The 71,327-nt window shown below is 41.1% G+C and overlaps 4 protein-coding genes across 12 annotated transcripts in view; 2 read left to right on the forward strand and 2 right to left on the reverse strand.

Annotated features, from left to right (window-relative positions):
* The first annotated feature begins 1,098 nt into the window (after nt 1–1,098).
* KLF3 (KLF transcription factor 3) lies at nt 1,099–29,431 on the forward strand. Of its 2 annotated transcripts, none has more exons than XM_072861393.1 (7): nt 1,099–1,685; nt 5,800–5,838; nt 12,584–12,680; nt 18,373–18,868; nt 19,325–19,475; nt 24,027–24,187; nt 25,359–29,431. In XM_072861393.1, the coding sequence occupies exons 3-7, from the start codon at nt 12,624–12,626 to the stop codon at nt 25,538–25,540; spliced, it is 1,047 nt and encodes a 348-aa protein (XP_072717494.1). In that variant the 5' UTR covers nt 1,099–1,685; nt 5,800–5,838; nt 12,584–12,623; the 3' UTR covers nt 25,541–29,431. The 2 variants fall into 2 exon arrangements, with proteins under 2 accessions (XP_072717494.1, XP_072717495.1); XM_072861394.1 differs by lacking the exon at nt 1,099–1,685 and adding an exon at nt 2,155–2,272.
* Nucleotides 29,432–34,352: 4,921 nt separating this feature from the next.
* Nucleotides 34,353–38,986, reverse strand: LOC140652152 (toll-like receptor 1). Its single transcript, XM_072862512.1, is given in 4 exon segments — nt 34,353–35,158; nt 35,161–36,913; nt 38,412–38,585; nt 38,828–38,986. Coding segments are annotated over 2 exon segments (2,454 nt in total). The 5' UTR covers nt 36,824–36,913; nt 38,412–38,585; nt 38,828–38,986; the 3' UTR covers nt 34,353–34,367.
* A 6,465-nt stretch (nt 38,987–45,451) lies between these two features.
* LOC140651604 (toll-like receptor 1) lies at nt 45,452–53,280 on the reverse strand. Of its 6 annotated transcripts, none has more exons than XM_072861248.1 (4): nt 53,088–53,280; nt 49,940–50,048; nt 49,524–49,697; nt 45,452–48,024 (listed from the first exon to the last, which is right to left on the reverse strand). In XM_072861248.1, exon 4 carries the CDS (start codon nt 47,932–47,934, stop codon nt 45,517–45,519), a length of 2,418 nt encoding a protein of 805 aa, XP_072717349.1. In that variant the 5' UTR covers nt 47,935–48,024; nt 49,524–49,697; nt 49,940–50,048; nt 53,088–53,280; the 3' UTR covers nt 45,452–45,516. The 6 variants fall into 6 exon arrangements, with proteins under 6 accessions (XP_072717349.1, XP_072717350.1, XP_072717352.1 ...); XM_072861249.1 differs by lacking the exon at nt 53,088–53,280 and adding an exon at nt 50,759–53,057; XM_072861251.1 differs by lacking the exon at nt 49,524–49,697.
* An 896-nt stretch (nt 53,281–54,176) lies between these two features.
* FAM114A1 (family with sequence similarity 114 member A1) overlaps nt 54,177–71,327 on the forward strand; it is a 39,084-nt gene continuing 21,933 nt past the window's right edge. For 2 of the 3 annotated variants that reach the window (XM_072861257.1, XM_072861255.1), the window contains exons 1-6: nt 54,177–54,336; nt 56,915–57,264; nt 59,426–59,513; nt 69,206–69,319; nt 69,479–69,585; nt 71,324–71,327. The exon at nt 71,324–71,327 is cut by the window's right edge and continues 131 nt beyond it. In XM_072861257.1, coding sequence (XP_072717358.1) covers nt 56,923–57,264; nt 59,426–59,513; nt 69,206–69,319; nt 69,479–69,585; nt 71,324–71,327 — 655 coding nt within the window. In that variant the 5' untranslated portion in view covers nt 54,177–54,336; nt 56,915–56,922. Of the gene's footprint in view, nt 54,337–55,827; nt 56,163–56,914; nt 57,265–59,425; nt 59,514–69,205; nt 69,320–69,478; nt 69,586–71,323 lie in introns of those variants that run through there. The other variant, XM_072861256.1, reaches the window with a different exon arrangement.

A 71,327-nucleotide genomic window follows, 5' to 3' on the forward strand; every position in this document is an offset into this window, starting at 1 on the left:
TGGCACACTATAACAACTGTAAGCACAATGCAGTGAATTACTGGGAGCACCTTTCCCTAACCAATGGAGTTGAGACAGTAGGCCAGGATATATTTTTTTAAAAAAGCATTGCTCTGAGCGAAGTCCCTCGGTCTGTCCGCGGTTATGGAGATAAGCAGCTGCCGTTTCACAGGCGGTACGTGCAGTGCACCCCGCTGAAACCTCTGTGTCAAGCAGCAAGCGCAGCCTTGGCAAAAATTCAGCCTCCCCACCGCCACGGCGTGCCCCGGTGCCCCTGCGCCTCGGCAGCGCGGGGAGCCGCCCGGCGCCGCGGGGCCAGGCCGGGCCTCCTCAGCCCAGCCACCCCCCGGGCAGGGCGGCAGCCGCCGCCGCTCCCCCGCTCCTGCCCCTCCAGCTGCGAGAGGAGCCCGGAGAGGGGAGGACCGGGACACACACACCTGCCCCGGGCCGGTGCCAGCCGCGGGGCTGGGCAGGCAGGGCCGGCGCGGGGGGGCCGGCGCGCCCCGGGGCCGCCGCCTCCGCCTGGGGGAGGCCGAGCCGAGGGGAGCTGCCGGCGCCGCTCCCCGCCTGCCCCTTTTCCTCCCGCGCGGAGCCTCTCCCCGGCGGGAGCGCACCCGGGCACGACGGGCTGATCGCAGCCATAAAAAAACACCCCGGCACGGGCCTCAGGCAGCCGGCAGTGCCGGCGGCCGGGGCGGGCGAGCCGCCAAGCCGAGGCGGAGGCGGGCCGACCCTTCTGCCCCACGCCCGCCGCGCTCCGGCCGCCGGCCCGCGCCTCAGCCCGCCTCGCCTCGCCTCGCCTCGCCCGGCCCCGCCACCTCCCCGGCGCGACGGGGCGCGGCGCGGGCAGCCCCGCGGCGGCAGGGGCGGGGGAACCGCCGCCCGGCTCCGCGCCGCCCCGCTCCCTTTCCCAGCCCCCGCCGGCGAAGCCAGCTCGGCGGCAGCGCCCCAGAGCGAGCACCTCCCTTCCTCCCCCCCGGGCGCTGGGTGTTGCTGTTGTTTTGCTGCCGCCGCCGCAGGTCGGCCGGGGTGGGCGCGGAGGGAGGGAGGGAGGGAGGGGAAGGGGTGCGCTGCGGTGCCGGGTGCCAGGCGCACGCCTCTGCCTGACACACGGGCGGGGAGGAGGAGCTGGACGGGCAGGTTTGGCAGCGGGGCGGCGGCGGCCCCGCTCCCCTCCCCGGGCTGCTGGGGATAATTAGTGTCTGTGCGAGTCTGTCTGCCCCCGGGAGGCAGGGCGGGCAGCGGGGAGTCAGTGCGTGCCCGGCTGTTTGTGCGCGGTGACTCGCCCCGGCCCCTCGGCGGAGCCTCCACCCCGCGGGCGGGGAACCGCCCGGCCCGCCCGGCCGCGCTCCCCGCCGTGACCCTCCCACCGCCACTCACCCCGCCGGCCCGGGGAGCCTGGCAGGGCGAGCGGCGCCGGCGTCATGTGACAGCGCGGCCCGGTGCCAGGAGCCCGGGGGGAAGGCGAGCGGGCGGGCGGAGGGCGGGAGGCAGGGCGGCGGGCGGGCAGCTCCTCCTCGCACACAGACCCGGAGACCGCGGAGGCGCCTAAGCCGCGGGGACGCGGGACACGCCGGCCTCGCGCCTCGGTGCCGCGGAGCGCCCCCAGCCCCCGCCACCTAGCGCGACCCCCGACCCTGCGGGAGCCGACGGAGGCCCGGCGCCCTCCGCACCGCCCGCCGAGCGTAAGTGTGAGGGCGGGGGGGGGGGAGCCGGGCCGGGCTGTGCGGGCTGCGGGATGGAGGTGCCGGGGGAGGAAAGTTTCCAGGCGCTGCGAGCGGCGCGGAGCCCGGGGCGGCAGCGGGTGGGACGCCGCCGGCAACCCCGGGAACGGGAGCCGCGGCCGGGCCGGGAGGTGGCGGGGACAGGGTCTCCGTCCGGCCGCCGCTGCGGGGAGGGGAAGCGGGGGCTCGCAGCAGGGCTCCCTCCGCGGGCCTGTGAAACTTCCTGCGTGGCCGCCGGCGCGGTGAGGCGGCGGGGGGGGGGGGCGGGGGCGGGCTGCCGCTGTCCGTCGCGCCCGCCCGGGCGGGCAGCGCACCTGTGTGGCCGGCGGCGCCGCTCGGGGCCGGGGCCGCCTCCCCCGCGGCGCCCTCCCCCGCCGGCCGCGCTCCCTGGCGGGGGGGCCTGCGGGCCGCCCGCCCCTCAGGGCCGCCCTCCCGCCGAGCGGGGCCGGTGCCCCCGGCGTCCCGCCGGGGTGTGACAGGCTCGTCTCCGGTTAGAGAGCGACGTGTCGTCGGATCCCGCACGGGATATCGTGCCGGACGCAACTGAGGTGAAAAGTACAGCGGGTTCCCTCGGTTCTGAGGGCGGTGGGGGAAATGCCAGGGCCGGAGTTCGCCTCTTGGCACTGTCCCACCAGTAGCGCGAAGCTGATCGGTAGCGCCGTGTCCCCGGTTTAACTCCCGGTGAAGTCAAGGATGAGACCGGCTCTCAAAAATGTATCCCTCATATTATTATCTACCCTTGGCACCACTTGGCTGTGATGTAGGCGAAGTTAAAACGCGGAGCGCCTAGGACAGCACAGCAGTTAAGTTTGGAGTTAGAAATAACGAGCGTAATTGGCTTCCCTTTTCTGGATGCCGGTTGTTTTGGTTTTTTTAAAGCCGAAATGGGAATAGGAGTTACTTGGTTTGGACCTTTGTCAGGTGAGCACCTGGCACAGCTAGGGGAGCCCTGGAAAAGGAAGGTTCAGCGACAGGAGCCCCTGCTGGGAGATCACAGCACCTAGCCGGAGGTCGGGAGAAAGACCTACTTCAGAATAGCTCGAGTGGTCATTCAAGAGTTATATGAAAAAAATACATTAAAGTTGCTTTGTGTACTCCCCTGGTGATTCGCGTACTGTACTTGCACTGTCTGCTGTGTTTTATTTGCTTCCTCGCCTTTGAAAATTCAGGAAGTGTCACTATTTGTGGAGCTGAACTCTGAAGGTTTTATTGTTGGGAAAAGCTGAATTTGCGTGGCTGATGGGAGAGCTTTGAAGACTTGACTTTATTTAAACTAATATCCGTAAATGTTCATTACCTGTATTGAAAAAAAAGGATTACACTGGCTGACCACTAATGATTTTTCCATAGAATACTTTTAAGATACACTGTCGTGATAATTGCATGAGGAGCTGTTTCTTGTGTGTGAGGAATTACATCTGGATTTGATAATCCTGCCTGACCCAGAAGAGATTTATTTCAAACTAACTTTCCTCTTGTATTTTTAAGAATATTTTGTCTAGTATCAAAATATAAAAAACCTGAAGCTGGCTTGAGTGGCCTTTTTTATTTTTTCCCAAGCAGGCAAATACTTTTTTTTTTCCCCCCCCCTGCACACCCTGTTACAGATATGTTATAGACCACAAGGGAGACCGGGGATAAGGGTGGGGGAAGATACTAAATGGTCTCTCCCTTCCCTGAGAAACTGAGCAAAATTTCTTCTAAGGAGGAGAGCTGCAAGGGAGCCCTTAGGTACTGTGAGGATGTGACCTGGGCAACACCTGTTTAGTGAAAAGCAAAATTCTTCAGATAAATAATGATGTAAATGTGAGTGAGATTAGTCGAAGGCTCTGAGATAATAGAGATGAGGAGTTATACAAGCCCCAAATTACTTATATTTCCAGATTCAGTATGAAGAAAGTAAGGAACTGATACTATCGGCATAAAACCTACACCTGCGTGTTGCTGTGTAGATGCTGTACTAGCTGGTTGTCACCTCATGTGCGTTGTTAAACTTGAGCCATGAAACGCCACAGCAATTATTGGTGTTACTGTGGTACTCGTCCACATAATTTGCCGTAACACATTCTCACATTGGATAATACTAGATGTCCCACCCACCGTATATAAATAACCGATGCGATGTAAGAGAAGAGAGCATATTTGAAACCATGGCTTTGAAGGAAAACGAATGTTGAAGTTGTTCTATTGCATGACATCTAGACAAGATGTGCCTTTCCTCATGTCATCACCTTATTTCATTTATTCAGCTGTGTATTTGGGTGCTTCAAAAATAAAAGCATTATATCCATGGAAAATCAGGTCCTGAGATGAAGTCCGAGTGCATATGAAACGGGGATGTAGAAGGCTGAGCATGTGCTGGCTTAGGAAAATATTCTTGGGTACACTGAGTGATGTTGGTTCTCAGCTATTGAGCAGTACTGGACAAAAGTGAGACACTGTCCAGGAGCAACCCCTAGCTTTCCAAATCACTCCTGCAATGGTCCGATCCCCCTAGCTCTGTCTACGAAGACGGTGCTTACTGTCAGGCTGGGCGCTGCCTGTTCGATGTCATGAAGCTGTAGCTCTGTTTAGCTACCGGCATTCTGTAAATACAGTAATAAACCAACTGGTCCTCAGGAAGGTTTCAGCTAATCGTCATGACCTGTGGTGTCTAAAAATCTCCCGCTCCCTTATGTTAAGGGAGCCTGTTTGTAAATAGGGCAGGTCCCCTGCATAAGGACAGTGTTTTTATTCACACCCAATGAACAAACACCTCCACCCACTGTTGTTGTTTTAAAAGACTCCAGCTGCTCATGAATATAGGGTCAGGGAGGGCCGCCTAAATGTTTCTCTGTGCTTTCTCCCCAGCGCAGCCAGCAGAGCTGTTTCCTGTTCTTTGTTTCAAGGCTGGGGTTTGCGTCACACATTCCAAGTGGCATATGTGGTGCTCTTTCCTGTTTCGGGCTGTTTTCTGGCAGATCGGTAGCCTCGTCCAGGCCCCTTGTCACTGCCCCTCAACTCCCAATCCCCACCCAATGAGTTATCATGTCTCTACACACTCACGATTGCTTAAGATGCCTGTGTTATGTCATAATGAGGTTTCCAAGTTAACCTTTAATGCACGCCCTCGACTCCAATATATTTATGGTGGTGAACTGGAGAGCTTTGCTCCCTTTGCTGAAAACTTGTACTCGAGTCTCCAGAAAGTTGTGAGCCAGTTTTCTGTGCTCACTTGCTCATCAGCCGATCTGGAATAGCTCCATTAAAGTCACGGAGTTACACTGGTGTAAAAAGAGTGTAAGTCAGAAGACAGTCCACATCTGTAGGCTCATACTTGTAAGAGGGTTTTGGCTTCTGCCCTTACCCGACCTGAATGGTCCACCGTAAGGACTTTGTATTTCCAGATCTCAAAAGGAATAGATATTTTCCCCGTATACAAACTAGAAGATTCACTGTCTTCCAGATGTAAGACAGAAATTGAGGCACTGCTCGCTAACTTTTCTTTGGAATAAATAGGTGTGGCTGTCCCACATTTTGCATGTTTGAAGGCATAAAAATAAATTTTTTACTCCTGTTTTTGTATTTGTCTTCTCCCCCCACCCTGTTGCAGGCAGACATAGATAAACATCGAGAGGAAATTCAGAAAGAGAACATAAATCTTTCTGTTGCTTTGGATCTGACAGAAGAAGAGCTAAAGGACCCAAGCCAAACCTCATTGAAATAAAGAGAAAGACTTGCATTAACTTCAGTGGGCTTTGAATCGGGCCCTGGAGGAAAATGCGAGACGGAGTGTTTATTCTTCTCTGTCACTTATGGACCAGAATATGCATGTTTTCTGTACAGACAGAAATACTTCCACCCTTTCATTTTACCCCTTTTTTATTTCACTCATTTTTTAATTATTCTTTTAGTTCCTGCTGTTGCTCTTTTGGATGCTGAAAGTTAGTTGTTTGTGATCATTGCAGGTATCTTTTAAGAAGTATCCAAAATACATGCTTTAAACTTCCTCTTTCAGGGCTTAATTGTATGTGAAAAATAATTTTTACTGAATTATGTGCACATCCTTACATCAACTTGTTTTTTGTCTGTTCAGAAATCCAGATAACAAGAAGTATTTGGCCACACGGTTTTGGTAAGTTGTTTGTTGATTATTTTCATTTGTTACTCTCAGTTGTTTACTTAGTTGTTTTTCTGTTAATTTTAGAATACCGTGGATGAGTTTGTCCATTAGAACCCGATTAAATATCTTAAATCTGGTACTGTTAATTTGCACAGGGTTTCAAACATATTTAGTCTTTTTTTCCCATGACAGAGGAAAAGTGTTGCATTTAACTGCATTTAATATTGGAAACTGGTGTATAATACATGCAGTATATTTTGTGGTTCGCACCTTTTTGTAGCCAGAAGTTCTACAAAATCAGGGACTGAAATTAAAATTATAATAGTTTTGTAAACCAACTTTTTAATATTAATTAACACTGCTAACAGGAGGTCTTTTAGAGTTCTTTTATGCTGTCAGCATTGAAGCTTTGTGTTTTCATTCCGAGGCTAGTTGCTTCCAATCCAGAATATGAAGTTTGGCAGAGCTGGTTTTAGGAGGGATTTAACCCTTCCCTGTTAAGCATTCACTTGATGCCGAGGCTTCCTTTGAGGCATCTGTAGCCGTAGTAGTATCTCCCAGGGGAAGGAAGTGTAAGTGTAGATCAGCCAAATGGAAAGATAAAGCTCTAACAGGTTTTTAATAGTAAACTAAGTCAGAATGGAAAAAAAAACAAACGCATGGTCTGCCTATCATGCAGTCAGTGTGCGTTACCAACAAACTAACTTGATCCATGAAGGCATGACAGACTTTCCACTTTTAAAGAGTCTAAGCTGCTTTGATCACTGCCTCATTTGTGCCCACTACACTACCCAGCTCTTCTCCCTGTTGTTTTTTATTTCCACTTCCATAGGTACAGAGGGGTTCATCGACATTTGCCCTGTATTCAAATCCGCATTCAAATTAATAATTTAGGCTATTATTCATAAATGTACACTTCCTTTCTTTAGGATTAGATTTTTTTTCTTCTCCCCCATACTATAAAAAATATTGAATCTCTGTTTCATATATTTCATGAAATAGCAGAACCCTTTATGTAAGAGAACAGTATTTTCTGTCATTCTTCCCTCGTAATAAAAAGATAGGATTTCCATTTAAATTATCTTCAAAATTAACCTCTTAAGAAAAACACAACAAAAAACAAAGTTCAGTTTGGAAGGGAAAGATTATCATACCATTCCACATACTTCACTTGTTTTCAGAAGTCTGATCTTTTATCCTTACTAGACTGTTTCTCCTTCTAAGAAGTAGCTTGAGACAGGAAACCAGACAGCAGTCTGCCCTGATAAGGGAGAATATTGTCTAATGGAGGTGCCTCAAGAGCTTTTCTTTCTCTCTCCCTTAGGTTCAGTAAACGTAGAAGTGAAGGTCGAACAGGGTTTACATGGGCTCTGTTTTTCCTTGGTAGAGAAGGCATTTTCTTAATGAGAACTGCAAGAACTGTTTCTGCCTAAAATTTTTACATACAAGAAAGCCATTTCCAGACATGTGGCTTCAGAGCCTGCAATACTGTTATCGTAAATTTAATGGACATACTGATTAGTCTGCTACACAGCTGATAAATTACTATGTCAAAGCAGTTCTAAGTCAAACAAAGTGACGTCAGCAAAGTTAGGATGCACAAGTTGTGCAAAAAACCAGATTTTTCAGCCTGCTTGCAGTTCTGAAAGGAGGAAGGTAAAAGACTTTCAAGTCAATAAAAAGCAAAGGTAGTCTGAAATACTAAATAACAGAATGGTATAGAAATATTCTTTTCCTTCGTCCAATCAAGTAAAACTTTTAGTAGAAAATTTTTGCCCAGGTACCTTTTTACACAATATCCTAGTTTTTTCAACAGTTATTACCGTTTCCCAGTGGACATCCAGTGAATAAACAGACACAGAAGGCTGTCAGTCAGTAAAACTTTTTCTTGGTGTAGTAGTTCTTCACGATTCTCCCCCTGCTCTGTTCTTCAGGGACTGGCTGCTCTGGTCCCTTCCCCCAGCACCACGTCTGGGCCTTTGCTCTTTCCCCTGCTCTTGCTTGCTTTGACTGAGTCTGACTGCTGTGCTGAGCTGGAGAGTTTCTTTGCCTGCTGCTATTTTGGGGCCCAGTGCAGTTAAGAGCTTGCTTACTTCCCATTAAAGTTAATGGAACTTCAGAAACACTTTTTTGCTGACTCAGGTCTTGATGAGCAACTGGTACAGTGAGTGCAAACACATCTTTTTACTAGCCCTGTAAAACTCTTTTCCTACCCTTTCCAGGGAATCCTGCTCTCGGAAACTGGTTTTTCTCTGTCAAGATCTCTTTCAAGGTTCCACTGAAGGAGATTTCTCACCCAGGTTCAGAAAACCTCCCCACCCTTTGGATTTCATCAGTTGGAGAGCCTTCGGACATTATCACTTCTCCTTAGTATCAGGGGAAGTTTGACTCGAGGCTCACAGAACTAATAGTTTCAGAGCAACAGTGTAAGTCCCAAAGGGCTTGGACTGAGAGCTTTGGCCACATGACTTACATTGGCTGCTAGATACCAACAGTGCTGCAAGAGCTGCAGTGTCTTTGCAGAGGGCGCTCATGCAGTGCTAATTTAGCAGATATCATTACATTATTCTGTAATTATACAACAATAACAATCATACCTTGAAGCTTCTAGACGAAGCCTCACTGTACCACAGGGCAGCATTCCTTGCTTCCCCCAGGCACAAAGACTGAGAAAGCAAACCCCATGCATGCTTTCATGCAGGGTGAAGAGAGGCAGAATTTATGGTCACCACCCCCCTGTCCACAACAAGAGTATCTGTCAGGTCACTGACTGCTCTTCCAGGTATTTAATGAGAGCAAAGGCTCTGTGTTAGAGGGAGGCTTTGTAGTTGTTGGATGTGCACAGTCAAAACTGGCCCTCCACCCCACCCTTTCCTTTCATAACAGGTCTGCAGAGTTGGTGGACCTTGAAGGTTGATGTACAGAGCTGCCGGGAGTAGCTGCAATGCAGTTGCTCTTCTCCAGCAGCTCTGCTGTGCACATGTGTACTCTGGGTGCATTCTTTAACCACTTTGCTCATTTCATCCAGGGTAAATAATCTGTACAAGTCCTTGTTGTCAGAATACACATTAAGTTAAGTACTTCTAAGCTTTCATTTACTCTTAATTATGTCTCTGAAACAGTAAACCGTACCTGTCAGGAAGTTAGTGCTGAAAAGTCTTCAATCCTAACAAGGTGGTGAGCTCCACCAATGATGAACTTCCCTTCTGGAAGGGATACTTCTCTGCGTATTGGATCATAAGGGCAGAGTTTGTGTTTTTTTCTGGCTTGCTGTCTTCACTGGACTTCAGATAGGAAAATACTGAGGGACTTTGCCTGGACTTTACCTTGCACCTGTCCTTATTTGCATACAAAAACCAGTTGCTTCATTTGTCTTTCTGAAGTACAGGGTGTGAGCAAAATCTTATCAAAAGCCATGTCCTGTTTGGACAAGTTGGACTGACTTGGCAGAGATCCACAGGGTGGAGTGAATGGGAGGAGGCAAGAAAGTAACTGGGTGGCTTGTTAGCAGAAAAAGAGAGGGAGAGCAAAAAAAAGAGAGGGTGGAATGTTTGCCTACCAGATTGTAGTTAATTATTTAGTTTCAGACTACATGCATTTTAAACTCTTTTAACCCACATGAAAAAAAACCTTTAATGCAAAATAATTTATCTAATAATGTGAAAGACAAAGGCCCTTATTTTTTAATACACTTAATGTGAATATGTTGTTGTCTCCTCACTGTTTTTTTCCAGGGTACCTCAGGAATGAGAGACAGTATTTTGATTTTCCAGAAATTAGTTGTATTTACTAAACAATTTGTGGGCTTTCAAACAAGTACATTATGAAATCAGTGTGTAAAGTAGAACCCAACTGTTTTTTCATTCCTCTGTAATAGAAACAGATAAGGCTGTTTACCTTCCCTATTGCCCCCTTCTCAAATGTTTAGGAGAGAGAGATTGGGAGGTTTTGAGTTAGTAGGCATGATTTTACAAATAGACTAGGAAAAACTTCTGACTTCTTACTAGATGTAGCATGCTTTATTTGTGTGTGAGTGTGCATGTGTTTTGTTTGTGAATGTGGTCCAAGCAATCAATTTGGAGCATTATTTTTCAATACAAAGAGAATTGTTTTATGAGTTTATTTGCAGCCTTAGGAACATGTCCTTCTGAGCTAAATTTTAAATGCCAGACCCAAAGCTGGTTTATATTGACTCTATAGGAGCTCTGTCATGTTCCACCAAACAAGAATCTGACCCTCTGATCTGGACCGACAGGACCCAGGGTTATATATTAATTAATTTTCCTTTCTTGAAAATTGGTTTCCAGTCACTATCAAATGGGGAAAAGAAACCTACTGCTTAAGAGTGATGTGATAAAGAAGTGCTCAATTTCTGTACTATCATGTAGCAATAAAAGTAACATTTTCCTCTGCTGTTCTTAGATGACTGTACCTGAGAAAGATTGAAAATTACTTTTCACTTTTATTCAGGGCTTTACACTTTCTGTTGTCTATATGAGTCTAATTCCTGCACAGTAATTTATAGCTCTCTCAGGAAACACTCAAATGTATAGCATGACATGTGAAATGTGTATCAAGTGCCTTTCACACACTTTCTTGAAGTAAAAAGTGAGAAAGAGTAACTCTTACACTGAAGAAAATCCAATTTTAAAACAACAAAAATGACAGAGCGGCCTGGGAGCGTAACTGCTTGCTTAGAACAAACTCTCTCTCCCCTTCTCTCTCTTTCCTCCTTTCTTCTCTTCCCTTCCTTCACTAAAGTACAGATTGGTGTGTCACTTTATCTCTGCACATATAAACTAAAAATTTGAAGTTTCTGGAAACCTGAAAGCAAGTAGTTCCAAATTCTTATATGTGAGGTCTGAGATGCTACATTTTACTGTAAACATTTTTTATGTCTAAAAGTATAACTTTTTTTCTGTTTTCACAATGCATATATGTGTCTGGGAACATGTGTGAGTGATGCACAGATACACATATATATTTAATGCATAGATATGTGGATATATTTCTGGGAAGACAGTCATCTGGAACGTTAGTTCTAGCTATGTGAAATGTTAAAAACCTGAAAAATATAACCATTCAAAGAAAAATAGTATAGTTAATAACCTTCTCACAAACATACTTAAAGTATTTACAAAATTATCACAACTTTTAGCAAATAGTTCCATCTTACACAACTGCTTCTAAAATAAGACTACGTTAAGTTTAAATTGGAAATTGCATTGAGCTGCTCTATTTGTTTCCCTTTTTTTTTACAATTTGGTTTTGTTAGGCCTTTGACTTTTGTAAGAAGAATTATGAAGATACATTAATTTACTTTTGTTACCTGTTTGTTTCCATTATTCAAAATGTACATTGCTGTAATATATTTCCAAAAGTCTTTAAACTTTATTCATATGCCTGAATAATCAGTGAAGGACTTGTAACAACTCATGCCATCTTTCTCTGGAAGCTCTTAACAAATTTTTATCTATAAACACCTGTGGTAGTTAATTGCAAGATTGTTCATTAGTGTAGGCTTGTTAGAATTGTTTTAATTTGAGCAGGTACATCTTAAAATTTTCATTTACATTTCTGGGAGAATTTTCCAGCCCCAACTACAAATCTGTTGTTGAGCCTTTAGCCTACTTCTGCAGGGTAAAATGGTCTGGATGGTGTGGTCTGGCTGTATTCGTTCCTTTCCAGTGCCATCTACTGGTCAAAATTGAATTTGTGTAATTTTTTTTTTTTGTCCTCACATCTTAATAGAGGTCATACCACTTCCAGGCAGGACTGTGCACTGTACAGTGTATGGTCAGAACTTGCTCCTTTAACATCAGTCATGTAATGTATAACCTCAAGTGATTGGTAAAAGCTTGCCAACATCTAAATGTTATTGAGAACAACTTTCCTTTGCTTCTCTTGGTTTTTACTCTGTACCTTTACGGCTTACCCCAGAAGAAGTATCTCCTCCTTTCCTTCAAAGCATCTTTCCAAGTTGACTGTGGCAAATGTGTAGCATGATAGTTAAGTTATGACATCCTTTATGCTAAATACTTTATTTCAGGCAGTTTGAGATAAGCTAGAATTGGATAAGTGAGGTTGAACGCTCTGTAGAAAAAACAACTGAAGCTGCACAGAATACAACCAGATTTTTTGAAGTGCTTTTCTTTTGCACAGTTAGCACAAATTATTGTTATATTGTCACTAAATCTATTATGTCAGGGAAATAACTGATGTATTTTTATGTTAAGTCATTGCAGCATGTGGAATATACCTCTCCAAATTAGCCCTGAATTTTAATCTTTCTTTTGCATGGATTTCAGTGTCACTGTATGTGAAAATTTCAACTTTTCTATCAGGACAAGAGACATCCTCTCCAGAATCAGTTCACTGTATTATCAGCTAAAGAAGATTATTCTGAAGTTATAATGCTGATGAGAAATGCATAGTCTAAACTGTGATGTGTTTACACACTAATGACGGCTAATGAAAGTGACAATTCTGTGATCTTGGTATGCTGACCTGCACAATAAAAATTCAAATTAGCTTTCATTAAAGCGAGCAGATGTCCCTTTATTCCAATAGTAATTGGGAAAGAATAAACTTACAGTAACTGAAATATTTAAATGAAGTCCAGTCAAATATTTTAGAAGCTATGTTAGAGATGGCTAAATATTCACATTAATCTAGCAAAATAGTAAGTTCTTTACAGTTCAGAAAGTTGATTAGGGGGTTTCCTGTGGCTTTCTAACACCTTGTCTTTCCCCTGCAGGCCAGGACATCAGAGGCATCAGAACAGGTGAATAAAAAAGATGCTAATGTTTGACCCAGTCCCTATCAAGCAAGAAGCCATGGAGCCTGTTTCAGTGGTAAGACTTTTAAAATATTTTAGCCTTTGTGATGACTCTATAGTTTTTCCATCTTTAAATTCATACCAAGTTTTCTCCTAAGCTTTGGACTAGCCTAGGAAAGGCTGTGAAGTTATATTCTGGTTTTAGGGCAATCAAATTTACATTCTAGGAAAACTTTTTCTGTAGGTCATGAATTTGTTGCCCCTAAATGACCTGCCCCATTACCTCTGCTGGTGCACCCATCCCCAGAGCAGAGGAGGGAACATCCGAGTACTCCTCAGTCACTGCAGTGCACATATGATCTCTGTAGCTCATGCTGCTGATGGAGGTGGGTTGAAATTAAGTTGCCAGACTTCACAGTGAAGTGGCAAGAGCCTGTGGTTTTGATGTTACACCTTTGAACTAAATGAACAGCTGCTCACTGTCCCCTTTTTGTTTCTCTCTTGGTCTTGAAAACACGTGCCTGGGGCTAACTCTGCACTCTAAACAGCAGACAATTAATCCTGACAAAAAAAGTAATGGCTTTTTGCTGGGTAAGCCAGGTGCATTACCTTACCATGTGAACAGATGAGAACCAGGGCAGTGGAGGAGGAATTCGGAAAAAAGGGGAAGGGGAGACTTCTTCTTGATTGGGGTAATTTTCCATCAACTTGGTGTATGGGGTCATCTCAGAGAAGAGTCTGATAAGCAAGAGCAGCAGGAATGTGTAGCTGGGAGGGGGACAGTGGGAATTGTGATGATTTAGGCTGCCAGGGAAATACGGCCTTAGGAAGCAGTTGCATGTATACTTCACCTATTCAACTTCAGGCTGCTGCTGAAAGGAAAGGTTCAGGCTTTTCTCCCTCCTTTCCAGCTTTGTGTTTCCTTTGTATGATATGAAGCAATTGTGCGGCCACAGAATGATTTGGATCCTTTGGATCAGCTCATTGAATGGTCAGAATTGCTAACCAACCAAAAATACCCTTATTTTTTGGTCAGATCAGGAGGCAGATCTGACTCATTCTGCAGCTGCTCAGTGCTGGAGCAAGGGGAGGGGGGAGGACAAGGGAACTGCCACCACAGCTCCCCGGCAGAAACTGCTCTGGGGACACCTCTAAAGGCAGGAATCGTGGTGTGGAGAGAACATAGGAAAGGATAGCATCACTGAGTGTGTTAGTTTTCTTGACCTTCTTTTGAGAAGGTGGAAGGAAAGAGAAACTGTGTGATGTTTTGGAGGTGCTGAGCGTAGCATTCAGTTCACTGTGGGCTGACATAACTCAGAATTCTTGAATCAGGATTTATTTGTATTGTGTCTGTCATTCTGATAGTATCATTAGAGGCCAAACTAAATGAAGCCCCTTAGGAATTATTTGTTATTGTACCTGAACATACACTGTCCTTAGGTATAAAGTCTGTCTTTACAAAATCCCGTTAGTTGGGGTGGGAGAATGAAAAAATTATGGTTTTGACACCACTGTATTTCAGAAAGGATTAACTATGCTTCTCAGATGACTGAAGCTTGCACCCACAGTATTTCATCACTCTACCAACAGCTCGTGCTATTTATGGACTTGAATTATTGAAGACATTTTATGATAGTTCTTAACAAGCTAGTGACAAAGTAATCTGAATCCTACCTAAATATTTGCTGTGAGAACTTTTAAAATATATAGACAAATACCAGTGACCGTTTAGTGAAAGAAGTTGCTTTTTTATGTGTTACCATTTTTCTTTGAATTGAAATAAACAGTTTTTCTCTTCCCTTCCATCAGTCCCAAAACTACTTGTTTCACCCGTTTTTAAAGATAGCTATGTGCTACATGAGGGATTGAGGTCTTAAGTAGTGTACTGGAATACAAATTTCATGTGGTGAGAATGCTTTTTCTTGTATTAGCTACTATTTGGATTAAATCCTATTTATCCTCTTACATGATGCTGATGTGACAAATAGTGTAAGTAGGTAAGCAGGTTCTTCACCTGTTTCTGTTTTTCCAAGAGGCTGGCTAAATTTTTTAAGTCAAATTCATAGGGTTATTTAGTTTATAAAAGACTTCGTTAATTGCTTCAAAATCTGTTCGCCTGTTCACAAACAAGATGTTTCACTGTGGCAGTATAACAGAATTCATCAAATTATATCAGATTAGTGCTTGATAATGTTCCCTTGTGGAAGCAGTCTTCGGGGTGGTGATAGGTGTGTTTGTGACACATTTGGCCACTCTTTATTCTTGATAGATTGTCAAGAGGAAAAGCATGGTGATTCTCCTTTTGGATTTATTTATTTAATTGTATGAGCCACATGGATATGACTCAAAAATATTAGAAGTTCCTTTGATTTATTTTCTAGTTTCTTTGTGGCTTCAGTGCTCTGGGTTTTATTATGGACAAACAGCAAGGAAAGGTAAATGAATTGCTTTGTAAGGCCCAAAGAGGGAAAGTGATGATATCAAACATAAAAAAGAGCTAGATGGAGACTGTAAAGGAATATATGTTGAAATACAATCCTGCATCTTTATAGTGATCTACAGTAGTGACATACCATTCTGCACAGGAATGTTTAGGAAAGCAGAAATATACAGGAAGGTGGGAATTTGTTGGGTTTTTTCAATCCAGGTCAGACCAAACTCCTACATACACTGTTAATTCCCACAGTAGAAATCCAAGGAAAATGTATTGGCCTAAGTATTTTAGGCAAACAAAGCAATGATACCTAATTTTCTATTGTTCCACCAGAATACTTCGCATAAGTTCTAGGACCGGTGAGAAAAGACTGCTCTTGGAGGCTATGAAGTACACTCCTGTTTCCTGTAGTTGGTGGCATTCAGAAAGCCAAACAGTGCTAGTTAGGCTTTTCGTTTGTTTGTTTGCTATTGTTAATGCTCCCTATTTCCACAGAGAGACTGTGAAGTCTTCCTTACTCTCCCATCCCATATCCCCCAATGGGTACTGTCGGCTTCCCTGGCAAAGAAAGGGAAAGTGACTTACCAAATTTGAAAGCAGTGGTTCATATCAACCTAATGGCAATTGCTGTGTCCCGGGGAGCTAGAAACTGAAACTTTGCTATGCTAAAAGACACAGGGAGCTTAACTTCAGAACCAGGAGATAGATCTGAGTATGACTTACTCCAAACGAAGAGGGTTTCAACCACACTTTATTGATAGTGAAGCAAAACTGTTTTCCACCAGAGTGTCTGATTGACAGCAGATATTCTCCTTTTTATTGTTCTAGCATCCTTCTCAACTTTTTCACCCTTTTTCTTCCCAACACAGGTAATTTGTCACACCACATTTTTCTATCGCAGCTTTATCTGCAGTTCAGATAGAAACATAGCAATTAAAATCTCAGAAGGAAGAAAAGTTTAAGAAAAATGATTCGGCTTCCCCAAACTGCCAGAAATAATAGCTGATGTTAAATCTGTGCCAGCTTAATTACAACAATGAAAACCTTCTATGCAAAATAATGCAAGGCATATGGGGTAAAATACCAGGTCCCTAAAATAATCACTTCTTAAAAACTTCATAATTTTCTTCCTAATTCTTGGAAAGTATTTCTTGCTTGTCTAAATACATTTTACCTCACTCTTTCAGTTTACAGTTTTCTGCACAACATTTTAATAGTTTGGTATTTTTTCAACACACACACCTGGTGTTACTTGAGTTGAAAGAGAATAACTGTTTATATAGAAAGGTTACAGCTTGGAGTTGCTTTGTTCTTTAATAGACTTGTTGACCAAAAACATTCCCTAAGATGTAAATTGCATAGTCTTTTTCCTTTCTAGTTTCTTGCAATGGAAGAAATGTTCATAGGTAGTGACCTTGTGATCATCCCTGACAAACCTGCAGCACTGTAAATGCACTGATGCTTAGTGGTGGAACGTTTACAGTTTGTTGAAGCGGAGTAGACTTTGTACTGTAAACCAGTAACAGCAATTTTAATATCTTTAATATTTTTTATGTGTTTAAATTTTGAATTTTTGCCTATGCCCATAACTTGATCAGCTTTAGTAGATATTAAATACTGTTAAATATTAAACTCTGAATATTCAGTGGCCTTCATCACTTAGAATGCTAATAATTTCATCGCTTGGCTCAACAGTGGTGGCAAATCTACAGAACTTGTTTTAGCCAGCACTGCTTGCAATAATGGCATTTTAATAGAATTCTGAGGAACCAATTACCATCGAAGATTAATGTTTTTATAGATTGAATTTGTAAGAATAGTCATAAAGAGAATAAATAAAGTTTCAGAGGTTTTAATGTAATATTTACTGTTTGAAGATTAATCATCATTGTGTATGCTGCTTTATTCGAGTATTTTATGGAATAGGTGATTCAGCTTTGTTGTTTTATAACAGTGCTATGAATGCAGCAGGAAAATATAATATTTTCTAAACTCGCTGTTTCAAACAGCAACTGAAAAGAGGAAAAATACATTTGTGTCATTTTGCAAAAATACTTTTAGTTAATGTTGACATTTAAAATCAGCTAACTGTCCCTCACAGGGAAGACAGAGGTAAGAAACCAGGAAGATGTATTGCTAGAAGTTTTCACCCCAAGAAAAAAATAATTGAAATGTCATGGAAACGATTGTATAAAAATACAATAGTTTTATACTTCTACCATTTTGAACATTTTTTTAATCCCACTCATCAAAGTCTCTTTGGTGCCAAAGAATTCAGCAGTTTTTTAATATTAGTGTGAAACTGCTTAGCCTTAATGTGAAGTTTTACTTACCTAGAATCCAAAAATAGCATTTTATTTCAAAAAATTTACAACATCTAAGGGCTGAACAACTGTGTGGATGGCATTTTCTGTGTCGTATCTGCTATGTTAGAACATCACATAGGTTTCCATTTTAAGTTATCTGTTAGTAAATAACCTCAGTTTTCAACACTTTTTACATGCAAAATTGATCTGTTTGTATAGTTGTTTAATAATACTATACTCTGCAATGAATGTTAATACTTCTTGGTTTACAAAAATTATTTCCACTAAAATGTGGAGATCGTCACATAGGTCAAGATTAGTTTTGGGGTTGTAATGAGAACTGCTAGCTACCACTAACAGGAATGTTCTTCCAACACACCAAACGTTTATCCTTGTACTAGTTTTCCAAAATCAGACTGGCTAGTTAGCTGCTTTATTTCTCAAAAAAAAAAAAAAGGTTTAGAATTTACCTTTTGCACTCATTTCTCAGCCATTGCTTATATAGTTCAGCTGTGTATTTTTTATCGCTTGTAGGGTTCAGATACATAATTTCTTGCTTTAGTGATGATTGTTTTCCAGTTACTTAAGCAGTTGATTGGGACCCATTACTTGCAATTCTAAGTCCAATTCAACTCCCCTCTTGCTTGACTTCATGTTCTTCAGTATGTAGTTATATGCTGGGCATAGCACCATGTATCTCCTAGGTCAGTTAAGTAATGTGCAGCTTAGTATATGAAAAGCAGTTTTTAAGGGAGAAAAAGAGTTGAATAAGCCTTAAGGATTTGTTTTCATCACCAGTTTTACATTGCTTCTGAAGCAGTTAGTGAATCAGTACTTGAATAACTTCCTTTGTGTGAAATCTTAGGCTTTCTTTAATTCACTTTTATTTAGAAAGTACCTGAAAGTGCTTTCTTGAAACTTCTTCATTTTGCCTCAGTTTTATTAGCCACCTTTCTTTTTCAGCAGTAATTGTGTGCATGTTGATTTATTATTTGATTTTCTTTATTTTTTTCCACTCCTCCTGACAGTCATACCCGTCCAATTACATGGACCAAATGAAGCCAAACAAATACAGCGTCATTTATTCTACACCGAGTATGTTGCACAATAAATTCTACTCAAACCCCGAAGGACTATCAAATGGAATCCAGATGGAGCCAGTAGACCTTACAGTAAACAAACGGAGCTCACCACCTTCAACTGGAAGTTCTCCTTCCCCCCTAAAATTCCAGACTGTGCATAGGAGAACTTCACCTGGATTGACTCTGTCCTCACCCAGCTCACCTCTCAGTAAATTCACACCGTCACCCCCAGGAGTACAGCCTATCTCCATGCCAATAACGATCCCACCTGTAATGGCCGCTGCTCTTTCACGCCACGGACTGAGAAGTCCTGGAATACTCCCAGTTATACAGCCTGTTGTGGTCCAGCCGGTTCCTTTTATGTATGCTCCCCATCTTCAGCAGCCCATCATGGTGTCCACAGTTCTTGCAGATGAGATGGAAACTCCAAGTAGCATGCAAGGTTGGTGTTGTCAGAGTTTCGTTTTTACGCCATCTCATCCTGGGAAAATGACTGTATATACAAGCATTTTTTTGTGTGTTTTTCACATTTTAGGAAATGGAACATAATTCCTGTCCTTCTAAAATACGCAGGCATAGAATTTACTGTGTAAATATTTTACCAAACTTACCAAGGTCGTATTCTGTTCTGATTTATACCTGCATAAAGCTGTTTATCAACTGAGATTTGGACTGATAAAAATGTTGGACTGACGAAAATGAGTAGAATTGGTTTGAATCATAGTTCATCAGGAGATAGACTAAAACTGGGAGATTTTGTTTTTTAGCATAAATTCTTGCACTAAATATAGAGCTGGGGGATTTCTTTTAACTATAGATTTTTACATATATTTTTTATTTCCATAACTCTCCATATTTTTGATGTGTTGCCTTCCCTCTCCTACCCTCTCCCATACAGTGCCTGTCATTGAGTCTTATGAGAAGTCTACACTGAAGAAAACAATCAAAGTAGAGCCAGGAAATGAACCATCGAAGACTGACTTCTATCCTGAACAAATGTCACCTCCAGTGATGACTTCATTGTCTCCCCAGCAAGTAATGTTGCAAGAGTAAGTAGCTAGCAGTAGTCTCAACATCAGCAGAAGAATGAAAAGAAGTTCATTGCAGCAGTTACCAATTTTGAGGATTGGGAGGGAGTGTTGCTGTGCTTTAGAACTTGTGATAAAATACAGAAAAACATCCTTCCCCCCACTGCCAACTGTGAAATGTGATTTCAACTTTTGTTTTCCCTCTTTAGCAATATAGCAGTTGAAACGTATTTATACATCGCAACCACATAGATCTGCTGTTTATATAATGCATTTCTAAAGTAATGCTACTCCCAATCTTACAATTTACTGAAAGTAGGACTCCCAATAAGCCAGTGATACCTGTTTATGTAAAAACAGCAGCAAACTGGAAAGACACTGTAAAGACATTTCATACTGATCTCTGTATTTATGTTACCTAAAATACCTTTCTTTAAAAAGATTCTTGTGACTTCCTTTTCTTGGAGGACCTCTTTGTCTTTTAAAAAATTTTGGCTACTTGGTGGAAAGAACCCCCTCAGGCCTACAAGTTCTGTATATATCCAGTGAAATTCCATGTTTACCCGAGGCCATTGTTCCATGGGTGGTTTTTTTGGCAGCTCAAGTAGTTCCTGAAGCTCGCTCTCCTCCCAGCCACTTGTTTCCATGTCAGTACCAACTCATTGTGCTGGTGCAACTGTTACTGGGGCCACTGCATGAACTGGGTCACAGATCTAATTGGGTTTAAAACAGTCCTGTTTGCAGAAGGCAGAGCAAGAAGGAAGTGAGGTCTGGGGCAGAAACTTTTTGATTGGAAATATTAAAAATTTCTTAGGCAGTACCTGAGGACCCATGAGCACCCTTCCATTTCCCGTTTCCCTAGGGAAAATTCATTCAACTTACTAAAATCATGGAATGGCCCAGAGCCTGGCTCATCCTTCAGCAGGCATTGCTCTGGACAGGCATGCAGGCTGCCAGCGTGGCTCTGGCAGGAGCTGAAGTTGGAATGGGCTCATGGTACATGACCTCAGAATCCATTTCTGCCCTTTCTTCCTGCTCACTGTCACCTCCGAGTGGATGTACAAGACCTCACCTCCTAGGGCGGCAAAGAAGGGCTCCAAGCCAGACTCCAAAACCAGTGTGTGCGTGTGGGGTGATTCAGAAAGAGAAAGCATGGGAGAGGTGGTCTTCTGCATTTCCTTCAGAAGGCAGCCTCTTCCTCCTGCTCACGACCATTCCCAGGTTAGAAGGCACACCATGGCTCCAGGGCTAACTACCTTCTGCACAGCCTTCTTGTGGGCACCGCTCCTCGTTTTCAAGTCTCTAACCATCTAATGCAGCTTCTAGACTGCAGGTTCTTTGCAATTAACTAGTTGCCAGCTAGCTGTTATAACCTGTATACTGTTTATTTTAAAATAAACTTATATGTTTTATTATAATAAACATACAATAAACATATAATAGTAAACATCCGTGTTTACTATTTTGGATAGTGGATTACATAATGGATCTGCCACACAAAGGAGTCAGGTCTGTATGTACTTGGAACTAACTTCTGCTAGGTCAGGACTATCAAATGGTTCACTTTGCTTTTTTGTTTTGTTAGGCCTCTTTAACAAGAGCAAACCAGTAAGTGCTGTTCCTGGCTGGTACCACACCCTTCCTCCAGGGCTGAGACTTCTGCAGACTTGTCACCTGCATTAGTGATTTGCATTAATTATTTCCCAATGAGTCCAGTTTCCACAGGAAACCCATCCACTGAGCAAAGAATATAAAATTTGGTATAGGGTGTAGGTAGGTAGCGTTGTTACAAAAAACATTTGAATAGTCGATGTTTCCAAAGCATCTCCTCTGCTTGCACATGCAGAGCATTATGTTTATGGAGACCCTGTCCTGACATTGTAATGGCTTAAATTGCTTCCTAGCTGTCCTGTAGAGCTGCAGTTCTTGCTCGTTCCTAAAGCCAGCCCTTTCACATTCACATTCTGCTGTATCTACAAGAAGTTTGTAAATGGTAGTTTTTATCTTTTTATCATTTTAAAAAATATATAGACGAATCACACAAGTTACAAGATGAGAGACCTAGACCTTTATAAAATTTCCTGTTGTCTCACAGCTTCGTCAGCCCTTCTCTCTGCATTAAGAGCTGTAGTTAGGCAATGATTTTTTATCATTTTTCATAGGTTCCAAGTGCCCAAAGTGGACTATTTAGACACATAAGCTACATTAAAGGGGCATAGGAAATCTTCAGTCTCACTTTAAGTGACTGATTTTGCTTTAGCGTTAGTTTTTGGCATGCACATTATATATACATAATGTTGGTGGCATTTCTGTAGGTATTGCTGGACTTTCTAGTATGTCTGATAACTGATGTAACTATGCAGTTATTTCTAAAATCAAACTTGAGGTAATAATCTCTGACCAAATATAAGAAGCCTCACTAATGTATTTTCTTGTGAGTGCAAGTGTCATAGTCTAACTCATGCTGTCAACATAGTGTGGTCTGTTGGTAAAGAAGGTGAAAAAGCTGTTAAAATTATAACATGATTTTTCGAATATGCTTTTATTTATTAAAGAATTACGCTTAAATGGTTAGACTTAACGTGAATTTGTATCTGGCTGTGTAAGAGGGAATGAAAGAATTAGGGCTGTGCTTTTATTATTGGCACTTACTTAATATTTACCTCTGATTTTTGACACCGCCTCAACCATTTTTTTAAACTGCCACACCCTTTCTGATTATTGATAACATTCTGTAGTTTTGCCAGCCTGCTTTCCTCTAAAGGGAAAATGAGACAGAGATGAATTCTCACCGCTTTTTTTACATGCTCTTAGATTGAAAACTATCACAAATGGTGCACAGCCAATACCCTTTTTCTCCCTTTTTCCAGATGATACCATGTCCAGGACTAGCCTCCACACATAGGGATTTAAACCAAGTTTGCTTGCTGTCCTAAGCCAGAGCTTCTCCAAAAAGACTAGCATGCAACAGCATTAAAACTAAGCATTGCTTTAGAGAAGCATTTCTTTGGAAGCTGAAAGCCTGCCTTTCTTATTTGAGAGTATGTACATCTGCGTCTAACATCACTGTCTGGGGTGTCCTGCCATTACAATACTTTTAGCTAGATTTAATCTGTACTTGAAGAGTACATCACTCAACAGTCACAGAAACACCCAAGAAAGAGAATTTGGCTCCCAATTTCAAGCTTGTAACTCTAATAAGAGAATTAATCACAGAACTAAACTTTTCCCACATCAGTAATTCCCATCCTGCTGCTGTGGAGAGTAATAGAAATTTTTTTTCTTGTTAAACCACATACAAGATTTTCTTTGCTGTGCCTGATAAGTCTTTTTTTATTTGGTTTTAACCAAAGGACCTTTAGCACATGCCCTTTATTTTTCTGAGAGCAGTAGGTATTCAGTGGTTTTGAAAATTAGGCCCTAAAGGAACTTGGTTTAAGTAACTAATATAACCTAGTGTTGTAAAATGTAATTCAATCAGTAAAGAAATGTGAAATACAGTAACTGAGAAAAGACTGGAGTTCTAGAAAGTTTATTTCTGTCACATGGAGGAGCTGGTTTTGCAACAAGGAATGCTAATATCTGCACATTATATACTAAGTTTCAGTTAAAAGCTAAAAAATACATTAAAAGCACTGATGTAGATCTGCTAATGGGTTGAAAAATGCAACTTTGTGAAGTTGCAAGATTGGTAATGCCACTTACCTTTTTGACGAACATACTTATTTCCTTTTCTGACATAGACACGGAAGAAAGAATCAAGGTTGTCCCCAGTTCTACAGTAGGGGTGTTGTTCAAACCTAAATATCCACAGTCAATGACACCTTTCAAGAAGCTCGATGTGTTTTCACATGCGTGAATGTTTATGTTTTTGTTGGTTACAGAAGTCCATATGTAGTCAGTACATGTCTTACCTGCACTGTACCTGTGGGCTTCAAAAGCAAAAAATGATATTTATGAAGGTGGAGGGACAACTTCAGACATCCTGTGGGTGTGCCACACAGGCTAAACTCTACTTTTAGGAATTGACGTCAGTGGTATAGGGAGGCCGCACCCTCCTGCCAGCACCAAACAGGAAATTCTTAATTACTCTCTAAAGGAGTGGCTGGAACAATAAAGATTGAGTTCTGCTTTGAAACCCTAAAGGTACAATTTCTTTAATAATATGGAGTACCTGTTTCCAATTACAAGTGAATTAGTTACATTTGAAGGAAGAAGAAAAATTGTGAACAAATACAAGAAAAGTTCACTATGAACTCAGAGTTTGAGAAATCTAGGTTTGACCAAAAAACAGGAATTTGAACGGGGTTTTTCCTTTGTAAGTTTAAAAAAAGATAGGGAGTAGTAAAAATGGCTACATCATGGCACAAAGTGAGTAAACATTTTAAAATATTACCACTAGAATACATGAAATTTGCTAAACCCTCTTGAATTTTTCGACATGCATGTAATGTTGTTCTTTCTGCCAAGAGACAGAGTGGTAGTGAATAAAGGGCTCTGTCATGAATCATATTAGCTGAGGTTTGCTGTGCTAAATGTTTTTCATTTTTAACATTCAATTTGACTTTGCAGGAATCACCCTTCAGTTATAGTTCAGCCAGGAAAGAGACCTTTACCTGTGGAATCTCCAGACACACAAAGAAAACGCAGAATACATCGATGTGATTATGAAGGCTGCAACAAAGTCTACACTAAAAGCTCCCATCTGAAAGCTCACAGAAGAACCCATACAGGTTTGAGCATTGCTATGCCTTTTTTTCATCGAGTCTATGGTAAAATAGTAGACTAAGGTTTTTAGTTTGTGCTAATGGCCAGGTGACCACAGGTGTAAATAACAAAATGACACAAGATAGATCTGGTATTGTTCTGAATGTAATTATAGGCTGAGCAAAAGACAGAGGATGTAGCAGGAAAAACTCACAACAAGAGACTGTAAGCCAAAGCAGGATCATGGTGTATGCTGGTATGCTTTACATTCACTGGCTCTTTGCTCATTTTCTGTCCAGTTGTTTGCAGATTACTCATTCTGCACACCCTGTAAACACCAAATCGGTTCAAATTGCACTACCTCACCTCTTACATCACTGTTAAATTTGACTGAGTCTTCCATGGGAGTAGCCCATTTGCAAAAGTCTGAACTGTGTGCCAAATACAAACACATCTGCTTCATGTGGATGTGCTAACCGCTGGTCCGATAGGGTTCTTTTCTGAGTCTTCCAATAAACATATCCCCATCTCTGTTCTCCGCAGAAATGTTCATCTTGGCATGCTGAATGAATTTATGTACATCCAAGGTTTTTACAAAGATACGGGACACTTTAGGTAAAATGGAGCCCAGTTCATGTCTGTCTTGCATCTCTACACAAGCCAGCCCTTTACCTGTTGGGCAGCACAATGGCATTAAGGAGAAGGAGGATGACGTATTCGAAAGTAATGATTGAGAGAGATTTTAAGTTGAGCTACTTGTGACAGTGGTGCCAGTTATTTATACTACAGTAACTTTAAGAGGTCACAAGATTTCTACCTGCTGTGCTGAATGGTAACACCAGTCGTTTCCCCCAACTAATCTGGAGTATGAGGTCCTGGTTTTGAAAATACTTGAACAAATGCTTAAACCTTCACGCTTCTGGGCTTCATGAGACAAAACAAGTGCTAATATGGCAGAGGGAGGAACAGAGAGGCAATAAAAAAATAAGTTGTGTCAGGAAACAATTTTTTGATCTGTTAACTTCGACTGCACAGTTTCTAGCGCAGAGTACTCTGCAGCCCAGTGCTGTTTGGAGGCTTTTTGAGTAAGCATTAAAGTCCTTGCTGAAATTTGACAACGCAAGAGGAATAAATCTGTCCAGTATTTAACTGATGTGTTTGTGTCTTAAATCCCCACTTCTGTGTTTCTTTTTCCAGGTGAAAAACCATACAAATGCACTTGGGAGGGATGCACGTGGAAGTTTGCTCGTTCTGATGAACTAACGCGGCATTTCCGCAAGCATACAGGAATCAAACCTTTTCAGTGCCCAGACTGTGACCGTAGCTTTTCACGTTCGGACCATCTTGCTCTTCACAGAAAACGCCACATGCTAGTCTGAATGTCTTCTGTCCCTAACTCCTGTCACAGTTGTGGTTTTTTTTTTTTTCACACATGCATTTTAATTTGGATTCAGCTGGTCTGAATCTCTGAGTTTATACCATTAAAAGCTTACGTATGGTCAGTAACAGATGTTATCTAACCCTTCTATGTCCTTGCCACGGGTCAGACCTAAAGAATGTGAACACTTCTTTTTTTTCTCCTGGGGATGCTAAGCAAACCCTTTCTCCAGACAGTATGTTTAATGTATTCCATTGTGAATAAGGGAATTTGTAAACTAACAGCTTTTGTTGGTTTCTTCATATAATCAACCCAGCATATACTGATAAAGTAGTAAATGTTATTGCATATCTAAAATGCAAGTCCTTGCCAGAGACTTTTATTTATGTGCCCTCTAAGGGATACTCTCTCATTTTGTGCCTAACAATGCAATGAACAGACTCTCCCAACCATGTTGATTTCTGCAGTATGGTTAATAGAACAGTTTTAGAAAGGCACCTGATTCAGAAATCCCCTCTGCCCAAACAGTGAATAACACTGTAGAAATAAATCTAAGCAATATAATTACGTTACAGAAAGATTGAGTCATAGTATCATTTACCCCAGTCAAGAAGAAAAATTGGCAGGAATTGATCTATACATAATATTGTGCTTCTAAACCAATGTCACCTGTCCTCTGTATTATAGTGTAGTATATATCCTTGTTTTTATTGCATAATGCCCTGGTGGATTTGTTAAATGAAGACCTTGTGTGACACTGTATGTCTGGTTTCTGTGCAAGTGTATGGATGGAACACACACGGTACTCTCCTGTGACATGGCATTAAATGATACTAATTGAAACCTACCGCACCTCATTTCAGGGATATAGAGCATCCCTCTACAATCACTCCCCTACATTTCCTCTACTCTAAATATTTTTTCTTTGCTGTACCTCAGAAAATAGCAATCGTTATGTTAAAAATGCTCCGAACTGTATTGTTGCGAGTGAGTGCCACTTTAATACACTACAGTATTTAAAATTATTAATCCACAACATTTTTATGAGAAGATGGCATCAGATATGAAGCACTGCTGATGATAAATTGAGTCATGTATCTGTTTTGGATAAAAATGTATACCAAATCATCCATTTGATAACTCTGATTTGTGACTCTGGTAGTCTCTCAATGCTAGGTAGACTAAGTTTTCCTGTGAATGTGTCTATTGCATTAAAATACCACATCAGCAAGTCTTTTAACTCCCATGTCAGTTAGCAAACACAACTCAATAGATAAAATAAACTGAATTCAAGCAGCTTGCAGTTGACCCTAGAAATGTTCCTGTCTCTGGAAGCCCGCTGAAAGGAAGGGTTCTGTCTTTATTAGCTGGCAGACTTTGTGGCACTGCAAGGAGACAGGATGTATTTCTTTAGGCTCTCGCACGCCAGTGCATTTTTGTTCTTTCCCCTACATAAGGTAAACGCCATTCCCTACAAATTAAACATACTGAAGTAATATTTTCGTTTCTCTTGGAAAAACCCACTGGAAAATGGAGGGGTGAGGGGAGGAAGAGTTTCATAAAACTCTCCAGGAGGAGGCAGGTGGAGCATCCATCTGCAGGTGGGTATACTCGAGCTTATGGAGCAGGTAGGCTGTGCTACATCCCATGGAGTCCAACGGCAAACTGAAACAGTTTTGCAGATGCAAGAGTTTGAGTGCAAAGAGCCTTCCCTTGGTGACAGAATTTACCAGTTGTTCTGCTGACATCCACATACCCATAGAATTAGAGAAGGAGAGGATCTGTACTTCTTGGGGAAAAAAAATACTCCTACAGCAATTGCTGTGAAATGCAAACTATTGTTCCGGTTGTGTAACAAATCTTAGATGTGGGAATATGGAACCGGCAATTTTATTTAAGGAATAGAGCCATGAACATGTGCTCTCCAAAGGGGAGAACAGGGATTTGCAAAGCAGGGCTGGGAATGTTGCTGCAAAGCTTTTATGAGGAAGATCCGTATGCTCTGTTACAGCACCCTACATCCTCACCACTTCAACACCAGGTGTGTCTTGTAACTGACCCTCATCTGCTTATCTATGGAGCTGAAGAACCTGGGAGATGAATCCGTCTTTTTTTGATTGTCCGGGTTGTTACTAACACTGAGGAACTTGCAGGGAAGAGAATGCTATTAATGAGCAGCTGTTCTAGAATGGGGATTTTTGTTGGATTTTTTTATTTTCAGGAGAAGCAGTATCGTGGAGTCCGACCTGGCCTCCTTCATTAGGCTCTAGGTTTTAATGGCAGTTCCATAAATGCAGACACGTCACTGACTGAGGGGCTGTGTGGAGCCCCTGTAGCATCAGTCACAAGTCTACAGATATTTAGTATCCTGGGATGAAATCAATTCTCCATTATATTCTAGGGGAAAAAAGCAGATGAGGTCCTATAAAAATAAGCAGCTTAATCGCAACTGATCCCATTTTAGCTTAACAAATACAAATGCATAAAATTTGGGATGTTTAAGGAACATTTCTTTCCAGTGCTCTGTTTCTCTTTCAAGGCTTTCACAAAATGTTTTCCTTAATATTTTCTTTTTTTAAAACTAGAAATCTAAAATCGAATACCCTAAAAGCAGAACTTATTTGTAACTAAGAGTTACTTTGGAGAATTTAATCTAGATTATTTACCATGTTCATTTATTAGCCTATATATCTTTTTTCCTGAAAATATTTATGCTAATGGTGGGGACAAATACGGTGAAGATGCAATAGAACTTTTAAATATCTTTATCCATGTGCCTTTTGATTTAGGACAACAGACATTTAAACATCAAATATAAATATTTGAGATTATTTCATGCAAATGCCTTGTTTGTAGGATTTCTCACTTGTGTCTGTGGTGTCTTTTTTGTGGAATGTCAAAGTCACAAACAAATATGCTTACATCTTTCAGCTGAAAATGTGAATTTACATCTTAACTGGCTCATTGACTCATTTTAGCAAACTTTTATTTGAAGGGTACCTTGTAATTTTTAAATATACACAACTAAATACTTTTTAAAAGCCAGTCCTTCCATCTTTGCCCTAAAGAGAAGCCAGTTTAGGTATAAAGATACCAAACCCTAATCCTGCAGAACGTGTATATTTAAAAAAATACCTTTTTCACTAGCAGTATTGCACTGTGCAGTGAGTAACAGGTAATACTGTTTTACTAAAATGTGACGGTTTAAGCCGTTAGATTATAATGAATTACTAGTTTCTAAGACAATCACAAAAAGCTAAGCAGGTATTGCTGTCTGTGGTTTTATTTAAATACACACCACCATTCTGCAGTGATATTTCCAATGCCTCATCTTGTCCAAATATGTTGTTGTCTCTGCCAAGGTTAGCAACACGTAGATGAATACAAATCCTTTCTATAAAAAATTACAAAGCGTTTTACATATCTTAAGAGGGCTACACCAGTTTTCATTATATTTTACAGATATTAGCACTTTTTTTAATGTACTTCAAATATTAGAGGGTCAAAATAATCTTTCTGCTTAGCATCTCTCACCTGCAAATATAGCAGGGATATTATATTTACTTTAATAATTGTATAAACTATGCAGAAATTTTTTAATAAAATGTAATATATTTTATAAGCTAATAAGACCGAATGGGTAATTAAAGGTTTCTAGCGTGCATTACTATAACTTGCAAATAAGGAGACATTTTGGTAATCTTTTCTTACTAAAGATGTGAATGTTTAATGTACTTCACTGTTTCTACTTTGGTAGTCCAATGGGAATTCAGTAATGACATTTTGTCATGTCAAACTGTGAACATAGATTTGTACTGTACAGTCCTCATACTACATTTAGTATACAATGCATATGTATTATACTTGTTAATAAAACCCTCCGAATATTGTTTGTGGTGATGTCATCGTATGCCGTACGACAAAGCAGTGACGCAGGTACGAGGGTCAGGGCTATGCCCAGGGATGCTGCTGGCTCCAGGCAGCGTGCGAGAGCCCCTGCGTTTTTGGACGGCCCTTCTGCAAGCGCCCATGCACACCTCCCCTGCCTGCCTGCCCCGCACACGACCGCAGGCAGGGGCAGGCAGGGCAGGGGCAGGAGGCATTGCAGGCACTGCCTGCAAGCACCCGCGCTTATTCTAACTCTTGTGCTGTGGAGGAGCCATGCCCAGCAGTGCACTTAGTGGCAAACTCACAGAAATAGTTTACTCACGTCTAATTAGGGCATTCTAATTGGTCCGTGGGCAGGTCTGGAGCACCACACATGCGAGTGCGCATCTTTTTATCACTCGCAAAATGGCTGGCTGGGCCCGCTCCTTTAGCCAGGCTCTTCCCCACAGCCCTTTCCCAGGCCAGGGTGCCAGAGCAGGCAGCGCAGACGCAGGCTGCCAACACATCGATGCACATGAACCCTGCTCGCCTCTGGGCACACCCGCAGGCTTTGCTGAGAGACGATGATGTGTAGAGCTGACAAAGAATATTTTTTATTTCTTCACACCTTTTCAGATGCCTAAAAAGAGTGAGCCAGTCGAATTCGCTATGCATCTCTTAACACTTCCCATTCCTGCTGAGGTAATTGCATCGGGATGTTGGTCTGTTGCTGCCTGAGACCCAGCAGATCAGCCTGGTGAGCACCTACACTATGCCGTGGTGACGTGCAGAAGGGAAAGCAGGTACAGCAGAAATGAGGCATCAAAATAAAACCCTGCAAACAGCAAACAAAACGTGAGAAAACAACCAGCTTGTATATCTTGCCGTCCTGCTTGAAAATAAGGATTGCTCATTGTAAAGCAAGAGTCAGTGCTCACATCGTGCTGTTGATCCATAAGGTTCATTTGTTAGCGAACCAGCCAGTATCTGGGCTCCACAGCCTGCTCGGCAGGAGGGACTGATGGCGCAGGGGACCGAGTCACGGCCGCTGAGCCAGCGCGGGAGCTGCCACAAGGAAGGGCTTATCCTGACCTGTCCTCGCTAGACCGCACACCCCTGCGAGAGGCTCCTGCATTTGCTGGGCCGATGGGATTATTTATTTCAGTTTTCCTGAGAGGCAAAATGCATTGTATGTATTCTAGCGTGAGCAATCATTTGCAGGAAATAGTCAATGATAATTCAATCGGCCACTGGGTGTCACCCTTAATCTGGGAAAACAGAAAAATTTAAGTTTACGAGATTGTAATTTAAGAAAACATTTCTTTTCTCACAGTTAAGAAATGAAGCTGTTCCTTCTGTCTTGCCTTCTATCTCTGAGTCAGATCCTGTCATGCACAGAGATCTGCTCAAGGATTCGAGTCTGATCTTCATTTCTCTACTGCAATTTTTAGCCATAAAAACACATTTATCGTATCCTCGATCCTCTATGATTAAAACTCTGGTCTGGCCGAACACTAACAAAGTCGATACACAGCGTTGCTTTCATGTGTGCTTCCAGGCCTGTGAGCTCAGTGAGAGCAGCACTTGACATCATTTTTATAAACATGGCCATCAGCAGGACAGTATTTCAAGAGTTCAACCAGATACTCGTGTCCTGTAAGTCTTGAAAACTTTTCTCAAGAAACAACTCTGTGAACACATTTCTTTAAAAAAAATCTTCAATAGCACATTGCCTCATAAAAACCTGTGAAGAAAAGAACTTGCTTCATTGGGCCAAAACAAAAAATAATTAATACTTTACGTACCCTCTGAACAGAAAGAGTTTCAGGGAAGAAGAAAATGGAAGTTCCAACAGAGAAGTGATGAGAAACACTGTCAAATGCTAACTTTAAAAAAAAAAAACTAAAATGAATCTGCTTTATCAAAGGAACTCAGAAGTGTATTTGAAGCGCCTATAGGGTGTGGTACAGTATGTAAATAACTGAAATACTTGGGATGTGCATGAAAGATTTGTGAGGTATAAGGACAGAGTATAAAGGGGTACAGGGTTAATATCCAAAACCAATATACTTGGCATCCAAAAACAATATACTTGGCAGACTCGACTTCGGAAACCAAATTATTCCTTTCTCACCTACCTACAACTTAGGTTTCAGAACAGTCTTAAGGGCAAGAGACTCTTCCACGGCCCAGATCCTGTACTTTATTTAGGACATAAAACCCAGTTTGCGGATGCATGACATTTACAGAGACCGGAAAGCCTGATTTGAGAAATTTTACTTCCTCTTTTCTCGTCAAGTAAACAGGATAGAATATGTGCCCATTAAAACGTTACCACTAAGTGTGAATGCTAATCGTGTCCTTAGACTGTAACACTTGGGAGGGGGAGAAGTCTTTCAGGCAGGAGGGGCACAGGTTTTCTGGTAGCATTCTCCGCTGCAAAGCGCAGAGGAGCCCTGGAGAGGTAAAGGCTACAAAACTCCTAACCAGCTTAATGTGCGCTGGCCTCTGCAACTGAACGGGTCCTTGAGTACCCGAGAGCTGTACAGCACACAAGCCTTAAATAATGGACAGATGTAACTCTGGCTGTAGGTGAAATAAAGAAGCCACTAAAGCTTAGCCAGGCAACTGCCTCAGAGCAGACAGCAATGCTCGGAGGAAGTGAAGAACCTGCACCCAGAGGGATGCTGTACAGCTGGGGAAAAACCTGTTGAGAAGGAAACGTCACAGCTCCAGCAGTGCATTCAGGCTGCAGCCCCAGGTTTAACATCACTGCTTCTGTGGGAAGCGCCTCGCAGCCTGCCATAACTGGCTGGCACAGGAGGTTTGTGATGCACTTTGGGCAGCAGCCCGCTGTGCCCGATGCCCCTGGCCACCGGGCCAGGGTGCCATGAAGCACAAGTGACTCTCAGGGTAGGGTAAAGCCTTCCTGGCTCAAACTCCTGCAGAGCACTAAGCTCCTCTGTGTCTTCGGACATCTCCCCTCATCATAAATAACCTGCTTTTCAAGCATGCCGCATCCACCAGCTCCCACTGAAGTACTGGGAGTTTAGCAGCCCTTTTTAAGGTACACAAAGAAAGCTTGGTCCTGGCTTTGGGAAGGAGGAGATCTCAGTCACGTGTTATCAAACAAGTCAGCAGCCAACTTCCCTTCGCCTGAAATTAAGAGATTTTTAGCTCTTCTTTCCAAAGGTCTACATTTAGAGCCAGGCACCAAGCATCCTACTGCGATACCCCGTTGACCTGAGCCGGCAGGTGGGTGCACAGCAGCGGCTCAGCACCTCTGGGCACCGCGAAGCTGTCCCATAGCTGCCCATCCACTGCTTCACCTGGCTGCTACCGCCACATGCGCCTGGCGGGCGCTCGGTCAGCCGCCTTGGCGAGTGTCAAGGATCGCATCCTCTTACCAGCTTGCTCACCTCGCGTGCCGCTCACGGTTGTGATCAGAGGGCTTTGCATTTCCATTAAGTGGTAAGTATAATTACACAGCTCCTCATCACCAGTGAAATGACACCAGGAAATTTAATAACAGACAAAAAATGAGTGGTTTATTAGGTTGTCAAATTAAATCCAAGCACAGCAAATGATTAGATATCTCCTATCAACAAATACCATTAGTTCTATCAGTTTGATTTTAGCAGAGAAGTTATTTCCCAATGAAAATGACTCCTTTTTCACCTGCATGATGACCCTCAGCACCTGCTAATAAAAGGGCAGGGTAAGAGAGTTCAGTGAAAGTCTGGAGATAAAAGGGGATTTACCTCCAAACATCAAGCTTCTGAGTTTAAATACTTAATAAATGACCTAATTCAGTGACAGTTCTGGTCATACCACTCTTTCTCAATAGATGTGCAAGTTCTGTTTCCTACTGTTCACTTGCAGCATTGCCAGTTTTCTATAAATATGAGGGGTTTTCCCATTATTACCACGTAAAACATATTCTAAATACCTATAAGACTACATTATAATGCACGTTACTTATTAGCTGCTGCAGAGAGATAGCAATAAAATATATTTTATAATTTAACAGAATTACATTGGCACAACTGAGGGAAATTTTTGTAATGGAACGGTAATAGATTGAGGCATGTAGTTTTTCTTTGCCCTCTTACAGCTGAAAGAGTTCATATAAGAAAAATATTTTATTGAAATATATAAGTACGTTTTAGAAAACAGGAAAAACAAGCAACCCAATATAGCTTGATATGATCATAGCAGAAAGCAGCAATATTATAATACTATAAAAATGTCATAAGATCAGATATTAACTATTATTTTGAAGATAACGAATAGCAAATTCTATGAAATCAGGACTTGGTAGGTAAATCTAGGCAAGTGGGAATGTTCAGTACAGCGAAGGAAGAAGAATATTAAACAGGCATTAATGGCTGCAACTTTCAGCTCTTACCCAGAAAAGTCTCCGTCTGTGATGAAGGGAAAGACTTCCAGGAAGGGAAAACAGACTCATAAGAAGGCCCAGTGAGGTCTGAAGATGTACAAATACTGTACCCTTGACATCTACTATAGCAATGTACAGGAAAGGATTTAAACAAGAGTTTTATTTTCTTTGTATTATTTAGTTAAGCCCAAGGAAGCAGATCCCTTCCACCTTAATCACACAACATTCACGTCAAAACAAGGATTAAATGCATGCCTTGACAGTCCTGATGACATTGAACCAACCACTACTTTTGTTAATTTCGAATATGGCTAGAATGAGTGGGAAAAGTCCAAAATAAAGGCAACACAAGTCTACAAAAATCAGTGTAATCACTATGAAAATTTCTCTCTCCTTCCCTTTGTTGATGATGGGCAAATACAGAAGACTTCTGACTACTTTCATGACTAGAAGAAGCAATAGCAATTTCTGTATGTATCACAATTACATTTTGCTATAAACAAGGAATACTGTAAAAAATGATAAAAATTTGATTAACACAATTTAATGCAAGACACTCAAGTCAGATATTCACATACTGACTTACACTACTAGTAGAAGTAACATCACTCTGCTCCTCATTTGCTTCAAAGGATATTGGCAGGTTAATGCTAATAGCTGCCCTCAGGTTGGCCCAGAAAAGGGCACGCTTGCTCCTCTCCTTCGGCCACTCCAGGTACGTTCGCTTTGCCATGAGAGCCTTCAGCTTGTGATACCTCGCAGGGATAATATACGGAGGGATCGGCTCCAGTAAAATGAGGATTAAGCTGTTGGAATTCTCACTGAATAATTTGTGATGGGCAAAGTACAGCTCATAGTGACACCACTCGCTCTGCACAAAGTTGGGAGACAACACAAAGATCGACTTGTAGCTCTTCTCAATGCAGTTAATGATGTTCTCCACAATGCTCTTGCCGGGAATAAAGTTTCTTTCGTGCTGGCACAGTTGTATGCAGCCCTCCCCCTTCTCCAGGTTCGGGATCAGCTCATTCTTCACCCACAACGAATCATGCTCGCTGTAGGAAATGAACGCATGAAACTGCAGAATGGTCTCCTGCTCTTCGGGGTGGTTGTGCCAAGCTCTCCGCTTCGTCTGCGTCCACTGCCACGTCATCCGCACGTACCACGGCACATCCAGGTAGATGCACAGGAAGGCCACGACAGCCACCAGCACCAGTGTCAGCAGCAGAGCCGTCACAAGCAAGAGCGTCGTGTTGCAAGCCAGTTCAGTCAGGTGGAAGTCCTTCAGCTGCGTTCCTCGCAAGTCTTCCGGGTACTTGCACACGTACGCCGCCGGCCAGCCAAACAGCTTCCCCCAGACTGCCTCTCCAGACGGATGAAGTCTTGAAGTTCACAGGAACACTTGAACGGGTTGTCCCCGGCCTGTAGCTCCCTGACCCTTGGGCAGCTCTGGAAGAAGTCGGCAGATGGGGTGAGGATCAAATTCATCTCTACGTTCAGGAACTCCAGGGACGTAAAGCCACTGCACCCCGGCAGGTCAGCCAGCCTGTTTGACGCCAGGTTCAGCTCTTTCAAGGATTTCAGCTCAGCCATCCCCTTGGCGACACTGGTGATCTGATTGTTTTGTAGGTTGAGTTTTTTGATGTTGACTGGCAAGCACTTGAACACAGAATCCGTCAACTGATTTGAGGACAGGTCCAACTCTGTCAGAGACTCAGCCCACTGGCATTGCACATCAGCTGCATCGTGACTCAGCAAGTTGTTGCTCATGTCCAAATATTTCAGCAATTTCATATGGCTCGTCATGAAGCTTACCTTGGAAAGGCTCTCAAATTTATTCCTCTCCAAAACAAGTAATTTCAGATCTGTCAGAGTGCCACAATTCTGAAACAATTCATCCGTCAGGGCATTATGAGAAAAATTTAAATACTGAAATGAGCTTGTTCTATTGGGGCAAAGCATGTGTGGCATAGATGCATCATATATTGTCAAACTGGCAATATTCATCTCTGAAAACTGTCTATATAGAATCTCCTGGTTGAAATAATAAACTTTATTATGAACATGCTCCAAAGTTAGCACTTTCATGGAGCCACCCAAAGATATTAATTGTTCCAGAGAGCTTAATAAGGGTAGAAATTCGTACTCAGTCAGCTCCCCCAGTGGTCCCCGAAAAGTCAAATTTCTCACAGTAAAATGCTCCACAGGTGAATACCAAATAAACAGGAAAATTTGCAAAATGATAGCCCATTGTAAGTCCACAGTGTCAAGCAACAGAGCTGTTGTCTTGATTTTCTTCAGAAGTGTTAAAGAAGGAGAGGGGAAATCTTTGTAGCTCAAGGTATATCTTAAGTTAACTATTTTTAAGATTTCTGAAGTGCTCATTCCATCATACAAGAGGGAAAAACTGAAGTTTTGGTTTGCTGCAAAAACGATATGGAGGCTCCTTGTATTCAAGGCTGTCAGACTCCGAGGCTCATACAGAGAAAAGTCTTCTAAGGTTAGGAAGACAGTGTGCAGCTGCAAATGTATGATATACCTGAAGTCTGACCGTCGTATCATCGTGGCACTTAATCCCAGGTACTCCAGACGAAACATGTTACTGAATTCCTGACAGATGGGCAGGGCAGTAAACTTATTGAAAGAAAGATCTAAATGTCTAAGATATGCAAGAGGTCGACAGTAAACTTTCAAAATGTTATTATGAGATAAATCTAAGTATTCTAAATCTTGATTAAAAATGAAGACACTGAAGTCAAGCTCCATAATTAGATTATGAGAAAGATTTAATACTTGAAGGTCAGAAAGAAAAATAAATTCTGAGATACTAAGTCCAGAGATCCTATTATGTGATAAATCTAATACATGAGTATGGACTGGAATGTTTTTTGGAACATTAGTTAGCAAACTGCTTGAATAATTTGCAGTAAATTCATTCTCCACAGTTGGCTGGATACTACTCCACAGCGTGAATGTAAAGACACTAGCAAAAACATAGATATTTGTAAGGGGTCCCATTATGCCTTCCAGGTTTATCTTGGTTCCTTATAGAAACATAGAAGCGTATCTTTGTTTGCTGTTCAATATGTCTCAGTGATGAGTCCAGCCCTATGAAAAGAAAACACATGCAATTTGCTGAATTGTAGAACTGTTGAAATTGCTTTTTATTGCTAAAATAAAATTCAATGCAAAATGTATGTAATAAAAATTTTACTTTTACATACTCTTGTTCTAAGTTCTTATCAATCCTCCTCACCCCCATTATTTAATTCCAATTACTGATTTTCTCAGTTAACTAGAAACTAATTCCTTCATAATGGGAGGAATACAATCAGTTGTAAGTTAAAAAACCACAAAGATGTTAAGAAATGCAAATTTCTCCACAATCTTCAAAAATTCAAAACTGGTACAAGCAGACATCAATGCATTTAGGAGTAAAGGAGAACACAACAAGCCTCCCATCTGCTCTTTCCCTACACCCCATGTCCAGACACATTTGGGGACAGAGCTCCAAAAGCCCCATGGACCTTCACAGGAACCAGTGCAAAAGCAATCTCTTCAGTCAGAAAAGCCAAAGGATATTGCTCTTCTCACCCCAAAGACCCCGGACACAGCCATGCACCCCTCAGGGTCAGAGAAGCTGATCACCTTTGTCTTTGCTATAGCACAAAGACATAGGGGTCCATTTTTCCAGTAAGCCAAGAAGCTTGAGGAGGAATTGTACTGTCTCATGAATATTGTAATGCCAATCTGTCCAAAAGCGTACTAACAGGAAAACCACAGCATAACTAGACACTACGTACGAAGCAGTGGTATCCAAAACCTGAAAGAAAACACTTGACACTTCCAAAGACTGCAGGATTTCCTAGGTGTCCTAGGAAATTTCCTACATTTTCCAAATTACCCCACAGTTGCAACTTGACAAAGAACCTCTCTAGAAATGGTGAGGGACAATGAGTCTAGTTCTAAGGATCAAAAAGCCCAGGGAGGGAAAGATTTTGTGGCTATGGAAGATGGTCTAGTAGAATTAATATATGGTCATGCCGATCAATAGCCTACATGGATTCGGAGAGGCATCAGTCCTATCATGAAAAAGCATGACCTGGGCATTACTCTCTTGTCATCAAGCATTTAACACAACACACAGACAACCTGAAGTATGAGCAACTCATAAACTGTTTCAGGAGACAAACAGCCCCGTTTTTTTTTTTTCCTGTGCTGATTTTGTTTGAAAAAACCCCAAAGTTTTAAAATTCTGTCCCTGTGTAATCTTTTGTTAAATAAAACCCAAAAGCCTATTTTTTCAGTTCTAGGTTATAACATGTGTTAGTCCCCAATAATTTGATTGACTGATATCAAAACTCATCCCTTCCCCTCCAAGTCTCCTACCAAGCTTAATCAAATTTTCTTTCAAATAAGTAAAGGAAAAATATGTGTAATTAACATCACCAAAGGCAATAAAAGAATAATCAGTAAAGTGTGAATTTCTACCTCAATAAAATCCAATTGAGAGGTCAAATTCTATCTTCAGAAAGTTGTGCTAGCGTACCCAAGTACAGAATAGAAATGAAGCTGGGAAGGTTGGTCAAAGTACAGTATCACTCACAAGAAGAACTGAGACAAGGCGATCTGGCCCAGCTTCCTTCAAAGAGCAGCTGACCCTGTTCTTCAGAGTCCCGGCTGGTAAAAAGCTCTTGAATCAAATGAACTTTGATCTGAAACTATCTGGAGGAACTTCCCCCTGGGCAAAAGGGACGTCAGGAACAAAGCAAGAAATGTTCTGAAGGGAGAAAAAAACAATGATCCGTGCTCCATTGCCAGATGAGTTTTACTTTACTGTTCATGCTATGCTATACACTGCAAGAAGGGACGATCCATGCTGTATAGCACTGAAGAGTGCCACAGTCAAGGAATAAAGCAGATATGTGGAGTAAAGCAATCTTAAGGATCAACGGTTACCCCTCCAACACTATTTTATGATGGTATTAAATTAGAGTTGGCTGAGAATGAAAATTGCCATACCAAACATTTTTTTCCTTTCTTCTTTGTTGAAATTCAACATACAGATGAGCATTTTCACTAAAATTTCAAAATGCAAGAATATCTTCCAACAGTGAAGAAACACCAGCACCTGAGATTTGATGGAGTCCAAAATACATACAACAAAAAGAAAAAAAATGTAAATAATGGAGCAAATATAACCCACCGTTTGTGCGTGGAATTCATCTCCAATCAAAGAACCAGCAAAAGACCTCTGCATACTCGCTTCACATCCTCAAAACAGGATTTCAAACATATGTAATCTTCAAGCTGGGGAATCTCAGATGAGATGCTAATTCCTTAATAATTACTACCTCAGGAAGTAGAAAGAACAGGATTTTCTTATATAGGCTATATAATTCTAATAATTAATCAAATTTCCTCACAATGCAGGTATTAAGAGCAAAATGAAAGTAAACTTTTAACAGTCCAGACTTGAAATACGTTTACTTCTGTAATATTTACATAACTGTACAGTTTAGGAGGAAATAAACCTCTCTGCAGTACACAATATTCACCAAGGCAAGACTGTTTAAATAATTCTGCATTTCTAATTTCATGTCTGCTTCTGATGGTTACACAGATGTTCTAGAAATTCATCAACTGCATCTCCTCTTTTACACACACAGAAAAGAGGAAGCAGAACCCCCACCACCAACTTTTCTTCATATCAAAACCTCTTGCTGAGTTATTTTCCTCAGCAAGCAGACTACTTAATGTAGCGCATTGGCAGATGGCAAAAGCTTAGACCTCAAAAGCTAGTAACAGGGGCAAACTGGCACAGTTCAAAACCTTTACAGGTCAGTCATCTTTACACTAGAGATGCCTTGGATGGTTATCAGGGATGCCCCGCATTGTAGCTTTCTTTAAAAAATCATAAAAAATGAACTATAGAGAATATTCGCTATGATATGAAAGCTGTAAAGAAGCCATGAAAAACACAGCGATACAGGGCAATCTGGGGATGGAGGAATCCAATGAAGCAGCCATTCAGTTAATGTCCTGAACAGGGACATGAGCCTACCGAACAAATCAACAGAGCAGGGAGTGAGTGCATTGCAAAGGCAGATGGAAATAACCAAACCCAACACCTCACTCCCATAAGCCTCCGAACTAATACAACATGCGTCAGTAAGATTAATTAGTGAGGAAGAAAGAAGCCAAGCTGAGTAAATGAATGAAGATTTGTTTAATCTTAATGAATGTAAAGATTAAATTCATGAAGTATGTAATGAATTCTTCAGGTATGAGCAAACTAGGGGGAGAGGGGGCACCTTGGCCTAGTCTGGAGTCAGTCTAGAGCTTACTCCACCCCATAAAACAGCACCTTGGAGGAGAGCTGAAGGCAAGAAGGGATTCAGCTAAAGAAAGCCGAGAAGTATGAAAATTTATTCTAGATAGCAGTGCCAGCTATATTTCAAGCTTGCATTAGATTCCTTTTTAAACTTTTCTTTTGCAATTACCTTTTTAATTTTGTAAAGAAGAATTTAACCCTTTGCTTTGCTGAAAGAAAATGTCTGTTTTTCAGTTTGAGATTGATGAGTAAGATAGTTTGAACTGAAACTGAACTGAAACCATTCTGCTTTCCTCAGTGCAGTGAACCTGCATAATACATTACAGAAAACTCTGAGACATCTGTGACTCAAGACAAGACCGGGGATAAGCAGCAAGAGTCTGATACAGCTGATACTGTCTTGTTTTCAAGTTAAAGGAGAAGTTCCCGTTGCTGGGCATTAATCCATGAAAATGAATAGGCTCAGGCACTTGTTGACAGAACAATAATATCACAGTCAAATTGAGAACTAAGTTACGCAAACCACTGGCAGTTTCACTTCCAATATAATCCATGAAAAAGCTTTGCTGCATGGACAAAATCAAATACACCATCAGCTTTTGTCAGAACTGACTCCAGTACACACAGAGCTGTAAAAAGCAAAAGCATCTACACCTTAAGTTGTAGTATGTTTAATTTCCTTACCACCCTTCTTTATGAGACTTTAAAATAGATTAAAATAAACGGTTTGCCATAAAGAAAAATTTGCAACTAGTTAAAACTGATACTCCTGAATACCTCTGTTAAATCATTAGGAACATTGCATAATGTTATTTTTACTAACCAATCCAGCAAAGCAGTGTTTGGGGCTGGTTTCAGTTTACTGATTAAGTCGTTTTGCATGATACGCAAAAACTAAAAAGCAGTGTATTTCTGCTCACGCATCCTGAAATGTACCAGCTAAATACCATCTTTTCCACAGTCAGCATGTGTGTACACTCATGCAGATGCCTTGTTCCATTTCTGAAGTTTATATTGCTGGGGTTTTTTGCAGCTGATTCTATCAGTGAGAACCTATCTTCACAAACAGCCTTTCCTCAAGGTACATTTCACACTTCTGCCCGTATGTTGTGATTACATACCCAGAGAGGAACCGCAGCTACACTTGGTTGGGTACCAGAAGCTATTCGGGACCAGCACAATGCCCAAAGGTGTGAAGAAGCTCTCCAACTGGAACTGCAGAAAGGAACTTACACGTGCGAAATACCAAGTTAAAACATAGCCAGAGCAGATGGACTCATCCAAGCATTCATGAAAAGTTAATAAAATTATACAATTATTAAAGGTTGCAAAGCCAGTGTTTGGTCATATCGAGGACCTTATCTTCAACTGCAGCTCTCATTGTCACAACTTAACCCTCTGTGTCAAGTAGGTGAAACAAGAGCTAAATGCCACCACAAGCCAAAATGAGCAGAGATCATATCGCATTTATGCCCAAGCCTATTTTGCTTGGGCATAAATAGACACGAGGATCAAAGCTGTGGAAATCAAACTGGTAACACAGAGCCACCTTGCAGAATACAGAACGTTCTCATTTATTGGTCTTTCAATACTGCTTCCTCTTGACCGAACAGTCACTGCAGATAAGCATTATAGTCAATCTCAGTATATGTTTCTGAAAAAAAAACCAGCCAAACTGAAGCCCTGAGTAAAAACATGGGTTTTCCAGAGGTTTTGAACCTTCCCCTCAGCAGAATGCCTCATTTCCCAGAGTCCCATTCTTTTCTCTCGAGCGCCCTTCCCTGCTCTAACCCTCTGCAGTTGAGCTTCAGTGCCGATGCTTTGTAACATTTCCAAAGCTAAAAAAGAGCTGAGCTCTCAGCAGGGCAACCCACATCACATCAGGACTCCCAGTCTGTTGCAGTTCAGTTTCCTTTATACTACACACTACTTAAATATACATAAAAACATTTACACTTTCACTTCATTCTGCACATTTCCTAGGTTTTGGAGGGTGTTTGACCCCCATGTTATCAGTTTTGTATGTTGATATTATTATGTATGTAAAAATAGCATTCCTGCTAGTCACCAAGATGACTAGTCAAATGCCAGGAATCTCCTCTGATACGGTATCTGACATCAGAATATATTTACATACTCCCTTTTCCTGATACCTGGAGTGCATTAGCAGTTACAGCTTTCAGTGCAGAGCCAGTCGCAGACTCACATCACCAGGGTGCACAGAAAAGGGTAGCTACTTTCCAAAATGTGCAGGTAAAGTGGCTGACACGGGCTGTGAGACTAACACATGGGCCCACGTACAGGAGAAATTTCTTTTTGGACTAAAACTGCTTTTATAGAAAGTGTTCAGAGTATGGTGGAGGCTAAAATAATTGTTTGAAATATTCTGATATGCATTGATTGAGAAACTCATTCTCTCCTGTAGAATCAGAGAAACTAGATGCAGTATTGTGCATGCGTACCTGCATGTGTACCTGTTTTGTCAATTATCTGGCACATAGCACAGACAAAAATCTAATAGTATGTGGGCTTCCAGTTCCAAAGTACAAGTTTTAATTGCTCCCCATGCTCATTACAAGCCTCCCTTTCCAACATTATTCACAAAAGGATTTTGGACATATACCAGAAACCTGTAATTCTATGTTTCTGCTTATTGATCACATCAGCTACATTGCCAGAGGTCACGTAGTTCCCAAGTTCTTTCCAAAGCAGCAAGCAAACCCCTGCTAAAACCTTCCACTCCTGAAAGAAATAATTAATTTCTGGCAACAGCTATGTGCTCCCACCTAAGTATCAGGAAGGATTCCCGGTGCACTCTGACTTTCAGGGGGTTTCTCTGTCCTCCAGCCAACAGAAGAAGCCACACGAGTTCTGAAAGCTTCACACACAACAGGGGACATTAACTGTATTACAGAAGTTTCAAGGGCTGCTGACCTACAACTCTGAGGCTTTCAAAGAAAATTTTCAAGCAAGCCACCATGTAACAACCCAGCTGTCCCTGGTTGTGTGAAAGGGATAGGCAAGTCAAGTTAAGTCTGTCCATCTGCAGTTTTCTAAGGGTTAAATGAGTCATACACTGAAGCATTAGTTGGAGAGGAAGGAGGAAGCACAGAAAACATTTCTTTCCGCAGTCCGGAATGAAATGCCTGCGATTTGGTAATAGGTATGTTATATTAATTTTGAGGCTAAATGGGATGAGAGAGCTAAAGGTGTTAAATTTGACCTTTTTCCTACAAATCACTAAACAGATACTCACAGTTCAAGACTTCAAGTCAAGAGACCTCAGCCTGCTTAGACGTCAGGCAAAAAAAAAATCAAAATTAAAATCTTTTGTTCATAATAATGGAAGACAAGAATGAGATAAAATGCAAACATTCTATACTAAATGAGGATTTCATCTTAACATCCCTTCTCTCGTCTCCATGTTGAAACGCATTTTTGAAAGTGTTGTGGTTTAACCCCAGCCGGCAACTAATCCCCACACAGCCGCTCGCTCACTCCCCCCTGGTGGGATGCGGGAGAGAATCGGAAGAGTAAAAGTTAGAAAACTCGTGGGTTGAGGTAAAGACAGTTTAATAGGGAAAGCAAAAGCTGCGTGTGCAAGCAAAGCAAAGCAAGGAATTCATTCACTCCTTCCCATGGGCAGGCAGGTGTTCAGCCATCTCCAGGAAAGCAGGGCTCCATCACGCGTAGTGGTTACTTGGGAAGACAAACGCCATAACTCCAAATGTCCTCCCTTCCTTCTTCTTCCCCAGCTTTATATACTGAGCATGACGCCATATGGCATGGAATAGCCCTTTGGTCAGCTGGGGTCAGCTGTCCCAGCTGTGTCCTCTCCCAACTTCTTGTGCACCTGGCAAAGCATGGGAAGCTGAAAAGTCCTTGATTTAGTACAAGCACTGCTCAGCAACAATGAAAACATCTCTGTATTATCAACACCGTTTTCAGCACAAATCCAAAACATAGCCCCATATTAGCTACTATAAAGAAAATTAACTCTATCCCAGCCAAAACCAGCACAAAACTTCCTGCTTGCTGGTCATTTAAGTCTGGTGTTCCAGGTGGCAAACACCTGCCCTTCTGGGAGCAAAGAGGAAGTTTGCTGTGATCATTTTTAGCAGTTGTGAATGTTTGTCGGAGCCCAGCCATGTTTTCTTGAAGGCAAAACAGCACAAGTACAGGTAACGGGGTCTGCTGTATTTCTATAAAGGACAGCAAATACTGTAAATGTAGCTTGTCTTTCTGACTCCATGAATAGAGGGTCTTACCTGCTGTCCCAAGACCTGGCAAATTTCTTCAGCCTCTGACTGGTTATTGCCTGTCTGATCAGAACTCGTAGCTGTGCTGTGAAAGATACTGTTTTGGCTGAAAAGGACAGATTCTTTTAATGATAAGCATAAAGTCAGATATATGGGTGAGAAGAAAAAAGTAAAAAGCTAAAAAAAGAAAAAGCTAAATAAAAGCAGGATGTAGAGAAGTCAAGAGTTTCTCAAGACATAGCTAATGATGATGAAGGCAGTTATACTACTGCAGATACCCTCTCAGTCCCTTTGGTCAGGATATCTCTCAGGATCAAAATGGTACCAGGACTCTATCAGAGGGTGGGAATTAGAGCTCTGATTGTCAATTCACTGCTTCTCCCTCGCAGCAGTGCCAAACTATGAGCCCCGAAAGGTGAAGTAGCTCATCCTTCCTTTTTATTTTTCTTTTCTTTTTTTTTTCCTTTTCTATTCTTTTCTTTTTTTTTTTTTTTTTTTTTTTTTGGGGGGGGGGGGGGGCTTTTTAGCCCAAAACCTTTCTTCCTCACTCAGTCCTCTTTTGTGGCATGGCCACTTTTGTCCACCTGTGCTGGATGTTCACAGAGTCCTGTATCTGGGTCCTATCCTTTTAAGCTTCACTGAATCTGAGAAAACACTACCCAGGAATCATCTCAAGCTCTGGACTTCTAGACATCGTTTCAGGATGCGTAATTTTCTTTCTTGCAAATTAATTTTAGCAAAAGAGGTCCTGTGACCAAGCTGCCTAAGCCTTGTGATTAATGCAGCTCTGCAAATTCTCCAGCAACTCAAGCACTCTTCCACATGACTATACCAGCTACTCCATATTTTATTCTGCTGAGAAAAATTCACTACAGTATTTCAAGCTGTATTTCAAAATCCACATCCAAACTCATTTGAGATTTGCTATCTCTGTATCAACCTCAAGAGAATTCCAGTAAGGTGAGTTGAATTTTGCCTACACTTAGGAGGGAGCATAGACAACTATGTAGAAACAAGGTTCTGTAACAAAAAGTTAAACACATTGACAACCAATGGAAATCATAAAGTATTTATTGCTTCACCAAGAAAAAACAGAAGAAACTCCATTAGAAAGATTCTTAATCTGTTTCCCCACACGTCTTTCCATCAACCATTGGCAGGTTAATGCTAATAGCTGCCCTCAGGTTGGCCCAGAAAAGGGCACGCTTGCTCCTCTCCTTCGGCCACTCCAGGTACGTTCGCTTTGCCATGAGAGCCTTCAGCTTGTGATACCTCGCAGGGATAATATACGGAGGGATCGGCTCCAGTAAAATGAGGATTAAGCTGTTGGAATTCTCACTGAATAATTTGTGATGGGCAAAGTACAGCTCATAGTGACACCACTCGCTCTGCACAAAGTTGGGAGACAACACAAAGATCGACTTGTAGCTCTTCTCAATGCAGTTAATGATGTTCTCCACAATGCTCTTGCCGGGAATAAAGTTTCTTTCGTGCTGGCACAGTTGTATGCAGCCCTCCCCCTTCTCCAGGTTCGGGATCAGCTCATTCTTCACCCACAACGAATCATGCTCGCTGTAGGAAATGAACGCATGAAACTGCAGAATGGTCTCCTGCTCTTCGGGGTGGTTGTGCCAAGCTCTCCGCTTCGTCTGCGTCCACTGCCACGTCATCCGCACGTACCACGGCACATCCAGGTAGATGCACAGGAAGGCCACGACAGCCACCAGCACCAGTGTCAGCAGCAGAGCCGTCACAAGCAAGAGCGTCGTGTTGCAAGCCAGTTCAGTCAGGTGGAAGTCCTTCAGCTGCGTTCCTCGCAAGTCTTCCGGGTACTTGCACACGTACGCCGCCGGCCAGCCAAACAGCTTCCCCCCAGACTGCCTCTCCAGACGGATGAAGTCTTGAAGTTCACAGGAACACTTGAACGGGTTGTCCCCGGCCTGTAGCTCCCTGACCCTTGGGCAGCTCTGGAAGAAGTCGGCAGATGGGGTGAGGATCAAATTCATCTCTACGTTCAGGAACTCCAGGGACGTAAAGCCACTGCACCCCGGCAGGTCAGCCAGCCTGTTTGACGCCAGGTTCAGCTCTTTCAAGGATTTCAGCTCAGCCATCCCCTTGGCGACACTGGTGATCTGATTGTTTTGTAGGTTGAGTTTTTTGATGTTGACTGGCAAGCACTTGAACACAGAATCCGTCAACTGATTTGAGGACAGGTCCAACTCTGTCAGAGACTCAGCCCACTGGCATTGCACATCAGCTGCATCGTGACTCAGCAAGTTGTTGCTCATGTCCAAATATTTCAGCAATTTCATATGGCTCGTCATGAAGCTTACCTTGGAAAGGCTCTCAAATTTATTCCTCTCCAAAACAAGTAATTTCAGATCTGTCAGAGTGCCACAATTCTGGAACAATTCATCCGTCAGGGCATTATGAGAAAAATTTAAATACTGAAATGAGCTTGTTCTATTGGGGCAAAGCATGTGTGGCATAGACGCATCATATATTGTCAAACTGGCAATATTCATCTCTGAAAACTGTCTATATAGAATCTCCTGGTTGAAATAATAAACTTTATTATGAACATGCTCCAAAGTTAGCACTTTCATGGAGCCACCCAAAGATATTAATTGTTCCAGAGAGCTTAATAAGGGTAGAAATTCGTACTCAGTCAGCTCCCCCAGTGGTCCCCGAAAAGTCAAATTTCTCACAGTAAAATGCTCCACAGGTGAATACCAAATAAACAGGAAAATTTGCAAAATGATAGCCCATTGTAAGTCCACAGTGTCAAGCAACAGAGCTGTTGTCTTGATTTTCTTCAGAAGCGTTGAAGAAGGAGAGGGGAAATCTTTGTAGCTCAAGGTATATCTTAAGTTAACTATTTTTAAGATTTCTGAAGTGCTCATTCCATCATACAAGAGGGAAAAACTGAAGTTTTGGTTTGCTGCAAAAACGATATGGAGGCTCCTTGTATTCAAGGCTGTCAGACTCCGAGGCTCATACAGAGAAAAGTCTTCTAAGGTTAGGAAGACAGTGTGCAGCTGCAAATGTATGATATACTTGAAGTCTGACCGTCGTATCATCGTGGCACTTAATCCCAGGTACTCCAGACGAAACATGTTACTGAATTCCTGACAGATGGGCAGGGCAGTAAACTTATTGAAAGAAAGATCTAAATGTCTAAGATATGCAAGAGGTCGACAGTAAACTTTCAAAATGTTATTATGAGATAAATCTAAGTATTCTAAATCTTGATTAAAAATGAAGACACTGAAGTCAAGCTCCATAATTAGATTATGAGAAAGATTTAATACTTGAAGGTCAGAAAGAAAAATAAATTCTGAGATACTAAGTCCAGAGATCCTATTATGTGATAAATCTAATACATGAGTATGGACTGGAATGTTTTTTGGAACATTAGTTAGCAAACTGCTTGAATAATTTGCAGTAAATTCATTCTCCACAGTTGGCTGGATACTACTCCACAGCGTGAATGTAAAGACACTAGCAAAAACATAGATATTTGTAAGGGGTCCCATTATGCCTTCCAGGTTTATCTTGGTTCCTTATAGAAACATAGAAGCGTATCTTTGTTTGCTGTTCAATATGTCTCAGTGATGAGTCCAGCCCTATGAAAAGAAAACACATGCAATTTGCTGAATTGTAGAACTGTTGAAATTGCTTTTTATTGCTAAAATAAAATTCAATGCAAAATGTATGTAATAAAAATTTTACTTTTACATACTCTTGTTCTAAGTTCTTATCAATCCTCCTCACCCCCATTATTTAATTCCAATTACTGATTTTCTCAGTTAACTAGAAACTAATTCCTTCATAATGGGAGGAATACAATCAGTTGTAAGTTAAAAAACCACAAAGATGTTAAGAAATGCAAATTTCTCCACAATCTTCAAAAATTCAAAACTGGTACAAGCAGACATCAATGCATTTAGGAGTAAAGGAGAACACAACAAGCCTCCCATCTGCTCTTTCCCTACACCCCATGTCCAGACACATTTGGGGACAGAGCTCCAAAAGCCCCATGGACCTTCACAGGAACCAGTGCAAAAGCAATCTCTTCAGTCAGAAAAGCCAAAGGATATTGCTCTTCTCACCCCAAAGACCCCGGACACAGCCATGCACCCCCTCAGGGTCAGAGAAGCTGATCACCTTTGTCTTTGCTATAGCACAAAGACATAGGGGTCCATTTTTCCAGTAAGCCAAGAAGCTTGAGGAGGAATTGTACTGTCTCATGAATATTGTAATGCCAATCTGTCCAAAAGCGTACTAACAGGAAAACCACAGCATAACTAGACACTACGTACGAAGCAGTGGTATCCAAAACCTGAAAGAAAACACTTGACACTTCCAAAGACTGCAGGATTTCCTAGGTGTCCTAGGAAATTTCCTACATTTTCCAAATTACCCCACAGTTGCAACTTGACAAAGAACCTCTCTAGAAATGGTGAGGGACAATGAGTCTAGTTCTAAGGATCAAAAAGCCCAGGGAGGGAAAGATTTTGTGGCTATGGAAGATGGTCTAGTAGAATTAATATATGGTCATGCCGATCAATAGCCTACATGGATTCGGAGAGGCATCAGTCCTATCATGAAAAAGCATGACCTGGGCATTACTCTCTTGTCATCAAGCATTTAACACAACACACAGACAACCTGAAGTATGAGCAACTCATAAACTGTTTCAGGAGACAAACAGCCCCGTTTTTTTTTTTTCCTGTGCTGATTTTGTTTGAAAAAACCCCAAAGTTTTAAAATTCTGTCCCTGTGTAATCTTTTGTTAAATAAAACCCAAAAGCCTATTTTTTCAGTTCTAGGTTATAACATGTGTTAGTCCCCAATAATTTGATTGACTGATATCAAAACTCATCCCTTCCCCTCCAAGTCTCCTACCAAGCTTAATCAAATTTTCTTTCAAATAAGTAAAGGAAAAATATGTGTAATTAACATCACCAAAGGCAATAAAAGAATAATCAGTAAAGTGTGAATTTCTACCTCAATAAAATCCAATTGAGAGGTCAAATTCTATCTTCAGAAAGTTGTGCTAGCGTATCCAAGTACAGAATAGAAATGAAGCTGGGAAGGTTGGTCAAAGTACAGTATCACTCACAAGAAGAACTGAGACAAGGCGATCTGGCCCAGCTTCCTTCAAAGAGCAGCTGACCCTGTTCTTCAGAGTCCCGGCTGGTAAAAAACTCTTGAATCAAATGAACTTTGATCTGAAACTATCTGGAGGAACTTCCCCCTGGGCAAAAGGGACGTCAGGAACAAAGCAAGAAATGTTCTGAAGGGAGAAAAAAACAATGATCCGTGCTCCATTGCCAGATGAGTTTTACTTTACTGTTCATGCTATGCTATACACTGCAAGAAGGGACGATCCATGCTGTATAGCACTGAAGAGTGCCACAGTCAAGGAATAAAGCAGATATGTGGAGTAAAGCAATCCTAAGGATCAACGGTTACCCCTCCAACACTATTTTATGATGGTATTAAATTAGAGTTGGCTGAGAATGAAAATTGCCATACCAAACATTTTTTTCCTTTCTTCTTTGTTGAAATTCAACATACAGATGAGCATTTTCACTAAAATTTCAAAATGCAAGAATATCTTCCAACAGTGAAGAAACACCAGCACCTGAGATTTGATGGAGTCCAAAATACATACAACAAAAAGAAAAAAATGTAAATAATGGAGCAAATATAACCCACCGTTTGTGCGTGGAATTCATCTCCAATCAAAGAACCAGCAAAAGACCTCTGCATACTCGCTTCACATCCTCAAAACAGAATTTCAAACATATGTAATCTTCAAGCTGGGGAATCTCAGATGAGATGCTAATTCCTTAATAATTACTACCTCAGGAAGTAGAAAGAACAGGATTTTCAAATTCATCTCTACGTTCAGGAACTCCAGGGATGTAAAGCCACTGCACCCCAGCAGGTCAGCCAGCCTGTTTGACGCCAGGTTCAGCTCTTTGGTTCAGTATTAATGCATGTGCTTCACAAGTTATCGGTGTAATACAAAACTCAAATGTTAAAAAATATGTTTCACATGGATGAAACTGAACTGTAGAAAAACTATTTCCATTAAATCACTGTGACCCCCTTAACTATAGGTGTAGTGCTAATACAAAGAGACTGCTATTTCGCCAGCTTCTTTGGATAAATTTACTGAACATAAGCAACTTGACTCTCATTTCTTACCCATACACTTGAAAGTACATCATACACTTGCTAATAACCTTCTATGGAAAACATGGCTCATTTTCAAATAAGATGCAGAATATAAAACAGTTTTAGCTAACTAGCAACTATATAACATGAATAAAAGGAAAAGTTTCTCACCAGAAATCCCTGCTGTCCGAAAAAGCAGAAAATCTACTCAGGAAAAGACAAAAAGAAAACTTCCTGTAATTCTATCCTACTGTGTAACAATACTTAGGAACGCCCACAATTTTTATATAAGTGTTTGTGCCATCTACTGACAGCTTATGAAATGGCATTTGCTTTCCTCCAGATGCATTTTCCACATACAACATTACTGTAATTCCCCCATTATTTAATTATTATTGAACTATGTGTTTTCCTGCTTTGCAATAGATTAAGCAGGGGAAAAAAAATTAATCTTTTTACCAACTTTCATCAACTTCACCAAATTAGTATGGAAATAAGTACTTCTTTTGGGCAGTTTTTACACTGAAATTCAAACATCTTCCTCTCTGAACTTAATAATGATCTAAGTCTATATGCATTATTCGGATTATTTTTTTCCATTTAGCTATACCAATTTAGTTGTCAAGTTCTTACCAAGGCTGGTTTATAAAAGTACTATTTGTCTTATTTTAATTTCCATTTAGTGGGAACGGAAAAATAATCTCTCTCTCCTGCTCCAGCAGTGTTGTGACTGGGTTAAATAGTGGACACAGAAACAGTGGGTGAGGTCTTTTTTTTTTTTTTTTTTTTTTTCAATTAGAGCAGCAACTTTGGTACTGAATCCCCAAACACTTGGGTTATTGTCCTGGCAAACATAAAACAGTCTCTCTTTATTTCTGTATAATGTTGGTCAGAAATTCCATCTTAGCTGAGATCTAAATACAGAACTGCCACACTGCAACCTACCTTTCTGGGTTAGCATAACATAATGCATTCATGATTTAACATTTCGGTGATTCAGGAAGCAGAGGAAACAATCTTAAAAATTACTTTTTCATTTTAAAGCTTATTCTGTACATCATATTTCATTTCTCAGCTTAAAGTGAAAAAAGGTCATCCAAAAAAGGAAGGGAAAGAGGACAGGCAGTAAGTGACAGAATATGGATAATTCATATTCTCCGCTGTTATGCTGATGAGCCTTATGGTGGTACTCTGTGATTCTTTCTCCATTTCTGTCAATACAGACAAGAGTATTCACATCTGGTTTCCAAATGACACCTTATAATGTTGTTACATACAAACCTCACCATTGTCTGCCCTTAGCTGGAAAGATTTTGCTATCCATTCTTAGGATGAGAAAAAATCCTAAGGTAAGACTTTGCTTCTACCAAACATTCATTCCTGTTTTGGAATGTAACAGTTTTAACTGCTTGAATACAACCTACCTATTACTCTAATGAATACAGAACCAGACGTATGTTTGGTTAACATGTAATAACTGCCTTTATTATTATATACTCTCTTATTTGAGAGTATCTCTTCAATTAAGTGACAGTATGAGCTGGCCACTGACATAGTTTGAGTTCTCCAGTTCAGCCTATATACTATAAAGATAGATAAAGCATATGTTAAACAGCAAAATAAACATATTACTATTAATTGCATGCCATTAGCCCTCATATTTACCACTCAGAGTTACCAGTGCCATCACTGGAAGAAGACGAATGTATTCCTCAAATGTTATGCATACTTCTGTGTTTTGTTAAAAGTAGCCAAATTTAGTTGTTTCCTTCCATCTTTTCTTTATCTATTTATTAAAAGGCAAGTACCTTTTCTGAAACCCATCAGGAAGATGATGACACTCAACTTAGACTAATAACAAACTTCAGTGAAATCTGAGATGAGTAGAAGTGTTCAATCTCTACTGCTCATTTATTCCAAAACCATTTGCAATATTACCATAGTGAGAAAATACAAGTGAAATTAATTACTGAAAAGTGAAAAAGAAATAAAATTAGAAAATGCAAGTGCTAAATTCAAGAAAGTAATTTAGGAACTTAGGAAACTAATACATCCTTCTATCCCAATACACAGACATACACATTTACGCACTTATAATGTTAATTTCATCCTGAAGTAATAACTTTATATTACAATAGTGATTAATACTGTCTTGCAGTTCTAAAACATGTGTGGCCTTGTACAGAATCTGCAAAACTGACAGTGTAAGATCCACTTTACAGTCCAAATTACCATCCATCATGGGGAAAAACAATCTCCAGCTATTGAGCTTCATCTATTGTGATTCCTCCTAAGACACTGCCCTTATTCTTCCACAAGCTCCACTGAAAAGCAGAGGGCCACTCAGATTTAATTTTCAATAAATACATCTAAACATTAATAAATTAACCTAAAAGATGCTAGAACTACCAGCATGCCCTGATACTTAAATTCGCATTGAAACACCTTAAAAATAAACTTATTATTTAGTGATACAAACATTTGTTCTGCTACCACCTACCTTAATGGGAAACTTGAGAGACTTTTGCCTGATAAGCGTGTAAGTCACGTAGCATGATCTGTATTTGTGAAGCATGCTTCTGAGAACCGGGGCTTTATTTTGTGACCTCCTATAGCAGCTCTCCTCAGTGATTCACAACATGTATTATTTTGCTTCCTGTGGCAACAGTATTTCTTTCTCCAGCAAAGGAAGACTAGTGATAGAAAGGATGTTATGATGAATTGTGGAACTGCCTTTTATCACAGTAAAAGGGCATGCTTTGCCTTAAAATGAAGTGGCAAAAAGAGGAAGGGGTATGAGGAATTAGACAGAGATGAGAACCACAGGTTTTTTGGCGAGAGCCTGCAATCCCCTTGTTCAACCAAGTATTTCTCGCGTGGCTGCGGGCACTCAGTGCTGACGCTAACTTACTGGAAATGTGTGTACACACCTCCCAGTTTCTTTTAGCAGCATTTCCGCTAAACACAGATATAACGAAGTTGCAAAGTGGCATCTGAAAAGCTAAATCCCAGTTGTTTAATTCCGCAGCCACACATTTCAGTAGGCAGTTAGCTGCAGCTCGCTTTGAGGAAGGATTAAAGTTTCTACCAAAAAAAAAAATTGACCCCATCTCAGTGAATACGTATAAACGTATACGTAGACATATATTATAAATTTTATGTATAAACTATCATTTATACATAAAATGCCTCAGTATGCACCTTATCACATCAGCGTTGTCAAATTTACCCCTTCTGCCTCCCCAGCGAAGGCGGGGGGGCGGCCGTCCGCCCCTCAGGCAGGCCCTGCTCCACCCGCGCCCCTCTGTCTTGGCCGGCGCTGCCGGCGGGGTCCCCAGCGCGGGGCCCGCCTTCCCCGCCGGCAGACCACCGTGTCCCGCCAGAGTCTGCCAGCCCGCGCCCCGCCGCCCCCTCCGCCGAGCGGGGCCGCAGAGAGCTGAGGGCTGTGAGAGGCGATAATGGCGGCCGGGGCGGCTCTCTGCGGTGGGTCAGCGCTGCCGCCCCGGCCCGCAGCCTCGAGCCCTGGGGTGGCTCGGCAGCGGCGCGGAGCAGCCCCTACGCAACAGGCGGCCGCCTCAGAGAGACGGAGCGAGAGCGAGGGAAGAAGAGCCAGCCCTCCCTCCTCCCGGCGGCCCGGTCGGCCCGCGGCTGCCCGGACTGTTCTGCCTCCCCCCCCCCCCCGCTGCCGACGTGGCGGGGCGGGGAAGGGGAAGGAGCAGGAGGTGCGCCGGCAAGGGGACTGCTGAGCGGTAAGGAGCACAGAGATTTCTTCTTTTTCTCCCGCTTTTGAAACTGGCTGCGGGCTCCTCACTAATAACTCTACCCCAGAGGAGATTTCGAAAAGAAAAAAAAAAAAAAAAAGAAGGGGGAACCTGTGGCCGCTGCGGGTTTGAGGGAGCGGCGCTCCGGCTGCTCCTGCTGTGCCCTGGGCGCGGGGGCAGGTGGCAGCGGGGTAGGGGGAGCTGGCGGCGGCAGCGCGGGGCGCCCGAGGGGGCGTCGCCTCAGCTCGCCGTGCCCGCAGCGTCCCGCGGAGGGAGAAGCGGCGGCAGGCGTCGAGCGAAAGGGGAGCGCGGTGCCGCCGGTCAAAAAAGTTATCCCTCACGGAGGCGTTGGTCCGTGTCTGAAGGCGCCCGTCGGCGGCTGGGCTTTGCTTTCGAGGCGGGATTAAACTCCTCAGGCGGCGGGTCGGCGGGTGCCACCGAGCCGCGCCGGGAGCTGCCGTCACCGCCGGCACCTGAGGGGCAGCCGGTCCCACCTCCCGCTGGCCGCTGCCCGCCTCGGGGCGGCCGGTCGCTGCGGGCGGGGTGCTCGCCTGCCGCCCGGTCCGGAGCTGGCCTTGGCATCTCCCTCGTGAACTATCTGTAGAGAGTAATTCCCTTTGGGCGGAGTTGTCTGAGTTGATTTAGATCAGTATAGTGTCACGGATGACAGTTTGAATGACACCTTATCCCAGGCTGAAGCACGGCTCTGGTTTCTGACAGATGTGGTTGGTTGCTGTTATGTGCTTTGCTCCCATGAGGAAGGTTTAGCAGACAACTGCAGGGACCTTGGCCCAAGCGGTCCCCAAAGATGACCCAGTCCTGCAAAAAATCATGTGCACGTCTATGTGTGGTCCTTTACAAATGGTACTGGTGTTGGACATTTTCTTATTCAGATCTAATCCCCGTGCAAAATTAGGCACGTATGTACAGATTTTACAGGTTTTAGTAAAGGATCCTTATATCTGATGGTGAAATTTGGTTTACAAACACAAAAATTGTTTTAGGTGATGCTGCCCATCACACAGTGAGTACTGTTAAAACAATGGCAATATTTACCTACACTAAAGCATTTTATAGTATTTGCTGTATTTGTAATGGAAAACTGCAAATACTTGTGGCAGATGTAAAGATTCGGACTGGTAAATGCATGTTTTCTAAAGATAATTAAGTTATAGTGTAAGGTAAAGTAATATAAGTGGCACCAAGTGCTTATTTGTTTGTTTATGTTTCTTGTTCACTGACCCCAAATGCTATTCTTAGAACTGTTCAAACAGCTGATCTGCATTCAAGTGAGATAAACAGGCTGCTAAAGCCACAAATGTACATGATCCTATAGACTTTAATAAAATGTATTAATTTAAATACATGTTTCTTAGGCAAGCTTCTTCTAAATCCCAGTTACATTTTGCTTTTTGCCTTTTATTTTTTTCTGTTCTTCAGTGTCTTTTAGAACCTCGATCCTTACTAACAGGTACAAAGCTTTGAACCATATTTAATTAACATGGGAGTCAATGAAAAGACAGCATCTACAGAAAGGACTCTCAGTTTATTTTATGCCATGCAACTCTGCATGTAGTCAAGAGCTTGCAATTGCAACTGTCTGTCAAGGTTTGTCTTCTGAGTAGAGTGCCAGGCATACCGTTGTTGCCAAGTGGTAGTAATCACTGTACAGTAGCCCTTTTGGACTCTGCCAGTGCCACTCCTTAATCAGCTGTAGAGCTTGCTCAATGGCTGTTTCTTTCCCTTCCTGGATCCTCAGCCTGATAACTGCGCAGTGGTGGAAAATACTTAGAAAAAGAAAGTTATATTGGAAGGTAAGGAGTACATAAGAGAAAATGCATTTGTAACTTACCTTAGCTTCAGAATTGAAGTTTAATCACACAGCTTAATTCCAGAACTGATGCCTGGACTTTTAGGAACAGGTAAAGAAGTGTTGCACTTCCCAAACAGTAAGCCTTTGAGACAAGTGATGCAGATTCGGTGTGAGCAGTGAGATTCCTGTCTATGAAATGGCTGCAGGGACCATGGTCTCTCATGTTCTCAAATTACGCCCCTTCTCCAACACATAAATATCACTACAGTTTTAGTCACACTGTGTTTGTCATCCTCCTCTCCATCAGTCAGCAGACTATAGGAACCTGTGTATGTGGAAATGATGAGAAGGAGAGCAAGAGCGTCTTGGCTATTGCAGCTCAGATTATCCTGTTCTCCAGTGGTCTTTCATACCCATGTAATAGGGAACATAGGAATTAACCATGTGGAAGTTCTTATATTTGACTTCTCCAGACAAATGAACATCCTTTCTCCATCACCAAATCGTATTTTGGAAAACAGTAATGCTGCTCTTTGTACTTGAGTGCTATCCTGCAAGGTGAATAGAGTATTCAGAGTAACATCGTGATATCGGTGCCAGCATGATGCATGTGCCACAGGGCTCCATGCTTCAGGAGGCCTTACATCAAGGCTGTGTTGTTTTTCAGCAATAGCTTAGGGTAAATGCTGCACATTTTATAGTCACTCAAATGTTTATGGAACCTAAAAGCCTTAAGTTATTTTCTATATTCAGAATTCAAAATGTCTGAAGACATATGTGGTGACATCCCATCTGAAGAAAAACCTGAAGTAATGGAAATGCCCAGCAGTGAGGTATTGCCTGACAAGTCACTACCACACCTCATGGAAGCTGAGATCTTGCATGAGTCTTCACATGACGAACATGGACAGGCCACTCAGAGTGCCAGTAATGGACATGAAGGAGGCATATTTATTAAGGAAAACCCTTTGACTGAAAAAATAATTGAAAGTCTGCCTTCCAATGGAGAGGCATCTGAAGACATGCCCACTGAGTGCAATGAGACAGTAAGCCTTGATGCAGAACCTGAATCTGAAGAAACACTACATGAACAAAGCAGTCCAGTAAGTAACACTTTCTTTTCCATAAAAGCCCTCCCCTCCCTGCTTTGTAAGGACAGAATTTTGTACCATGTACATAGTGTTTTTCACAAAAGCCTAGGGAGTTATATACAGAGAACCTGTACGGGAATAAAATAAGCTAAATTGCAACACCAAGCTTTCGGAAGCTAGGAACAGTTGAATTTCTCTTTGCCAGTATGATATTAATTTGGTCTTTCTAGCTTGGTTGCAATAAAACTATACCAGAGCGTAAATCTTACCAAGAATCTAGTCCATTTTGTATAGGTATAATACTCCTGTGATTTTATCTGGCTTTCTGTACAAACCTGCTTCATTCAGTTCACAGAATGAACCTAGAAGAGGACAAAATTGAAGCTGCAGATGCAGCACTGACTTTTTTACTTGCTAATTTTCAAGTCGTTGACTTTACAAAAACAGTGTATGTTTCACAAGGCTCCATGAAATGGCCAGTAGTTTTTGATTTGTTCTAGGCCAGTAGTGTTTGATTTGTGATCCACAGACCTTTGGGAGTCCCGTGAGTAATTGCAAGAAGTTAATAAAAGAAAACTAAGAAAAAACAAGGCTTTTTTACAGTCTATACAGCATCCAAACCCAATACATGTGACATAGCTGAAGATGTTCTCATCTCCACTGTAAAATTTTCAGGCATCCACAAATTGGGAAAGGTTAAAATACATTGTTTCACCCCTCCACCAGTGAGAGGGACCTACCCAGAAGAGGTGACAGGGGATCTGTACAGTGCACAATGCAGAGCTGTCTTGGGATACTTCAGCTTTTGGTTTTGAGTTGATTGTGTAGGGATGATATGTTACTGGAGACTTTCTTGAGACAACAATTTCTTAATATGATTTAAATATGGAGTACTGATAATCACTTAATGCCACACATTAATGTAAAAGTTGGGCAGCACCTCCTCTGGCTGTGTTCTTATTGAACTCAGTTGTTAGGAGTTCCTTGTGCACATCTACTGGGTTACAGCTCTGAGGAGACTTGGGGAGAGAAGTCTCTAACTCTGGCTCCTAGTAGAACTCAGGAAGGAGACGGGTTCCTGCCTCTCCCTAATAATTGCCCTAATAAACTTGTATGGCTTTATAGGATTGGGTGCCTGAAGAAACATTAGGACATCTGTAAAGACATCTCTGGAGTTTTAGGCGCTTTCAGGAATAGGAGATCTAAACTAAGCTTCCCATTCTGCTTTCTTGTGCACAGAAGCTTGAACTCCACATAATACCCAATCAAGCACTGGCCATAAACGCTTAGGATCCTATTAAGAACCTGTTGCACTTTTAGGAATGAAAAGACCTTTAAAAATCTGGCCTTAGTGACCAAAATGTGAACATAAGGGCAATATATATCAGTCATTATAATAAAACTAGAGAAGGATGTGTCTGCCCAGGGATACTATATGTGAAATAAACTTTAGTTTAGTATGACACCAAATTCTTAACTAATTCTCCATATGGACGCTTTTGTTTCACATTGAAGTTGTGGTCACATGTGTTCACTGCACAGATGTGTGCACCGGTATTCGCACCTTCCAAACCAGATGTTACAATTCTTCAGCTAGAAGTTACGCTCTGCAGTAGAGCCTGCAGAACCCATTATGGGGCCTTTCAGTCAAAGCCTGCAAGGTTGGTTTAACGCACTACAGAAGGCTGTTTGAATTAGCCTATCTGACTTAGTATTGAAACAGCCAAATGGTCAGTTTCACAGACATGGAGTGAGGTGGATGACCTTGGTTTCCTTCTGGGGGAAAAAAGGGTGCCGTGAGAACAGTAACAACCCTGCAGTGCCATAAGAATGCTACCTTTCATGCAAACACTACTTTGCACAAAAGCTTAAGCATCTGCCAGAGGAGCTGGTGGCAAAGCTTTTGTCAGTCATTCTGGGCTATTTCTCTGTATGTTCTGTCTCTTGAAAATCATTCTTCAGAAGGCATCACCATGATTAGGGAAGCCAATTATTATATTACAAAGTGCCTATTTTCAGATTGTATACCCTTGTAAGTAGTGGCGCGACCATTTTTACTCGTATCATCACTTATTACATGCTGGACTTTTTTACCTGTCAAGTTCTTTGTATTTCTTCCTGCCTTTGTATAACATAAATTTTGGACAGTGGAGTAATATTTTTGTTCTTATAGGCCACAGACTCCTCATCTAAAGCAAGTAGATGGGGAGCTTGGGGTACCTGGGGGAAGTCTCTCCTGTCATCAGCTTCTGCCACAGTGGGTAAGTGTTCAATCAGTAAAGTACATAGAAATAAATCATAATTTTAATGTGTCATTAGTCTTAAAGACTCATAGACAGTTTTGTCCTGATATGCTTGGCAAGCATTTTTTTTAATAGGAAGAAGGGCTTTCCTAAACTGTCAAAGCACATAAATAATTCTTCAGGTCAGATCACGGACAAGGTACTAGGCTTGTTTGTAAAGTTAGTGAATTACCTCATTGTGGCTGCTTCACAGAAAGGATACATAAAGTGATACAATTACTGTCAGCCAAAGGCTTACGGTTTTTGAAGTCAAAGCACTCCAACCCAGATTTGCGCACATGCTTGTTTGTGGTTTATTACACCATGACTTCTATCTATACAATATGAATTCACTTCTTGTAAATAATTCCAGGTTTCATTGACAGCCAGTGAAACTGTTAAGCTATCACACCAGACTTCAGAGAGTAGAACAACATACTGAAACATGGACCGTCTACTCCCTCTCCCTGTACTCTCATTTCTGATGGTATGTCAGTACAAAATGTCCTTGTGAAGACTTTAGACAAAACTTAATCATTACACATCGAAAACTGACAGTCAAAAAGCGAAGCATGCGAATACCTAGTTATCAATGGGAAATCATTTCTCACAGAACAGCTACTAAGCTGTTAATTAATCAGTTATCATAAAGGAACCACAAAACACCTTCAAAAATGAACCTAGGAATTAAAATTAATTGCTAGTTGCTAAAAATAATGGATTCAACAGAGATACTGGTTTTATGATCCCATATAAGGCTAAATAATTCTCCTCCTTATCCTCTTCTGTTCCATGGACAATAAATTATTTCTGTCTGTTTCTCAGAGAAGGAGGGAACTTCCCCTATCCTCTCTTTTTTTCAGTAACACCCACACTCAAGAGTTCGTAACTACCTTTTATTTCAGACAGTCCAACCAATTAACATATCTAATTAAACTCAGAATGGGTTTCTAAAATGTCTTTAAATTGACATAAGTGAAGGTTGCTGCTGAGAGGAGCAGGCCTGCTCTGCCCCAGCAATATGTTTCTTCCTTCTTTTATGCTAACAGTAGCCTTCATGTAGTGATGTGGGGAGCTGGTTTATGGGACTGATTCTGAAAAGTACAAATGAAGTAAGAGCTGGATCTTCAGCTGGATCAGTTTGTAAATTCCTTAATCTGGCTCACCGTTTGATCACCCAGGTGCTACTGAATAGGAAATGATGGGAACACACAGAAGGTGCTGATGGGGACGAGGGCAGCTTAACTAGCTGTGGAACTGCATAAGTGTTCTCAACTTGTATTTAACCTTAAAGTTTAGCACTTCTCTTTCGGACTTGAAGAAGGGCTTATGTGCAACAATTTTGCCCATTTTTTTCCCCAACGCTATTAGTAGGTCTAATAAAGGGTACTGCTTTCACAGACTGCCGTGAGCCTTGCTTCTCTTATATTCTCAGCCCATCATAACAAAAGCATTCTGATAAGAATTTGGCTTTGCGTAAATAACTAAAGAAGAAAATTTATGTGCATAAAAGTAATTTTACTGTTGATCAGTAGGAATTGTAATGCTGATGAATTCTTCAGTTCATTTTTATAGTTGCAGCAGTGAGTTTATTGGAACAGAGCTCTTTCAGGTCATTCAGTTTTTGCCTGTGAGATAACCATATTTATATTCTGTTTAGCTTTTGCAATAAATAGTATTCTATCAAATGGACATTCTAATGTTGTTTGCAAGTGTTGTGGTTTAACCCTAGACAGCAACTAAGCACCATACCTGAAAAGGATGAATGCTGTTGGAAAAAGTTTTGGAGACAAACAAAAATGTGTGTTGTATCCCTTCTTACTGTCTAATAAGTAAACAAGACATACCTTTTTACAGCTGTTTGCTGCTTTTGTCTATAAAACCTGCTGCCAGCATTGTATCTCTGTGGATTTCCATGGACTTTTTAATGATGTGATCTCATTTTTATATAGGCCATATAACATCTTGGTTCATATACATTAAAATTCATGCTTAATTGATACTGGCTTCTTAACATACCATCTGACTGTATCAGCATCATAACTATCTTCACAAAGTATAAATACGTGAACAAGTTTGTTGTCTAGGCAGCCTGACTTGATAAGGTTGTGCGATGTCTATTTTGAATAGGCATATCATCACCACATATATATATTTTTAGAATTGTTATTATTTAAAAACGAGCACAGTTGGAACAGGTCAAGTTGCCTAGGCAAAGGAGCATCCACATGCAGCAAAGGAAGAAGGCAATTTTAAAATAATTTTAATTTTACATGAGAATGCTTGCACTGTGTCACACTGAAGACCCATCTACTATCTAGTTTCTGGCGGTGACCAAGCAACTGAGAAAGAGCCTAAAACCAGGTGTATGTAAAGCAGCACTTCCCCTGTTTTTTCTTCCCATTTCCTGGAATCTACAACTTAGACAGACTTCCTGACCCTGGGGTCAGGGTAGGGTTGAGTTCCCATATTACTATCTAATCATTTTGGACCAAACTTTTCTCTGTGAATTTATTAAATAACATAGACTTTGAATTAAGCAGAAATCAAATGTGCACTCTTCCATGTTCACTGAAACCAAGGTAAGTTGGAAGACCACATAGATAATCTTAGATTTGTTCCAGGAAATCAATGCAGCAGATAATAGTTTATATTCCGGATATAGAGGGCTTATTTCCTAGTTGTTTGTTATGGAAATTCATGCTTGATCCTGTGAAGTATTTACTGTCTGTCAGCGTCATAGACAGGATGTGGGACTGCATATACCATGTACCTGCTTCAGTATGATAATTCCTAGCAAAAGACAGAAAAAGAAAAAAAAAAAGCTATTGGTAATTTCTATAGGCTTTCTTCTTTTTATTAAATATTTATTATTCTCCTTCAAGTTACTCCACGTAATATCCGAGCAGTTCAACTAACATTTCATCTCCTATTCTACCTCAGAAAATAGGTTTGCCGTGATCCAGTCCATTTTAATGTTGCTTATTCCTTCAGTGTAGCAAATGGTATAAGTAAAGCTGCTTTCCTGGAATTAGACTTACCAGCAAGACCTTTGGTATGTGATTTTTCTGTTGCTCTGTCATTACCTTCATACGACACAGCTGCTTGTCTGGCTAAATATGACAAATATTTACTATTCCTTATATTTTTCTTCAAAATTATACTCTGTAAAAATAGCAGAAACAGTTAGAAGTGGACTAGATAACATCTTAAAGGCCTAACCAAATACATTCAGCTTTTAACAAATAGTATCATAGAACAGCCCAGGTTGGAAGTGACCTCAAAAGATCATCTAGTTCAGGCTTTTGTGGGAAGGGGCACCTAGATGAGACTATCCAGCACCTTGTCCAGTCACATTTTGAAAACCTCCAGCAATGGGGACTCTACGACATCCCTGGGGAGGTTGTTCCAGTGAATGATCATTCTTACTGTAAAAAATTTCTTTCTTACATTCCTTTCTCTTTAAGACTGAGCTGAAATGGTTATTCCAAGGATCTCAGTTTCATTATCCTTCAAACCCTGATTTAGAGCTCCCAAACAGATTAGCATTTTTACTGCATGGCTATAATTTGTTTAGCATAGCTGATTTTCGTTTCTAATAATAAGGTATTTTACATATAATTTGTATCTTATGTCTCTTTAACTAACTGTGCACATATAGCCAGTGATTGTTTTGGCGATGGTTTTGTATTCTAAAGAAAATGTCTGTTGTCTTTGAACTGATTTTGATATTATTTGGATCAGGGTCCCCGCCACAAGGCAGATGTGATACTGCTGTACGCAACAGAATCTGTAATGCGTTTGGATCAGTAGCAGTCACTGACTGAACCATGCTTAGTGTCTGACACTAGATGTCACACTAAGAAAGTTATTGAATCTGCCTCATTAATGAGCTGAAGAGTTTTCTTTTGTTTTTAAAAGGTGCAAGAAGTTTGTTTCCCCCCCCCTCCCCTTGTGGAACCACAGTGGAGTAGAGCCACTGAAATAGTTGCTGGGATGATGAGATGGGAGAAGGAGGCTCACTGTGACCTGGAGACACAACTTGTTGTACTTATTGTCACCATTTTACCCCCTTTCTTTTAAATTGTATTTTTTAGTAAATCAGTAATTACACCATCCAATGTTTTAGTAACAGTGTTGATAAAACTCTGCTCTAGCAGTGAGTTACCATTGCAGCTAAGCCAATCTAATGGCTAGCAGCCACTGAAATGTGCAGTTCTGCACCTCTCTGCCTTGCATGTTTCTTCTTCCCCCCTGTGCCAGCAATCATGCTCCTCTGAGCTCCCGCTAATCCAGTTCAGGAAGCTAAACTGACATAAGAATAACTCTAGAGGAAAGAAAAATCCATTTTCTGCCTCTTTAGTTCCTTGAACCAACTCACTGAGATAAGTGTCAGGGCAAGCAGTAGGGTCAAATATGGAACATGGAAAAAGCAGAACCTCCCGTACCAGCACCAAGAAGACATTAGGTCAGCTTAGCTGTAACAGCAAACCTTTTATTTGAAGGGCTTAAGTGAGGCAAAATATATTCTCAGTCTGTACTTGAAGCTTGTGACTTCCATTTTTAAAAACAGCTTGTATGCTTGAAAGTTTGCCTGTTTGGTTTTTTTCCCAGCTAAGCTATCTGCTGGCTTAATGAAAGTTACTACCTTCTCCTACAAGCCTTGCCTTTCATATGCTGTTTTGTATGGATGAATTATGGCGTTCATAACGTGCTTAAGTTATGGTGCTCAACAAGTTGCATTTCCAAGAAAAGTCAGTTCTCTATCATGCTGTATGCATGTGCTTCCCTCCGTGTAAGTTTGGGGTATTTTACCACTAGTGCCACTGGTAAGACTAACATCTGTCAATACCTCTTACACATTAAAAGTAATAAAAAATAGAACCCAGCTATTTAATTTACATGGTCTCTGAAATTCATACTATAAGGCTTCTTAATGCATCTCTTTCATGCATTGCTTGTAATTAATATTCTGCTATGTTGATTATTTTGTGCTTGCATATATTCCTCATCTAGTTCTTCACCTAGTAGAATGGCACACAGAAATATCAGACACCCATAGTTCTCCCTGGTACACTGAAAACCTTTTCTTGTCACTCAGTATGACAGAATGAAATGTCACTTGTGATGTCACTGTGTTCATGAGCTTGGATGTTATTACACATAGGTATGTGTAATAATCTGCATTGCATAGCTTAAATTGAAGTCTGTGTGGAACAGAAATGCAAATGCTTCAGGTAATGTGAAACTAAAGTATTGAAGTGATGTGAACATCTTTTCCATTCTCTACAGATATTATTCCCCTGTTGTGAAATAAAGAATGACATTAAAAAAAAGCAAAGGCCGGATGTTATGCTTATACCTTACGTAGTCATAAAAAGGACAGTTCATCTCTTCAGAAGACCTTATTTTTCACTGCATAAATTCAGCTGATTAAGGAAAATCAGCTGGTTTGTGCCTGAAATCAAATGGTGGTCACTGAACTGTTTTGTAAATAACACGTTACAGCTGCTGTAGCAGCAACCGCTTTTTTTCACAGTTCCTCCTTTTTAAGAATACTGAATGCAGGTATCAGATGGGAGAATTGTGGACATGTTTTTGGGGATGGCAGTCACATTTTCTTTCTTTATATCTTTTAACATGGGCTTATGATCTAGAAGAGGTTGAGAACCAATAATCAGTTTAGCAGCCTTTATGCCTATTGCTGGTATTAAAACTTTTACCATTGCAATAAGGAGATCTGAAACTAGTCTCATTTACTAGCTTAATTGGAGTTATTCCTGATTTACAGACTGGATAGCGTAGGTATTATCAGAATCTACCCTGTGTTTTTGTTTTAACTACAAGGAAGAGAATTTTTCTAAAGCCTTGAAGGGAATGCAGTGCCAACAGGATAGCCTCAAAGTGAGCACAATGGGGTCCCACTTTTTTAGTGTACAAAAACAGAGCACAGCTGGCTTTTCCACATACCTATACTTCATATAGTGGAGTGATTCCCACCCCAGCCATCTTCAGGTTCCTCAGTTTCTCAGTCAGTGTCAGATGCTAATTTAAGGCCTCGATCTTCATCTTCAGCTTGAACCAGGTGAAGTTTCATTCATCTTACTAGACTGAATTTTGATCTGTTGTTCATCAGAAATGTCCCCGTGGTGCAACACAGGTGACAAAGACTGTGTGGTTGCCAGGGCCAAAATCTCAAACTCACCCTCCCTGTCTGTACCGCTGAAGCAGGGAGTCCAGTTGCTTGGGAGTACTACATTGACAAGGGACAGCGATTCCTACAGAGAATGGTTTATATTTCAGGCGTGCTGGACTGCCCTCCGGAGGTGTGTGTCTGCCTCTTTCAGCTCTGCAGGGAATCCAAAGCTACTAAGCTGGGAAGTGGAAGATAAGAGTGCCTAAAGTGAAGTGGGATGTTTCTGACTAAAGCATTTGTGAGCGTTGTGATCTGTCCTTGGGCAGATCAGGCAAACTCAAATGCAGGCCACATTTTTAGGCACTGCTTGCAAAACCTTCCTTTTCAAATGAAAGATTCCAGCTAGCAAGATGAACAACAATATTCTGCTGAAATTGCTAGCCAATAGAAAGAAAAATCATGTAGGCAAGAAAAACAAAAGCAACAACACAGGGAAAAAAGCATGCTTTCTTCAAAAAGTAAGCAGTTAACAATACCCATTGCATAGCTCTTCTGTCTCTGCTGTTACAGATGAGTAAATGGAGATGTCAGAGGTGTTCCTAAGTTTACAGTATCAGCTCAGTTGCGTTACCACACCCAGTGTAACAAAACCAGTGCACCTTTATCTCTAAAATGTAGGCTCATTTCACATAACCTCTTTTATTTCTGTGGCTTTTGAAATTGCAAATAATTATTTTCATTTCCAAAGCAACATGCACTTCTGCTGTGTTTGTGCATGTATGTGTGTCTAACAGTGCTGACTTGCTTCAGTTGTGGTCTTCTGATCTCATCTTGTAGTCAAACATACATGCCATACAGCTTAGTTCAGGAAAACCACTCCTAGCTGACCTGAAATATCTTCTTACCATTCTAGTGCATGTAACCCCAGCCCTGAAAATGCGGCCTTTTATAAGTCTGTAAATATCAGTACAGGAACTGTGTGCCTTCTTTTGTTGGAAGTATAAGCTTGTCTGCAAAACTATGAGAACCAAATTACAGAATGCAAAAAAAAATTAAAAATCTTTACATACAGAAAAAAGCCTGGAAAATTAATCTGAAATTCCATAATTCTGTCACACACGGTTAAAGGGAAGTTTTTGCTTAATGTTCGTAGTTAATTTTTTATATAATTACAGGACAATAATATTTTATTAACAAGTCAAGTCCTTAAGAAAAATTAAGTCAATGGAAAGAATAGAACTCTTTTGCTCATTTAAAAAGTTGTGAGCAGGAGAAATGGAAAGGAATGTGACATGGAGTATCTATTACAGTAGTTTAAAAGAACAATTAATAGTTATTTAACGAGTTCCAGGAATTTGCAGAGTAAATAAATGACTCCAGAATCTATTCATGCTAATATTTTCATTGAACCAATTAAAATGTGCAGGAGATTGGGATTAGACAAAGTCGTATGCCGCTCTCCAGTATCTGCATTGGAACAGATTTTGCAAAAGGCAAGAAGTTACCCAGCAATGACTTAAATGACTGTGGTGCATAACCTAGTATGTCCTGTACAGCTAGACGTACTGCTACATTTTGTAAGATGTGAGATAAAGTAGACAAAGGACATATTTTCTTTAGACAGGTAAAAGCATTTGCCTGCCTAGTCTCTCTGTTTCAGTGTAAAACATCAGGACCCCATGCAGCTTATACTGTCATATAGAAAATTACTTCTTTCTGCTCATCTGTTCTTTAGGGGACATCTGCTCTTTGTGTTTGCCTCCAGATACTCCAGTTTTCTTGTATGTGATCTTTCAGTAGTGCTGTTCACATATGTTTTCTAGAGTATATTTATTACTGAATTCATAGAGCACCTGATGTGCAATGCATCTGGAAATAATAGAATCATAAATCTAAGCTTTCCTTCTTTCTACTCCATTTCAAATAGTTTTGCTGTATCTTTCTTTAATCAGATATTCAAAAGCATATTTGTATGACTACACACGCACATATATATGTATATGGGTATATATATTTATATTCAGAACACTGCAGAGCACTGGTAAATTACAGGCTATTTTGCTGTAGTTAATGTAACTCAGAAAAGGTTTGACTTTCCTAATAGAAAGCGCACACAATTGTGGGAAAGTATGGACAACATTTAATGAATCATTATGCTTGCCTTAGATGTCTAGGTACCTCCCTGAGCATCTGTATTAATAGCTTTTCTGAAATCATCTATCTGTTTACAGGTCAGTTTAAGGTAACAAAGCAAAGAAGTATGAAATTGTCATTAATACTTCACATAAGTAGTTAGGCAGATTGTTAAAGCACTCTGTATTGTCCTACTGCTAGAAGTGATCAGCTTTATGTGAGATGCAGTAACGGTGTACTGTGCAAGAAAAAGTAAAATAGCGTCACTGAAGCCATTTCATTTTGTGTTGGAAAGCAATATTGCTCGCCTGGTTGGTTGTTTACTTATGCATCTCAGCTGATGTGCAGGAACTTCCAGCTAAGGAAGATGTGCTAGCTGGATCATTTGTAATGAGAGAAGCATATAACGAACATACTTACGGATATATCCAGAAGCAGAATGGGCAGACAATTCGAGGGTTGTCTTTAAGGGCAGTGTTTTTCAACTACAGCTGATGCAGATTAGGAAGCTACTGTCTCCTTTCACTGACTACCAGGCAATCCCACCCTCTCCTATAGCAGGGTATTACCAGTCCATGTGATCTGCTGGTGTAAATAAACTCTGTGTAGAAAAGCAGCAAAGCAATCCCATTCTGTCAAAATTATTCAGATAAAAACACTAATAACATACATTCTTTACATTAAACTAGACCATTTTAATAGAACAGAGAGTTAGGGAGTCACTACGTATGCATCAGGTAAAGGTGGTAAAATCTCTGTAGATCGGCTACCACTGGAACAATAATTCTGTCTGTGTCATCTGACACCAACAGACTTTACAATGTGTATTTAAACAGCAGCTTTGAGGAGAGACACTGTAGAATTTGCCTGCAAATGAGCAATTGAGGAGCTTAAATCCTGAAATAACTTTGAGGACCTGGGTCAGTATTCCTGAAGTACTTACCTAACGTAGTACCTATGCAGCAGACTGAAGAACAGATTCCTTACCTCAGCCCTGCAGTCACCCAGTCCATTAATTGTGGGTTATATTGTTCTAGGCTTCTGAAAACTAGATGAGGCCGAACCCTACGGCATTAGGAGGACCACCAATTTCTCTTTAAACTAACAGTAATAGAATATTTAGCATTTTGAAAAGCAGGGAACTAAACTTACGGGTGCCACTGAAACAAGTTTTACATTTCAGATCCAGTGTCATTTGTATTGTATTTCAGCTTTATAATTTCTAATCAGTTAATATACTGGATATAGTAGAACAAGTGAATTATTAACCTAGAAAAAAATTAAGCAATTGAGGTAAGTTTAATAGCTATTCTGATTGTTATCATTTGTGGAGTAAAGAATACTCTGCATTGTTAGTAATAAGTTTTCAAATCATGTAATTTAAAATACGCTTCTGCTGCAGGTCATGGGATAACAGCAGTAAAGGAAAAAGCAGGAACTACCCTAGGAATTCATAACACAAGTTCAACATCTTCAGAAACAGCAGAGCCGCCTGCACCTGAAACACCAATTATACGTAAGTTCAGGTTTACTGAAATTGGACAAAAGTCTTTGACACTGCCAAATTAGTCCCATTTACAAAATTTTAAGATTTTGATCACAGAATCCATTTTACTGTAATTTGTGACTTGTAGAGCTGAAAGTATGCTGTAGCTTGCTTTTTTTCTTTCGTTAGAAGCAGAAGATTCCCTGGACCAAAGCTCTTCTGAGAATATTCCTTCTTCTCCTTCATCTGGATCTCGTGGCATGTTGTCAGCTATCACTAATGCTGTACAGAACACAGTGAGTCATTTTAGTGGGCCTTTATGCTCTAGTTATTCTTCATCATTTTTAGATGCAACTTCACTGTAGTCACACTTAACAGGTAGAGTTTGTTAAGTTGTAGGTCTTTGTAAAAACAGTTCTGTTGTAAATCTGTTTACAGTATCTTCCATGGCAAAATACCTGTATCAAATTTAAAAGTCAAACACAACTCAGTCAGTTACTACTTTTGCACCAGTTTCAGTGAAAAATATGGTCTTCTCCTAAACTATGTAGAATTCTGCAAATTCTTGGGAAATCTTTTTAATAGTTGTAGTACCATCATCTAATTTTTTTACAGTTAAGTCCTTCCAGAGAAAGTATGATAAGATTTGTTATCATTTTTGAAGGCAGACAAAATAAGAAAATACTCCATTTGCTTATTTTAAGGCTTTTGCTAAACTCTGAATTGCTAGTCCCTGGCCCTTACCTTCACCTCTCTGTCTAGCCTGTCATTTCATATTAGCCTTCCCAGAAGCCTCCCCTGATTGCAGACTCAGTGAGGCAAATTCTTTTGTCCACAGTTCTCTCCTATTACACTCTCCATATATTTTCTGTGTGTTGCACTTCATCCTTTTCTGGTTTTCTTTGTTTCAGCTTTTGCAAAATCCTGTACCATACTGTTTCCAAATCAATTTTCATGTCATCTTCTTCCCCAATATTTTTTACACACTATTACCATATCAAATGTTTTTCTCTGAACTTTTTAGTATGATGTTTCCCTTGAAATTATGAAAGACTTTAAGCATTGGCTAAAAAAGCATGAAGACTAACTCCCCACTGAGCATGTTTTATGAAGTGGCAATTCTTTTTTAGTGCATATCCAGTTCACTCTGAGTGCCTCATCACTCTAATATCAAAGATTTTGGGAGCAGACGGTGGTTCCTATAGACTATTCCTAAGACTGTTGCTACAGAATCTGGAGCATCGTAGGGCTTGTGAGAGCTGGACACCAATAAGATTACCTGATCGTTGTATAAGATTTTCAAATAAGAGAAATGTGCTCTTATGCAAACCTAGAGAGGCTACTATATCACAGTGATGAATGTTACCAAACAAAAAGAGTAACTTAAGGTCTCAGTAAGTTGCCTGTAATGCCATTTGAGACTTTGGTAGGGTTTTCCATTATATATCAGGTTACATCAGCATGTGAGTATCTGACAGATGCATAATCCAGATTGAAATGGAAATCTTTATCCAGTGAAAATTCTTCTTCAGTGTACGTGAAAAATTGTGAGTGAGGGCTAATGCTAACACAAAGAAGACTCAGGAAAAACAACAGTATTTTGATAATCAGTTCCAGAGTCATCACAAGTGTCAAAATTTTAGAAATCAGTTAGGTAAGGCAGGGTCATCCTGTTCATGATGGACTTTGGCTCCGTATTATTCATATATAAAATATGTTCCCACAGACTAGAGGCCACTTCGGATAAAATTAAAGTGGTATTATTAATAATTTTTTTACTGGCAACAGGTGTTACATTACCTCCGGTGTGAGCCTTTTAATTAACTAGAAATATTTGTACAGTTCATTTTTTTCTTTTTGAAAATATATTCAGAACAAAGTAACATAATTTTATATCAATCCTATTGTTAGTTAAAGCATAGAAAATCTAGGGACCTGAATGTTCAAAGACAGTGTTGGCAAAAGCAATACTCTTTACAGTTCATATTAGCATAAGGTGGAAAGAAAATAACCACATTGCATTATTTTATACAGGGGA

The sequence above is a fragment of the Ciconia boyciana genome, chromosome 5 (genome assembly GCF_034638445.1).
Source record: "Ciconia boyciana chromosome 5, ASM3463844v1, whole genome shotgun sequence".
In the NCBI taxonomy this organism is placed as follows: Eukaryota; Metazoa; Chordata; class Aves; order Ciconiiformes; family Ciconiidae; genus Ciconia; species Ciconia boyciana.

Excerpts from the sequence above, each read along its gene's own strand:
- LOC140651604 (XM_072861251.1), bottom strand. The coding sequence starts at position 47,934 with ATGGGACCCCTTACAAATATCTATGTTTTTGCTAGTGTCTTTACATTC.
- KLF3 (XM_072861393.1), top strand. The coding sequence starts at position 12,624 with ATGCTAATGTTTGACCCAGTCCCTATCAAGCAAGAAGCCATGGAGCCT. Across the intron at positions 19,476-24,026 it reads CAGCAAGTAATGTTGCAAGA|GAATCACCCTTCAGTTATAG; the intron begins GTAAGTAGCTAG and ends TTGACTTTGCAG. Across the intron at positions 24,188-25,358 it reads TCACAGAAGAACCCATACAG|GTGAAAAACCATACAAATGC; the intron begins GTTTGAGCATTG and ends TTCTTTTTCCAG.